This window comes from Pagrus major, chromosome 15 (genome assembly GCF_040436345.1).
Source record: "Pagrus major chromosome 15, Pma_NU_1.0".
Classification (NCBI taxonomy): Eukaryota; Metazoa; Chordata; class Actinopteri; order Spariformes; family Sparidae; genus Pagrus; species Pagrus major.
The window spans coordinates 19,370,446-19,431,393 of NC_133229.1; the positions used below are offsets into that span (position 1 = coordinate 19,370,446).

Genomic DNA, 60,948 nt, shown 5'->3' on the forward strand with positions numbered 1-60,948 from the left:
GGTGAAATTTGTATTTTTGGTGAATATTTTAAAGAAAAAAGTGGCCCATTTTTTCAATAGCTTCCAGGTCTTTGGACCGATTGACTCCAAATCGCTCCCAAATGTGCTCCTATACTGGCTGAACGAGACACAGCAGTCCCCATCGGATTCCGGTGAAATTTGTATTTTTGGTGAATATTTTAGTGAAAAGAGACAATGTTTCATGAGACTGCCTTAAGGCTGGCATTAGGGTTAGGGTTAGGGTTAGGGTTATGGAGCTAGGGTTAGGGTTACGGTTACGGTCGTCTTTTGACCGATTGACTCGAAATTCGTCACGAATGTGGTCCTCTACTCGCTGAATGAGACACAGCATTCCCCATCGGATTCCGGTGAAATTTGTATTTTTGGTGAATATTTTAAAGAAAAAAGTGGCCCATTTTTTCAATAGCTTCCAGGTCTTTGGACCGATTGACTCCAAATCGCTCCCAAATGTGCTCCTATACTGGCTGAACGAGACACAGCAGTCCCCATCGGATTCCGGTGAAATTTGTATTTTTGGTGAATATTTTAGTGAAAAGAGACAATGTTTCATGAGACTGCCTTAAGGCTGGCATTAGGGTTAGGGTTAGGGTTAGGGTTATGGAGCTAGGGTTAGGGTTACGGTTACGGTCGTCTTTTGACCGATTGACTCGAAATTCGTCACGAATGTGGTCCTCTACTCGCTGAATGAGACACAGCAGTCCCGATCGGATTCCGGTGAAATTTGTATTTTTGGTGAATATTTTAAAGAAAAAAGTGGCCCATTTTTTCAATAGCTTCCAGGTCTTTGGACCGATTGACTCGAAATCGCTCCCAAATGTGCTCCTATACTGGCTGAACGAGACACAGCAGTCCCCATCGGATTCCGGTGAAATTTGTATTTTTGGTGAATATTTTAGTGAAAAGAGACAATGTTTCATGAGACTGCCTTAAGGCTGGCATTAGGGTTAGGGTTAGGGTTAGGGTTATGGAGCTAGGGTTAGGGTTACGGTCGTCTTTTGACCGATTGACTCCAAATTCGTCACGAATGTGGTCCTCTACTCGCTGAATGAGACACAGCAGTCCCCATCGGATTCCGGTGAAATTTGTATTTTTGGTGAATATTTTAAAGAAAAAAGTGGCCCATTTTTTCAATAGCTTCCAGGTCTTTGGACCGATTGACTCGAAATCGCTCCCAAATGTGCTCCTATACTGGTTGAACGAGACACAGCAGTCCCCATCGGATTCCGGTGAAATTTGTATTTTTGGTGAATATTTTAGTGAAAAAAGTGGCCCATTTTTTCAATAGCTTCCAGGTCTTTGGACCGATTGACTCGAAATCGCTCCCAAATGTGCTCCTATACTGGCTGAACGAGACACAGCAGTCCCCATCGGATTCCGGTGAAATTTGTATTTTTGGTGAATATTTTAGTGAAAAGAGACAATGTTTCATGAGACTGCCTTAAGGCTGGCATTAGGGTTAGGGTTAGGGTTAGGGTTATGGAGCTAGGGTTAGGGTTACGGTCGTCTTTTGACCGATTGACTCGAAATTCGTCACGAATGTGGTCCTCTACTCGCTGAATGAGACACAGCAGTCCCCATCGAATTCCGGTGAAATTTGTATTTTTGGTGAATATTTTAAAGAAAAAAGTGGCCCATTTTTTCAATAGCTTCCAGGTCTTTGGACCGATTGACTTGAAATCGCTCCCAAATGTGCTCCTATACTGGCTGAACGAGACACAGCAGTCCCCATCGGATTCCGGTGAAATTTGTATTTTTGGTGAATATTTTAAAGAAAAAAGTGGCCCATTTTTTCAATAGCTTTCAGGTCTTTGGACCGATTGACTCGAAATCGCTCCCAAATGTGCTCCTATACTGGCTGAACGAGACACAGCAGTCCCCATCGGATTCCGGTGAAATTTGTATTTTTGGTGAATATTTTAGTGAAAAGAGACAATGTTTCATGAGACTGCCTTAAGGCTGGCATTAGGGTTAGGGTTAGGGTTAGGGTTATGGAGCTAGGGTTAGGGTTACGGTCGTCTTTTGACCGATTGACTCGAAATTCGTCACGAATGTGGTCCTCTACTCGCTGAATGAGACACAGCAGTCCCCATCGGATTCCGGTGAAATTTGTATTTTTGGTGAATATTTTAAAGAAAAAAGTGGCCCATTTTTTCAATAGCTTCCAGGTCTTTGGACCGATTGACTTGAAATCGCTCCCAAATGTGCTCCTATACTGGCTGAACGAGACACAGCAGTCCCCATCGGATTCCGGTGAAATTTGTATTTTTGGTGAATATTTTAGTGAAAAGAGACAATGTTTCATGAGACTGCCTTAAGGCTGGCATTAGGGTTAGGGTTAGGGTTAGGGTTATGGAGCTAGGGTTAGGGTTACGGTCGTCTTTTGACCGATTGACTCGAAATTCGTCACGAATGTGGTCCTCTACTCGCTGAATGAGACACAGCAGTCCCCATCGGATTCCGGTGAAATTTGTATTTTTGGTGAATATTTTAAAGAAAAAAGTGGCCCATTTTTTCAATAGCTTCCAGGTCTTTGGACCGATTGACTTGAAATCGCTCCCAAATGTGCTCCTATACTGGCTGAACGAGACACAGCATTCCCCATCGGATTCCGGTGAAATTTGTATTTTTGGTGAATATTTTAAAGAAAAAAGTGGCCCATTTTTTCAATAGCTTCCAGGTCTTTGGACCGATTGACTCCAAATCGCTCCCAAATGTGCTCCTATACTGGCTGAACGAGACACAGCAGTCCCCATCGGATTCCGGTGAAATTTGTATTTTTGGTGAATATTTTAGTGAAAAGAGACAATGTTTCATGAGACTGCCTTAAGGCTGGCATTAGGGTTAGGGTTAGGGTTAGGGTTATGGAGCTAGGGTTAGGGTTACGGTTACGGTCGTCTTTTGACCGATTGACTCGAAATTCGTCACGAATGTGGTCCTCTACTCGCTGAATGAGACACAGCAGTCCCGATCGGATTCCGGTGAAATTTGTATTTTTGGTGAATATTTTAAAGAAAAAAGTGGCCCATTTTTTCAATAGCTTCCAGGTCTTTGGACCGATTGACTCGAAATCGCTCCCAAATGTGCTCCTATACTGGCTGAACGAGACACAGCAGTCCCCATCGGATTCCGGTGAAATTTGTATTTTTGGTGAATATTTTAGTGAAAAGAGACAATGTTTCATGAGACTGCCTTAAGGCTGGCATTAGGGTTAGGGTTAGGGTTAGGGTTATGGAGCTAGGGTTAGGGTTACGGTCGTCTTTTGACCGATTGACTCCAAATTCGTCACGAATGTGGTCCTCTACTCGCTGAATGAGACACAGCAGTCCCCATCGGATTCCGGTGAAATTTGTATTTTTGGTGAATATTTTAAAGAAAAAAGTGGCCCATTTTTTCAATAGCTTCCAGGTCTTTGGACCGATTGACTCGAAATCGCTCCCAAATGTGCTCCTATACTGGTTGAACGAGACACAGCAGTCCCCATCGGATTCCGGTGAAATTTGTATTTTTGGTGAATATTTTAGTGAAAAAAGTGGCCCATTTTTTCAATAGCTTCCAGGTCTTTGGACCGATTGACTCGAAATCGCTCCCAAATGTGCTCCTATACTGGCTGAACGAGACACAGCAGTCCCCATCGGATTCCGGTGAAATTTGTATTTTTGGTGAATATTTTAGTGAAAAGAGACAATGTTTCATGAGACTGCCTTAAGGCTGGCATTAGGGTTAGGGTTAGGGTTAGGGTTATGGAGCTAGGGTTAGGGTTACGGTCGTCTTTTGACCGATTGACTCGAAATTCGTCACGAATGTGGTCCTCTACTCGCTGAATGAGACACAGCAGTCCCCATCGGATTCCGGTGAAATTTGTATTTTTGGTGAATATTTTAAAGAAAAAAGTGGCCCATTTTTTCAATAGCTTCCAGGTCTTTGGACCGATTGACTTGAAATCGCTCCCAAATGTGCTCCTATACTGGCTGAACGAGACACAGCAGTCCCCATCGGATTCCGGTGAAATTTGTATTTTTGGTGAATATTTTAGTGAAAAGACAATGTTTCATGAGACTGCCTTAAGGCTGGCATTAGGGTTAGGGTTAGGGTTAGGGTTATGGAGCTAGGGTTAGGGTTACGGTCGTCTTTTGACCGATTGACTCGAAATTCGTCACGAATGTGGTCCTCTACTCGCTGAATGAGACACAGCAGTCCCCATCGGATTCCGGTGAAATTTGTATTTTTGGTGAATATTTTAAAGAAAAAAGTGGCCCATTTTTTCAATAGCTTCCAGGTCTTTGGACCGATTGACTTGAAATCGCTCCCAAATGTGCTCCTATACTGGCTGAACGAGACACAGCAGTCCCCATCGGATTCCGGTGAAATTTGTATTTTTGGTGAATATTTTAGTGAAAAGAGACAATGTTTCATGAGACTGCCTTAAGGCTGGCATTAGGGTTAGGGTTAGGGTTAGGGTTATGGAGCTAGGGTTAGGGTTACGGTCGTCTTTTGACCGATTGACTCGAAATTCGTCACGAATGTGGTCCTCTACTCGCTGAATGAGACACAGCAGTCCCCATCGGATTCCGGTGAAATTTGTATTTTTGGTGAATATTTTAAAGAAAAAAGTGGCCCATTTTTTCAATAGCTTCCAGGTCTTTGGACCGATTGACTTGAAATCGCTCCCAAATGTGCTCCTATACTGGCTGAACGAGACACAGCATTCCCCATCGGATTCCGGTGAAATTTGTATTTTTGGTGAATATTTTAAAGAAAAAAGTGGCCCATTTTTTCAATAGCTTCCAGGTCTTTGGACCGATTGACTCCAAATCGCTCCCAAATGTGCTCCTATACTGGCTGAACGAGACACAGCAGTCCCCATCGGATTCCGGTGAAATTTGTATTTTTGGTGAATATTTTAGTGAAAAGAGACAATGTTTCATGAGACTGCCTTAAGGCTGGCATTAGGGTTAGGGTTAGGGTTAGGGTTATGGAGCTAGGGTTAGGGTTACGGTTACGGTCGTCTTTTGACCGATTGACTCGAAATTCGTCACGAATGTGGTCCTCTACTCGCTGAATGAGACACAGCAGTCCCGATCGGATTCCGGTGAAATTTGTATTTTTGGTGAATATTTTAAAGAAAAAAGTGGCCCATTTTTTCAATAGCTTCCAGGTCTTTGGACCGATTGACTCGAAATCGCTCCCAAATGTGCTCCTATACTGGCTGAACGAGACACAGCAGTCCCCATCGGATTCCGGTGAAATTTGTATTTTTGGTGAATATTTTAGTGAAAAGAGACAATGTTTCATGAGACTGCCTTAAGGCTGGCATTAGGGTTAGGGTTAGGGTTAGGGTTATGGAGCTAGGGTTAGGGTTACGGTCGTCTTTTGACCGATTGACTCCAAATTCGTCACGAATGTGGTCCTCTACTCGCTGAATGAGACACAGCAGTCCCCATCGGATTCCGGTGAAATTTGTATTTTTGGTGAATATTTTAAAGAAAAAAGTGGCCCATTTTTTCAATAGCTTCCAGGTCTTTGGACCGATTGACTCGAAATCGCTCCCAAATGTGCTCCTATACTGGTTGAACGAGACACAGCAGTCCCCATCGGATTCCGGTGAAATTTGTATTTTTGGTGAATATTTTAGTGAAAAAAGTGGCCCATTTTTTCAATAGCTTCCAGGTCTTTGGACCGATTGACTCGAAATCGCTCCCAAATGTGCTCCTATACTGGCTGAACGAGACACAGCAGTCCCCATCGGATTCCGGTGAAATTTGTATTTTTGGTGAATATTTTAGTGAAAAGAGACAATGTTTCATGAGACTGCCTTAAGGCTGGCATTAGGGTTAGGGTTAGGGTTAGGGTTATGGAGCTAGGGTTAGGGTTACGGTCGTCTTTTGACCGATTGACTCGAAATTCGTCACGAATGTGGTCCTCTACTCGCTGAATGAGACACAGCAGTCCCGATCGGATTCCGGTGAAATTTGTATTTTTGGTGAATATTTTAAAGAAAAAAGTGGCCCATTTTTTCAATAGCTTCCAGGTCTTTGGACCGATTGACTCGAAATCGCTCCCAAATGTGCTCCTATACTGGCTGAACGAGACACAGCAGTCCCCATCGGATTCCGGTGAAATTTGTATTTTTGGTGAATATTTTAGTGAAAAGAGACAATGTTTCATGAGACTGCCTTAAGGCTGGCATTAGGGTTAGGGTTAGGGTTAGGGTTATGGAGCTAGGGTTAGGGTTACGGTCGTCTTTTGACCGATTGACTCGAAATTCGTCACGAATGTGGTCCTCTACTCGCTGAATGAGACACAGCAGTCCCCATCGGATTCCGGTGAAATTTGTATTTTTGGTGAATATTTTAAAGAAAAAAGTGGCCCATTTTTTCAATAGCTTCCAGGTCTTTGGACCGATTGACTTGAAATCGCTCCCAAATGTGCTCCTATACTGGCTGAACGAGACACAGCATTCCCCATCGGATTCCGGTGAAATTTGTATTTTTGGTGAATATTTTAAAGAAAAAAGTGGCCCATTTTTTCAATAGCTTCCAGGTCTTTGGACCGATTGACTCCAAATCGCTCCCAAATGTGCTCCTATACTGGCTGAACGAGACACAGCAGTCCCCATCGGATTCCGGTGAAATTTGTATTTTTGGTGAATATTTTAGTGAAAAGAGACAATGTTTCATGAGACTGCCTTAAGGCTGGCATTAGGGTTAGGGTTAGGGTTAGGGTTATGGAGCTAGGGTTAGGGTTACGGTTACGGTCGTCTTTTGACCGATTGACTCGAAATTCGTCACGAATGTGGTCCTCTACTCGCTGAATGAGACACAGCAGTCCCGATCGGATTCCGGTGAAATTTGTATTTTTGGTGAATATTTTAAAGAAAAAAGTGGCCCATTTTTTCAATAGCTTCCAGGTCTTTGGACCGATTGACTCGAAATCGCTCCCAAATGTGCTCCTATACTGGCTGAACGAGACACAGCAGTCCCCATCGGATTCCGGTGAAATTTGTATTTTTGGTGAATATTTTAGTGAAAAGAGACAATGTTTCATGACACTGCCTTAAGGCTGGCATTAGGGTTAGGGTTAGGGTTAGGGTTATGGAGCTAGGGTTAGGGTTACGGTCGTCTTTTGACCGATTGACTCCAAATTCGTCACGAATGTGGTCCTCTACTCGCTGAATGAGACACAGCAGTCCCCATCGGATTCCGGTGAAATTTGTATTTTTGGTGAATATTTTAAAGAAAAAAGTGGCCCATTTTTTCAATAGCTTCCAGGTCTTTGGACCGATTGACTCGAAATCGCTCCCAAATGTGCTCCTATACTGGTTGAACGAGACACAGCAGTCCCCATCGGATTCCGGTGAAATTTGTATTTTTGGTGAATATTTTAGTGAAAAAAGTGGCCCATTTTTTCAATAGCTTCCAGGTCTTTGGACCGATTGACTCGAAATCGCTCCCAAATGTGCTCCTATACTGGCTGAACGAGACACAGCAGTCCCCATCGGATTCCGGTGAAATTTGTATTTTTGGTGAATATTTTAGTGAAAAGAGACAATGTTTCATGAGACTGCCTTAAGGCTGGCATTAGGGTTAGGGTTAGGGTTAGGGTTATGGAGCTAGGGTTAGGGTTACGGTCGTCTTTTGACCGATTGACTCGAAATTCGTCACGAATGTGGTCCTCTACTCGCTGAATGAGACACAGCAGTCCCGATCGGATTCCGGTGAAATTTGTATTTTTGGTGAATATTTTAAAGAAAAAAGTGGCCCATTTTTTCAATAGCTTCCAGGTCTTTGGACCGATTGACTCGAAATCGCTCCCAAATGTGCTCCTATACTGGCTGAACGAGACACAGCAGTCCCCATCGGATTCCGGTGAAATTTGTATTTTTGGTGAATATTTTAGTGAAAAGAGACAATGTTTCATGAGACTGCCTTAAGGCTGGCATTAGGGTTAGGGTTAGGGTTAGGGTTATGGAGCTAGGGTTAGGGTTACGGTCGTCTTTTGACCGATTGACTCGAAATTCGTCACGAATGTGGTCCTCTACTCGCTGAATGAGACACAGCAGTCCCCATCGGATTCCGGTGAAATTTGTATTTTTGGTGAATATTTTAGTGAAAAAAGTGGCACATTTTTTCAATAGCTTCCAGGTCTTTGGACCGATTGACTTGAAATCGCTCCCAAATGTGCTCCTATACTGGCTGAACGAGACACAGCAGTCCCCATCGGATTCCGGTGAAATTTGTATTTTTGGTGAATATTTTAGTGAAAAGAGACAATGTTTCATGAGACTGCCTTAAGGCTGGCATTAGGGTTAGGGTTAGGGTTAGGGTTATGGAGCTAGGTTTAGGGTTACGGTCGTCTTTTGACCGATTGACTCGAAATTCGTCACGAATATGGTCCTCTACTCGCTGAATGAGACACAGCAGTCCCCATCGGATTCCGGTGAAATTTGTATTTTTGGTGAATATTTTAAAGAAAAAAGTGGCCCATTTTTTCAATAGCTTCCAGGTCTTTGGACCGATTGACTCGAAATCGCTCCCAAATGTGCTCCTATACTGGTTGAACGAGACACAGCAGTCCCCATCGGATTCCGGTGAAATTTGTATTTTTGGTGAATATTTTAGTGAAAAAAGTGGCCCATTTTTTCAATAGCTTCCAGGTCTTTGGACCGATTGACTTGAAATTCGTCACGAATGTGGTCCTCTACTCGCTGAATGAGACACAGCAGTCCCCATCAGATTCCGGTGAAATTTGTATTTTTGGTGAATATTTTAGTGAAAAGAGACAATGTTTCATGAGACTGCCTTAAGGCTGGCATTAGGGTTAGGGTTAGGGTTAGGGTTATGGAGCTAGGGTTAGGGTTACGGTCGTCTTTTGACCGATTGACTCGAAATTCGTCACGAATGTGGTCCTCTACTCGCTGAATGAGACACAGCAGTCCCCATCGGATTCCGGTGAAATTTGTATTTTTGGTGAATATTTTAAAGAAAAAAGTGGCCCATTTTTTCAATAGCTTCCAGGTCTTTGGACTGATTGACTCGAAATCGCTCCCAAATGTGCTCCAATACTGGCTGAACGAGACACAGCAGTCCCCATCGGATTCCGGTGAAATTTGTATTTTTGGTGAATATTTTAGTGAAAAGAGACAATGTTTCATGAGACTGCCTTAAGGCTGGCATTAGGGTTAGGGTTATGGAGCTAGGGTTAGGGTTACGGTCGTCTTTTGACCGATTGACTCGAAATTCATCACGAATGTGGTCCTCTACTCGCTGAATGAGACACAGCAGTCCCCATCGGATTCCGGTGAAATTTGTATTTTTGGTGAATATTTTAAAGAAAAAAGTGGCCCATTTTTTCAATAGCTTCCAGGTCTTTGGACCGATTGACTCGAAATCGCTCCCAAATGTGCTCCTATACTGGTTGAACGAGACACAGCAGTCCCCATCGGATTCCGGGGAAATTTGTATTTTTGGTGAATATTTTAGTGAAAAAAGTGGCCCATTTTTTCAATAGCTTCCAGGTCTTTGGACCGATTGACTCGAAATCGCTCCCAAATGTGCTCCTATACTGGCTGAACGAGACACAGCAGTCCCCATCGGATTCCGGTGAAATTTGTATTTTTGGTGAATATTTTAGTGAAAAGAGACAATGTTTCATGAGACTGCCTTAAGGCTGGCATTAGGGTTAGGGTTAGGGTTAGGGTTATGGAGCTAGGGTTAGGGTTACGGTCGTCTTTTGACCGATTGACTCCAAATTCGTCATGAATGTGGTCCTCTACTCGCTGAATGAGACACAGCAGTCCCCATCGGATTCCGGTGAAATTTGTATTTTTGGTGAATATTTTAAAGAAAAAAGTGGCCCATTTTTTCAATAGCTTCCAGGTCTTTGGACCGATTGACTCGAAATCGCTCCCAAATGTGCTCCTATACTGGTTGAACGAGACACAGCAGTCCCCATCGGATTCCGGTGAAATTTGTATTTTTGGTGAATATTTTAGTGAAAAAAGTGGACCATTTTTTCAATAGCTTCCAGGTCTTTGGACCGATTGACTCGAAATCGCTCCCAAATGTGCTCCTATACTGGCTGAACGAGACACAGCAGTCCCCATCGGATTCCGGTGAAATTTGTATTTTTGGTGAATATTTTAGTGAAAAGAGACAATGTTTCATGAGACTGCCTTAAGGCTGGCATTAGGGTTAGGGTTAGGGTTAGGGTTATGGAGCTAGGGTTAGGGTTACGGTCGTCTTTTGACCGATTGACTCCAAATTCGTCACGAATGTGGTCCTCTACTCGCTGAATGAGACACAGCAGTCCCCATTGGATTCCGGTGAAATTTGTATTTTTGGTGAATATTTTAAAGAAAAAAGTGGCCCATTTTTTCAATAGCTTCCAGGTCTTTGGACCGATTGACTCGAAATCGCTCCCAAATGTGCTCCTATACTGCCTGAACGAGACACAGCAGTCCCCATCGGATTCCGGTGAAATTTGTATTTTTGGTGAATATTTTAGTGAAAAGAGACAATGTTTCATGAGACTGCCTTAAGGCTGGCATTAGGGTTAGGGTTAGGGTTAGGGTTATGGAGCTAGGGTTAGGGTTACGGTCGTCTTTTGACCGATTGACTCCAAATTCGTCACGAATGTGGTCCTCTACTCGCTGAATGAGACACAGCAGTCCCCATCGGATTCCGGTGAAATTTGTATTTTTGGTGAATATTTTAAAGAAAAAAGTGGCCCATTTTTTCAATAGCTTCCAGGTCTTTGGACCGATTGACTCGAAATCGCTCCCAAATGTGCTCCTATACTGGTTGAACGAGACACAGCAGTCCCCATCGGATTCCGGTGAAATTTGTATTTTTGGTGAATATTTTAGTGAAAAAAGTGGCCCATTTTTTCAATAGCTTCCAGGTCTTTGGACCGATTGACTCGAAATCGCTCCCAAATGTGCTCCTATACTGGCTGAACGAGACACAGCAGTCCCCATCGGATTCCGGTGAAATTTGTATTTTTGGTGAATATTTTAGTGAAAAGAGACAATGTTTCATGAGACTGCCTTAAGGCTGGCATTAGGGTTAGGGTTAGGGTTAGGGTTATGGAGCTAGGGTTAGGGTTACGGTCGTCTTTTGACCGATTGACTCGAAATTCGTCACGAATGTGGTCCTCTACTCGCTGAATGAGACACAGCAGTCCCCATCGGATTCCGGTGAAATTTGTATTTTTGGTGAATATTTTAAAGAAAAAAGTGGCCCATTTTTTCAATAGCTTCCAGGTCTTTGGACCGATTGACTTGAAATCGCTCCCAAATGTGCTCCTATACTGGCTGAACGAGACACAGCAGTCCCCATCGGATTCCGGTGAAATTTGTATTTTTGGTGAATATTTTAAAGAAAAAAGTGGCCCATTTTTTCAATAGCTTTCAGGTCTTTGGACCGATTGACTCGAAATCGCTCCCAAATGTGCTCCTATACTGGCTGAACGAGACACAGCAGTCCCCATCGGATTCCGGTGAAATTTGTATTTTTGGTGAATATTTTAGTGAAAAGAGACAATGTTTCATGAGACTGCCTTAAGGCTGGCATTAGGGTTAGGGTTAGGGTTAGGGTTATGGAGCTAGGGTTAGGGTTACGGTCGTCTTTTGACCGATTGACTCGAAATTCGTCACGAATGTGGTCCTCTACTCGCTGAATGAGACACAGCAGTCCCCATCGGATTCCGGTGAAATTTGTATTTTTGGTGAATATTTTAAAGAAAAAAGTGGCCCATTTTTTCAATAGCTTCCAGGTCTTTGGACCGATTGACTTGAAATCGCTCCCAAATGTGCTCCTATACTGGCTGAACGAGACACAGCAGTCCCCATCGGATTCCGGTGAAATTTGTATTTTTGGTGAATATTTTAGTGAAAAGAGACAATGTTTCATGAGACTGCCTTAAGGCTGGCATTAGGGTTAGGGTTAGGGTTAGGGTTATGGAGCTAGGGTTAGGGTTACGGTCGTCTTTTGACCGATTGACTCGAAATTCGTCACGAATGTGGTCCTCTACTCGCTGAATGAGACACAGCAGTCCCCATCGGATTCCGGTGAAATTTGTATTTTTGGTGAATATTTTAAAGAAAAAAGTGGCCCATTTTTTCAATAGCTTCCAGGTCTTTGGACCGATTGACTTGAAATCGCTCCCAAATGTGCTCCTATACTGGCTGAACGAGACACAGCAGTCCCCATCGGATTCCGGTGAAATTTGTATTTTTGGTGAATATTTTAGTGAAAAGAGACAATGTTTCATGAGACTGCCTTAAGGCTGGCATTAGGGTTAGGGTTAGGGTTAGGGTTATGGAGCTAGGGTTAGGGTTACGGTCGTCTTTTGACCGATTGACTCGAAATTCGTCACGAATGTGGTCCTCTACTCGCTGAATGAGACACAGCAGTCCCCATCGGATTCCGGTGAAATTTGTATTTTTGGTGAATATTTTAAAGAAAAAAGTGGCCCATTTTTTCAATAGCTTTCAGGTCTTTGGACCGATTGACTCGAAATCGCTCCCAAATGTGCTCCTATACTGGCTGAACGAGACACAGCAGTCCCCATCGGATTCCGGTGAAATTTGTATTTTTGGTGAATATTTTAGTGAAAAGAGACAATGTTTCATGAGACTGCCTTAAGGCTGGCATTAGGGTTAGGGTTAGGGTTAGGGTTATGGAGCTAGGGTTAGGGTTACGGTCGTCTTTTGACCGATTGACTCCAAATTCGTCACGAATGTGGTCCTCTACTCGCTGAATGAGACACAGCAGTCCCCATCGGATTCCGGTGAAATTTGTATTTTTGGTGAATATTTTAAAGAAAAAAGTGGCCCATTTTTTCAATAGCTTCCAGGTCTTTGGACCGATTGACTCGAAATCGCTCCCAAATGTGCTCCTATACTGGTTGAACGAGACACAGCAGTCCCCATCGGATTCCGGTGAAATTTGTATTTTTGGTGAATATTTTAGTGAAAAAAGTGGCCCATTTTTTCAATAGCTTCCAGGTCTTTGGACCGATTGACTCGAAATCGCTCCCAAATGTGCTCCTATACTGGCTGAACGAGACACAGCAGTCCCCATCGGATTCCGGTGAAATTTGTATTTTTGGTGAATATTTTAGTGAAAAGAGACAATGTTTCATGAGACTGCCTTAAGGCTGGCATTAGGGTTAGGGTTAGGGTTAGGGTTATGGAGCTAGGGTTAGGGTTACGGTCGTCTTTTGACCGATTGACTCGAAATTCGTCACGAATGTGGTCCTCTACTCGCTGAATGAGACACAGCAGTCCCCATCGAATTCCGGTGAAATTTGTATTTTTGGTGAATATTTTAAAGAAAAAAGTGGCCCATTTTTTCAATAGCTTCCAGGTCTTTGGACCGATTGACTTGAAATCGCTCCCAAATGTGCTCCTATACTGGCTGAACGAGACACAGCAGTCCCCATCGGATTCCGGTGAAATTTGTATTTTTGGTGAATATTTTAAAGAAAAAAGTGGCCCATTTTTTCAATAGCTTTCAGGTCTTTGGACCGATTGACTCGAAATCGCTCCCAAATGTGCTCCTATACTGGCTGAACGAGACACAGCAGTCCCCATCGGATTCCGGTGAAATTTGTATTTTTGGTGAATATTTTAGTGAAAAGAGACAATGTTTCATGAGACTGCCTTAAGGCTGGCATTAGGGTTAGGGTTAGGGTTAGGGTTATGGAGCTAGGGTTAGGGTTACGGTCGTCTTTTGACCGATTGACTCGAAATTCGTCACGAATGTGGTCCTCTACTCGCTGAATGAGACACAGCAGTCCCCATCGGATTCCGGTGAAATTTGTATTTTTGGTGAATATTTTAAAGAAAAAAGTGGCCCATTTTTTCAATAGCTTCCAGGTCTTTGGACCGATTGACTTGAAATCGCTCCCAAATGTGCTCCTATACTGGCTGAACGAGACACAGCAGTCCCCATCGGATTCCGGTGAAATTTGTATTTTTGGTGAATATTTTAGTGAAAAGAGACAATGTTTCATGAGACTGCCTTAAGGCTGGCATTAGGGTTAGGGTTAGGGTTAGGGTTATGGAGCTAGGGTTAGGGTTACGGTCGTCTTTTGACCGATTGACTCGAAATTCGTCACGAATGTGGTCCTCTACTCGCTGAATGAGACACAGCAGTCCCCATCGGATTCCGGTGAAATTTGTATTTTTGGTGAATATTTTAAAGAAAAAAGTGGCCCATTTTTTCAATAGCTTCCAGGTCTTTGGACCGATTGACTTGAAATCGCTCCCAAATGTGCTCCTATACTGGCTGAACGAGACACAGCAGTCCCCATCGGATTCCGGTGAAATTTGTATTTTTGGTGAATATTTTAGTGAAAAGAGACAATGTTTCATGAGACTGCCTTAAGGCTGGCATTAGGGTTAGGGTTAGGGTTAGGGTTATGGAGCTAGGGTTAGGGTTACGGTCGTCTTTTGACCGATTGACTCGAAATTCGTCACGAATGTGGTCCTCTACTCGCTGAATGAGACACAGCAGTCCCCATCGGATTCCGGTGAAATTTGTATTTTTGGTGAATATTTTAAAGAAAAAAGTGGTCCATTTTTTCAATAGCTTTCAGGTCTTTGGACCGATTGACTCGAAATCGCTCCCAAATGTGCTCCTATACTGGCTGAACGAGACACAGCAGTCCCCATCGGATTCCGGTGAAATTTGTATTTTTGGTGAATATTTTAGTGAAAAGAGACAATGTTTCATGAGACTGCCTTAAGGCTGGCATTAGGGTTAGGGTTAGGGTTAGGGTTATGGAGCTAGGGTTAGGGTTACGGTCGTCTTTTGACCGATTGACTCCAAATTCGTCACGAATGTGGTCCTCTACTCGCTGAATGAGACACAGCAGTCCCCATCGGATTCCGGTGAAATTTGTATTTTTGGTGAATATTTTAAAGAAAAAAGTGGCCCATTTTTTCAATAGCTTCCAGGTCTTTGGACCGATTGACTCGAAATCGCTCCCAAATGTGCTCCTATACTGGCTGAACGAGACACAGCAGTCCCCATCGGATTCCGGTGAAATTTGTATTTTTGGTGAATATTTTAGTGAAAAGAGACAATGTTTCATGAGACTGCCTTAAGGCTGGCATTAGGGTTAGGGTTAGGGTTAGGGTTATGGAGCTAGGGTTAGGGTTACGGTCGTCTTTTGACCGATTGACTCGAAATTCGTCACGAATGTGGTCCTCTACTCGCTGAATGAGACACAGCAGCAGCAGTCCCCATCGAATTCCGGTGAAATTTGTATTTTTGGTGAATATTTTAAAGAAAAAAGTGGCCCATTTTTTCAATAGCTTCCAGGTCTTTGGACCGATTGACTTGAAATCGCTCCCAAATGTGCTCCTATACTGGCTGAACGAGACACAGCAGTCCCCATCGGATTCCGGTGAAATTTGTATTTTTGGTGAATATTTTAAAGAAAAAAGTGGCCCATTTTTTCAATAGCTTTCAGGTCTTTGGACCGATTGACTCGAAATCGCTCCCAAATGTGCTCCTATACTGGCTGAACGAGACACAGCAGTCCCCATCGGATTCCGGTGAAATTTGTATTTTTGGTGAATATTTTAGTGAAAAGAGACAATGTTTCATGAGACTGCCTTAAGGCTGGCATTAGGGTTAGGGTTAGGGTTAGGGTTATGGAGCTAGGGTTAGGGTTACGGTCGTCTTTTGACCGATTGACTCGAAATTCGTCACGAATGTGGTCCTCTACTCGCTGAATGAGACACAGCAGTCCCCATCGGATTCCGGTGAAATTTGTATTTTTGGTGAATATTTTAAAGAAAAAAGTGGCCCATTTTTTCAATAGCTTCCAGGTCTTTGGACCGATTGACTTGAAATCGCTCCCAAATGTGCTCCTATACTGGCTGAACGAGACACAGCAGTCCCCATCGGATTCCGGTGAAATTTGTATTTTTGGTGAATATTTTAGTGAAAAGAGACAATGTTTCATGAGACTGCCTTAAGGCTGGCATTAGGGTTAGGGTTAGGGTTAGGGTTATGGAGCTAGGGTTAGGGTTACGGTCGTCTTTTGACCGATTGACTCGAAATTCGTCACGAATGTGGTCCTCTACTCGCTGAATGAGACACAGCAGTCCCCATCGGATTCCGGTGAAATTTGTATTTTTGGTGAATATTTTAAAGAAAAAAGTGGCCCATTTTTTCAATAGCTTCCAGGTCTTTGGACCGATTGACTTGAAATCGCTCCCAAATGTGCTCCTATACTGGCTGAACGAGACACAGCAGTCCCCATCGGATTCCGGTGAAATTTGTATTTTTGGTGAATATTTTAGTGAAAAGAGACAATGTTTCATGAGACTGCCTTAAGGCTGGCATTAGGGTTAGGGTTAGGGTTAGGGTTATGGAGCTAGGGTTAGGGTTACGGTCGTCTTTTGACCGATTGACTCGAAATTCGTCACGAATGTGGTCCTCTACTCGCTGAATGAGACACAGCAGTCCCCATCGGATTCCGGTGAAATTTGTATTTTTGGTGAATATTTTAAAGAAAAAAGTGGCCCATTTTTTCAATAGCTTTCAGGTCTTTGGACCGATTGACTCGAAATCGCTCCCAAATGTGCTCCTATACTGGCTGAACGAGACACAGCAGTCCCCATCGGATTCCGGTGAAATTTGTATTTTTGGTGAATATTTTAGTGAAAAGAGACAATGTTTCATGAGACTGCCTTAAGGCTGGCATTAGGGTTAGGGTTAGGGTTAGGGTTATGGAGCTAGGGTTAGGGTTACGGTCGTCTTTTGACCGATTGACTCCAAATTCGTCACGAATGTGGTCCTCTACTCGCTGAATGAGACACAGCAGTCCCCATCGGATTCCGGTGAAATTTGTATTTTTGGTGAATATTTTAAAGAAAAAAGTGGCCCATTTTTTCAATAGCTTCCAGGTCTTTGGACCGATTGACTCGAAATCGCTCCCAAATGTGCTCCTATACTGGTTGAACGAGACACAGCAGTCCCCATCGGATTCCGGTGAAATTTGTATTTTTGGTGAATATTTTAGTGAAAAAAGTGGCCCATTTTTTCAATAGCTTCCAGGTCTTTGGACCGATTGACTCGAAATCGCTCCCAAATGTGCTCCTATACTGGCTGAACGAGACACAGCAGTCCCCATCGGATTCCGGTGAAATTTGTATTTTTGGTGAATATTTTAGTGAAAAGAGACAATGTTTCATGAGACTGCCTTAAGGCTGGCATTAGGGTTAGGGTTAGGGTTAGGGTTATGGAGCTAGGGTTAGGGTTACGGTCGTCTTTTGACCGATTGACTCGAAATTCGTCACGAATGTGGTCCTCTACTCGCTGAATGAGACACAGCAGTCCCCATCGAATTCCGGTGAAATTTGTATTTTTGGTGAATATTTTAAAGAAAAAAGTGGCCCATTTTTTCAATAGCTTCCAGGTCTTTGGACCGATTGACTTGAAATCGCTCCCAAATGTGCTCCTATACTGGCTGAACGAGACACAGCAGTCCCCATCGGATTCCGGTGAAATTTGTATTTTTGGTGAATATTTTAAAGAAAAAAGTGGCCCATTTTTTCAATAGCTTTCAGGTCTTTGGACCGATTGACTCGAAATCGCTCCCAAATGTGCTCCTATACTGGCTGAACGAGACACAGCAGTCCCCATCGGATTCCGGTGAAATTTGTATTTTTGGTGAATATTTTAGTGAAAAGAGACAATGTTTCATGAGACTGCCTTAAGGCTGGCATTAGGGTTAGGGTTAGGGTTAGGGTTATGGAGCTAGGGTTAGGGTTACGGTCGTCTTTTGACCGATTGACTCGAAATTTGTCACGAATGTGGTCCTCTACTCGCTGAATGAGACACAGCAGTCCCCATCGGATTCCGGTGAAATTTGTATTTTTGGTGAATATTTTAAAGAAAAAAGTGGCCCATTTTTTCAATAGCTTCCAGGTCTTTGGACCGATTGACTTGAAATCGCTCCCAAATGTGCTCCTATACTGGCTGAACGAGACACAGCAGTCCCCATCGGATTCCGGTGAAATTTGTATTTTTGGTGAATATTTTAGTGAAAAGACAATGTTTCATGAGACTGCCTTAAGGCTGGCATTAGGGTTAGGGTTAGGGTTAGGGTTATGGAGCTAGGGTTAGGGTTACGGTCGTCTTTTGACCGATTGACTCGAAATTCGTCACGAATGTGGTCCTCTACTCGCTGAATGAGACACAGCAGTCCCCATCGGATTCCGGTGAAATTTGTATTTTTGGTGAATATTTTAAAGAAAAAAGTGGCCCATTTTTTCAATAGCTTCCAGGTCTTTGGACCGATTGACTTGAAATCGCTCCCAAATGTGCTCCTATACTGGCTGAACGAGACACAGCAGTCCCCATCGGATTCCGGTGAAATTTGTATTTTTGGTGAATATTTTAGTGAAAAGAGACAATGTTTCATGAGACTGCCTTAAGGCTGGCATTAGGGTTAGGGTTAGGGTTAGGGTTATGGAGCTAGGGTTAGGGTTACGGTCGTCTTTTGACCGATTGACTCGAAATTCGTCACGAATGTGGTCCTCTACTCGCTGAATGAGACACAGCAGTCCCCATCGGATTCCGGTGAAATTTGTATTTTTGGTGAATATTTTAAAGAAAAAAGTGGCCCATTTTTTCAATAGCTTCCAGGTCTTTGGACCGATTGACTTGAAATCGCTCCCAAATGTGCTCCTATACTGGCTGAACGAGACACAGCATTCCCCATCGGATTCCGGTGAAATTTGTATTTTTGGTGAATATTTTAAAGAAAAAAGTGGCCCATTTTTTCAATAGCTTCCAGGTCTTTGGACCGATTGACTCCAAATCGCTCCCAAATGTGCTCCTATACTGGCTGAACGAGACACAGCAGTCCCCATCGGATTCCGGTGAAATTTGTATTTTTGGTGAATATTTTAGTGAAAAGAGACAATGTTTCATGAGACTGCCTTAAGGCTGGCATTAGGGTTAGGGTTAGGGTTAGGGTTATGGAGCTAGGGTTAGGGTTACGGTTACGGTCGTCTTTTGACCGATTGACTCGAAATTCGTCACGAATGTGGTCCTCTACTCGCTGAATGAGACACAGCAGTCCCGATCGGATTCCGGTGAAATTTGTATTTTTGGTGAATATTTTAAAGAAAAAAGTGGCCCATTTTTTCAATAGCTTCCAGGTCTTTGGACCGATTGACTCGAAATCGCTCCCAAATGTGCTCCTATACTGGCTGAACGAGACACAGCAGTCCCCATCGGATTCCGGTGAAATTTGTATTTTTGGTGAATATTTTAAAGAAAAAAGTGGCCCATTTTTTCAATAGCTTCCAGGTCTTTGGACCGATTGACTTGAAATCGCTCCCAAATGTGCTCCTATACTGGCTGAACGAGACACAGCAGTCCCCATCGGATTCCGGTGAAATTTGTATTTTTGGTGAATATTTTAGTGAAAAGAGACAATGTTTCATGAGACTGCCTTAAGGCTGGCATTAGGGTTAGGGTTAGGGTTAGGGTTATGGAGCTAGGGTTAGGGTTACGGTCGTCTTTTGACCGATTGACTCGAAATTCGTCACGAATGTGGTCCTCTACTCGCTGAATGAGACACAGCAGTCCCCATCAGATTCCGGTGAAATTTGTATTTTTGGTGAATATTTTAAAGAAAAAAGTGGCCCATTTTTTCAATAGCTTCCAGGTCTTTGGACCGATTGACTCGAAATCGCTCCCAAATGTGCTCCTATACTGGCTGAACGAGACACAGCAGTCCCCATCGGATTCCGGTGAAATTTGTATTTTTGGTGAATATTTTAGTGAAAAGAGACAATGTTTCATGAGACTGCCTTAAGGCTGGCATTAGGGTTAGGGTTAGGGTTAGGGTTATGGAGCTAGGGTTAGGGTTACGGTCGTCTTTTGACCGATTGACTCGAAATTCGTCACGAATGTGGTCCTCTACTCGCTGAATGAGACACAGCAGTCCCCATTGGATTCCGGTGAAATTTGTATTTTTGGTGAATATTTTAAAGAAAAAAGTGGCCCATTTTTTCAATAGCTTCCAGGTCTTTGGACCGATTGACTCGAAATCGCTCCCAAATGTGCTCCTATACTGCCTGAACGAGACACAGCAGTCCCCATCGGATTCCGGTGAAATTTGTATTTTTGGTGAATATTTTAAAGAAAAAAGTGGCCCATTTTTTCAATAGCTTCCAGGTCTTTGGACCGATTGACTCGAAATCGCTCCCAAATGTGCTCCTATACTGGCTGAACGAGACACAGCAGTCCCCATCGGATTCCGGTGAAATTTGTATTTTTGGTGAATATTTTAGTGAAAAGAGACAATGTTTCATGAGACTGCCTTAAGGCTGGCATTAGGGTTAGGGTTAGGGTTAGGGTTATGGAGCTAGGGTTAGGGTTACGGTCGTCTTTTGACCGATTGACTCCAAATTCGTCACGAATGTGGTCCTCTACTCGCTGAATGAGACACAGCAGTCCCCATCGGATTCCGGTGAAATTTGTATTTTTGGTGAATATTTTAAAGAAAAAAGTGGCCCATTTTTTCAATAGCTTCCAGGTCTTTGGACCGATTGACTCGAAATCGCTCCCAAATGTGCTCCTATACTGGTTGAACGAGACACAGCAGTCCCCATCGGATTCCGGTGAAATTTGTATTTTTGGTGAATATTTTAGTGAAAAAAGTGGCCCATTTTTTCAATAGCTTCCAGGTCTTTGGACCGATTGACTCGAAATCGCTCCCAAATGTGCTCCTATACTGGTTGAACGAGACACAGCAGTCCCCATCGGATTCCGGTGAAATTTGTATTTTTGGTGAATATTTTAGTGAAAAGAGACAATGTTTCATGAGACTGCCTTAAGGCTGGCATTAGGGTTAGGGTTAGGGTTAGGGTTATGGAGCTAGGGTTAGGGTTACGGTCGTCTTTTGACCGATTGACTCGAAATTCGTCACGAATGTGGTCCTCTACTCGCTGAATGAGACACAGCAGTCCCCATCGAATTCCGGTGAAATTTGTATTTTTGGTGAATATTTTAAAGAAAAAAGTGGCCCATTTTTTCAATAGCTTCCAGGTCTTTGGACCGATTGACTTGAAATCGCTCCCAAATGTGCTCCTATACTGGCTGAACGAGACACAGCAGTCCCCATCGGATTCCGGTGAAATTTGTATTTTTGGTGAATATTTTAAAGAAAAAAGTGGCCCATTTTTTCAATAGCTTTCAGGTCTTTGGACCGATTGACTCGAAATCGCTCCCAAATGTGCTCCTATACTGGCTGAACGAGACACAGCAGTCCCCATCGGATTCCGGTGAAATTTGTATTTTTGGTGAATATTTTAGTGAAAAGAGACAATGTTTCATGAGACTGCCTTAAGGCTGGCATTAGGGTTAGGGTTAGGGTTAGGGTTATGGAGCTAGGGTTAGGGTTACGGTCGTCTTTTGACCGATTGACTCGAAATTCGTCACGAATGTGGTCCTCTACTCGCTGAATGAGACACAGCAGTCCCCATCGGATTCCGGTGAAATTTGTATTTTTGGTGAATATTTTAAAGAAAAAAGTGGCCCATTTTTTCAATAGCTTCCAGGTCTTTGGACCGATTGACTTGAAATCGCTCCCAAATGTGCTCCTATACTGGCTGAACGAGACACAGCAGTCCCCATCGGATTCCGGTGAAATTTGTATTTTTGGTGAATATTTTAGTGAAAAGAGACAATGTTTCATGAGACTGCCTTAAGGCTGGCATTAGGGTTAGGGTTAGGGTTAGGGTTATGGAGCTAGGGTTAGGGTTACGGTCGTCTTTTGACCGATTGACTCGAAATTCGTCACGAATGTGGTCCTCTACTCGCTGAATGAGACACAGCAGTCCCCATCGGATTCCGGTGAAATTTGTATTTTTGGTGAATATTTTAAAGAAAAAAGTGGCCCATTTTTTCAATAGCTTCCAGGTCTTTGGACCGATTGACTTGAAATCGCTCCCAAATGTGCTCCTATACTGGCTGAACGAGACACAGCAGTCCCCATTGGATTCCGGTGAAATTTGTATTTTTGGTGAATATTTTAAAGAAAAAAGTGGCCCATTTTTTCAATAGTTTCCAGGTCTTTGGACCGATTGACTCGAAATTCATCACGAATGTGGTCCTCTACTCGCTGAATGAGACACAGCAGTCCCCATCGGATTCCGGTGAAATTTGTATTTTTGGTGAATATTTTAAAGAAAAAAGTGGCCCATTTTTTCAATAGCTTTCAGGTCTTTGGACCGATTGACTCGAAATCGCTCCCAAATGTGCTCCTATACTGGCTGAACGAGACACAGCAGTCCCCATCGGATTCCGGTGAAATTTGTATTTTTGGTGAATATTTTAGTGAAAAGAGACAATGTTTCATGAGACTGCCTTAAGGCTGGCATTAGGGTTAGGGTTAGGGTTAGGGTTATGGAGCTAGGGTTAGGGTTACGGTCGTCTTTTGACCGATTGACTCGAAATTCGTCACGAATGTGGTCCTCTACTCGCTGAATGAGACACAGCAGTCCCCATCGAATTCCGGTGAAATTTGTATTTTTGGTGAATATTTTAAAGAAAAAAGTGGCCCATTTTTTCAATAGCTTCCAGGTCTTTGGACCGATTGACTTGAAATCGCTCCCAAATGTGCTCCTATACTGGCTGAACGAGACACAGCAGTCCCCATCGGATTCCGGTGAAATTTGTATTTTTGGTGAATATTTTAAAGAAAAAAGTGGCCCATTTTTTCAATAGCTTTCAGGTCTTTGGACCGATTGACTCGAAATCGCTCCCAAATGTGCTCCTATACTGGCTGAACGAGACACAGCAGTCCCCATCGGATTCCGGTGAAATTTGTATTTTTGGTGAATATTTTAGTGAAAAGAGACAATGTTTCATGAGACTGCCTTAAGGCTGGCATTAGGGTTAGGGTTAGGGTTAGGGTTATGGAGCTAGGGTTAGGGTTACGGTCGTCTTTTGACCGATTGACTCGAAATTCGTCACGAATGTGGTCCTCTACTCGCTGAATGAGACACAGCAGTCCCCATCGGATTCCGGTGAAATTTGTATTTTTGGTGAATATTTTAAAGAAAAAAGTGGCCCATTTTTTCAATAGCTTCCAGGTCTTTGGACCGATTGACTTGAAATCGCTCCCAAATGTGCTCCTATACTGGCTGAACGAGACACAGCAGTCCCCATCGGATTCCGGTGAAATTTGTATTTTTGGTGAATATTTTAGTGAAAAGAGACAATGTTTCATGAGACTGCCTTAAGGCTGGCATTAGGGTTAGGGTTAGGGTTAGGGTTATGGAGCTAGGGTTAGGGTTACGGTCGTCTTTTGACCGATTGACTCGAAATTCGTCACGAATGTGGTCCTCTACTCGCTGAATGAGACACAGCAGTCCCCATCGGATTCCGGTGAAATTTGTATTTTTGGTGAATATTTTAAAGAAAAAAGTGGCCCATTTTTTCAATAGCTTCCAGGTCTTTGGACCGATTGACTTGAAATCGCTCCCAAATGTGCTCCTATACTGGCTGAACGAGACACAGCAGTCCCCATCGGATTCCGGTGAAATTTGTATTTTTGGTGAATATTTTAGTGAAAAGAGACAATGTTTCATGAGACTGCCTTAAGGCTGGCATTAGGGTTAGGGTTAGGGTTAGGGTTATGGAGCTAGGGTTAGGGTTACGGTCGTCTTTTGACCGATTGACTCGAAATTCGTCACGAATGTGGTCCTCTACTCGCTGAATGAGACACAGCAGTCCCCATCGGATTCCGGTGAAATTTGTATTTTTGGTGAATATTTTAAAGAAAAAAGTGGCCCATTTTTTCAATAGCTTTCAGGTCTTTGGACCGATTGACTCGAAATCGCTCCCAAATGTGCTCCTATACTGGCTGAACGAGACACAGCAGTCCCCATCGGATTCCGGTGAAATTTGTATTTTTGGTGAATATTTTAGTGAAAAGAGACAATGTTTCATGAGACTGCCTTAAGGCTGGCATTAGGGTTAGGGTTAGGGTTAGGGTTATGGAGCTAGGGTTAGGGTTACGGTCGTCTTTTGACCGATTGACTCGAAATTCGTCACGAATGTGGTCCTCTACTCGCTGAATGAGACACAGCAGTCCCCATCGGATTCTGGTGAAATTTGTATTTTTGGTGAATATTTTAAAGAAAAAAGTGGCCCATTTTTTCAATAGCTTCCAGGTCTTTGGACCGATTGACTCAAAATCGCTCCCAAATGTGCTCCTATACTGGTTGAACGAGACACAGCAGTCCCCACCGGATTCCGGTGAAATTTGTATTTTTGGTGAATATTTTAGTGAAAAAAGTGGCCCATTTTGTCAATAGCTTCCAGGTCTTTGGACCGATTGACTCGAAATCGCTCCCAAATGTGCTCCTATACTGGCTGAACGAGACACAGCAGTCCCCATCGGATTCCGGTGAAATTTGTATTTTTGGTGAATATTTTAGTGAAAAGAGACAATGTTTCATGAGACTGCCTTAAGGCTGGCATTAGGGTTAGGGTTAGGGTTAGGGTTATGGAGCTAGGGTTAGGGTTACGGTCGTCTTTTGACCGATTGACTCGAAATTCGTCACGAATGTGGTCCTCTACTCGCTGAATGAGACACAGCAGTCCCCATCGGATTCCGGTGAAATTTGTATTTTTGGTGAATATTTTAAAGAAAAAAGTGGCCCATTTTTTCAATAGCTTCCAGGTCTTTGGACCGATTGACTTGAAATCGCTCCCAAATGTGCTCCTATACTGGCTGAACGAGACACAGCAGTCCCCATCGGATTCCGGTGAAATTTGTATTTTTGGTGAATATTTTAAAGAAAAAAGTGGCCCATTTTTTCAATAGCTTTCAGGTCTTTGGACCGATTGACTCGAAATCGCTCCCAAATGTGCTCCTATACTGGCTGAACGAGACACAGCAGTCCCCATCGGATTCCGGTGAAATTTGTATTTTTGGTGAATATTTTAGTGAAAAGAGACAATGTTTCATGAGACTGCCTTAAGGCTGGCATTAGGGTTAGGGTTAGGGTTAGGGTTATGGAGCTAGGGTTAGGGTTACGGTCGTCTTTTGACCGATTGACTCGAAATTCGTCACGAATATGGTCCTCTACTCGCTGAATGAGACACAGCAGTCCCCATCGGATTCCGGTGAAATTTGTATTTTTGGTGAATATTTTAAAGAAAAAAGTGGCCCATTTTTTCAATAGCTTCCAGGTCTTTGGACCGATTGACTCGAAATCGCTCCCAAATGTGCTCTTATACTGGCTGAACGAGACACAGCAGTCCCCATCGGATTCCGGTGAAATTTGTATTTTTGGTGAATATTTTAGTGAAAAGAGACAATGTTTCATGAGACTGCCTTAAGGCTGGCATTAGGGTTAGGGTTAGGGTTAGGGTTATGGAGCTAGGGTTAGGGTTACGGTCGTCTTTTGACCGATTGACTCGAAATTCGTCACGAATGTGGTCCTCTACTCGCTGAATGAGACACAGCAGTCCCCATCGGATTCCGGTGAAATTTGTATTTTTGGTGAATATTTTAAAGAAAAAAGTGGCCCATTTTTTCAATAGCTTCCAGGTCTTTGGACCGATTGACTTGAAATCGCTCCCAAATGTGCTCCTATACTGGCTGAACGAGACACAGCAGTCCCCATCGGATTCCGGTGAAATTTGTATTTTTGGTGAATATTTTAGTGAAAAGAGACAATGTTTCATGAGACTGCCTTAAGGCTGGCATTAGGGTCATGATTGATGCATGGTTTAATGTTTATCAGAGTCATTCATGTTCATGCTTTCCAAAATGTATCTCTGCCTCTTAATGTAGCTGACGTTGGAATTTCTTCTCCAAAACTACAGAGTGCCCCTTCAACTGTAGGTCACATCTGTTCTTGCAGCAGAAATTTAAGCAAGTGAACCAAATCTCTACGTTTTAATCACTATGAAGACCCAAAATTTAAAAAAAGATAAGTGAGGAATGAATGTGTTCAAATGTTTCAGAGAGAAGGTGGAGCAAATAAAACACAGACTCCGTCATGTTTACATCTATATCTTGTTTTAATGTTGTGATACAAAAATGGCAACACTACACAAGTTTCAGCCAGAAGTCTTAAACCTAAAACATACAATTCACCGTCATTCATGTACTGATGATTTGTGGCATTAATTCTACATTAAAAAGAGAAAAAAATTTTTTGCAGCAGTTGTTGAAAATCTAAAAATCAATGAGAAGCATTTTTAACATCTCTCAGTCTGATCACAACCATGTTTCCAGTCTTTGCGCTAAGTCAAGCTAAGCTAACCATCAGCTGGCTGTAGCTTCATATTTAAGGGATAGATGCAAGTGTGGTCTCAAATTTCTCATCTAACTCTCCCAAAAGAAGCAAATATAACCAACATATATCCAAAATGTTGAACTATTCCTTTAAATTCATAACTTCACATTCCACTTTATTTCATTCATCACATCTCCATCAAGCTCCAGGTGTGCACGCCCTTGTTAATTAATCAGGAACTCCTGACTGATAACACCACAATTAATTTACTTTACATGACATAACTCTGCTCATCGTCTAGTTTGAGAACGTTCTTTATTTTGTGTTTCTTGATTGATTTTTTTAAATTCATGATGATAATATGAAGCAATATACAATATTTAATGCAGGTGATATTCTTGACTATTTTTGACTTTCCTTTTATGTAAAAAATGATCAGTGGCTAAAAAATTGAGTAAAAAAACAAAGCTATTTTTCATATTGAGCTCATGCATAAAAAAAATGACAGTTTTCATAAGAACATGTGATAACAGGGTACAACTCTCCATTTACTTTCATTTTTCATGCTTTAATTTTATTTTATGGTGCTTCTTCACAAATCTACATCCACTCAACTTTCACCGAACATAAAACCACCGTAAATCTGACCAGGATGATTTTGTAATTTGTGGGTAATTCCACCACACATACTCACACTCACACTCACACTCACACACACATGTCTTCGTATCAGCGTCGCTCTTCAAAAGTTTTTCCATCGGATGGAGGAGAGGATGGTGTGGATGAAGTAGAAGAGTGTGGCCAGGAAGGCAAACACCTGAAACACACACACGAATGAAAACATATTTTATTGTTTGGAGCTATTGATGGTAAAGATAATATAAGTTTGTATTTAACATGTGTTTGTAGTCATAAACAGAACATGTGGATCAGTTAATAGTATCATGTACACACAGAAAGGATTGACTTAGTATAGATATGTTGGGTTTAAGTGTGTTTCTCCATGCATCTCCCATTGACAATACAACCAGCACCGCAGTCTGGCCCCAAAGCAAGATTCGGTGACACAATGACCCTTCCTTCTTTTTTAGGTTCCTTGGTTTTTAGACCAATAGGCCTTCCCATTCAACTCATTAGGGAAATACAATCTTGCTGTCTAAGCCACTGCTGACCCTGATGAAGACCTATGTTGGTCGCAACGTCATTTTAAATACATATTGCAATGTTAAATAAAGTGCATTTTAATAATGCACAAATCCTACAGTGTGCCTTAGATTGTTTTTGAAGGAGACAGAATTATAAAAAAAAACCTGTAAAATGGCTCAAAAAATGTAAAGAATGTCAAGCTGTTTGTTATTTAAGTGCTGTAATGTACATTTTTTAGTGCTGTACAGATGAATAGCAGTATGTACTCAGTTCTCACCACAGCAGCGATGTCAATCTGGTAGATTTTTGTTACGCCTGAAAGTGGTTTAAGCAGGAAGGTGATATAAGCCAAAGCCACGCCCGCACTGAGGTAGAAGAACGCTGCCAGGCCGTGGTAAGCAAAGTCCTGGAGACACACACAGATTTTTAACATTACAACACTTTCTCTCAGTTTCATTCATTCTTTCTCTCGTTCTGATCTCTTCCTCTTACAGCAGCAGCCCAGCCGGAGCTGTTCTTATGACCTCCAGCGGCGAAGATGATCATCCAGAGGAAAGTCATGACAAAGCAGAAGACGGAGACAAACATCACCCAGCCCAGAGGCATCGGAGGGTTCACGTGGGTCGACGCCACCAGGATCCACACCAGACCACCAAACACCTGCAAAGATGGAGGGAGCAGGTGGACAGAGGGCATTATGATTTTGGATATCAGCGTCACTAAAGATCCCTTTTTGTTCCTTGCCTCTGTGTGTCTTGTGTTTGGGTCCCTTTTTTTAATAAAGTCTGAACAAAAGGCTCATTCTAAGGTAAAGAAAGCACATCAATTCTTAGTTTCTGGTGATTATCCACCAATTAACACATAAATATTCATATTGTATTCCATTTCTGCCACCCGTAAATCCTACACACTGGACCTTTAATGAACTTACTCGCTAACATAAACCTTTTTTGCAGCGCAGTAATCCCCTACAGACATGAAATCCTACCACCAGCAGAAATGTGTTTTGATACTCTTGGATTCTTCTCCTTAGGCAAGCTATTTCCCCTCAAATGACCTGTGACTTACATGCTCATTTTCTCTCAATCTAAATGGGCTTAGCTGCGACCACCATTATTTTGACTTGGACAGTATTTTATAGGTCACCTGCGTTATTGATCAAACATTACCTGGATGCAGGCCGATTTACACAACTACACCTGGATCAAATGACTTATGCAATAAAATTAAATAATAATAATCACTGGATTTTTGTATTTACTGCAAGTTTAAGCTTCAGTTTTTCTATTTGGTCCCATTTAAGTCAAGAATCAGCAAACTGGGCTTGCAGACAGCAGCCTAAAAAAGCACAAATCAAAATTAGGTCAAAACCATAAAATGTAAAAGTCAACAATTAACATGAAATAGCCGTCAAACTAACAAGTCGGCAGGACCAGAGGTCACATCTCTCCACGTTGACTCAACAAACATGTCTCTCTTTACTTACAATAGCACAGGGTGGGTGGTGTTTAGTTACTTCAGATAACGTGTTAACCACATCCCTGTGATCGAAATTCTCAGGAATTCATTTTTACTGAGTCATGAACCACCTGCCTGAATATACGAGCATATAAAAGTGAACAGAGATAATAGTTTGCAACGTAAAAAAAGCCTTTGTGTCAATTTAAACACGAACCATACCTTATTTAATGATTCTGACCCTACTTTGGTAAAGAATCAACTGTTTCCACACTACCGGAAGAAGGTAATTTGTGCCGTTACGCATGGGGTGCTTCTCAGCTCATTTCTTAACCTACATAGTCAATGTTTTTAAGACTTCCAGCATGAAATAGCCATCTAAATAAAGGCTTTTTAACCATTTTGGCAGAAGATCGCCTTGGAATATTCCCTACCAAAGAGCGCCTTCATCACATTTTGTTTGAGCTACCCGAGCACTGTAGACTTTTTCTTTTCTGAATGACTGATTGAAATACACTACATAAGTCTTAAGTCAATAAAAAAGATTTCACTGTACGGTGAAAGATTTTGTCACTAGAACAACTTTAAAACACTTTTCCCGATCACTTTAAAGTTCACACAACATTAGTTTTACTGCTGAACACCACAAAATAATCTGAAAAGACAGACTTCGTCACTTCAACAAACTCTCTTTTCAATGCACACTTTTAAATTGTTGGGACTACAAGACACTGATGAATTTTCTGTTACATTCAGCTTCTTAACAACGAGGGGTGGAGTTGCCTTCAATCCAAAAAGTTTAATCTCTTCAAGTTAATGTCTTATTCATCTAACCCAACACGTAACTTCTCTTTGCGATGAAAAAAATAGATTCATTATACTGTATATGTGATCTATCGGTTGATATGATAAAGAATGGCCGTGACTCTCTCAAGACCCAATCAAACATTTACACAAAAGGGCGTGACATTTCAGTCTTGTACTTTATAACAGAGGGGAGGGTCGCCTTGAATGTCACGTGTTACAGTTGAAACACAGACATTTTCTCTTGCCACATAAACCTCATCATGGCATCGTCTCGTCAGCATGTGGCCAGGACAGTGCCAAACATCTCTGAGAAATATCGCAAGGATTCGTGCGCTCTGCAGGGAAAACCAGTGCTGCAGAAACCCAGAAAAAAACAAGACCTAGGGGTATTTTCATACATGTATATAAAGTTGTGTTTGTATATTGTGGAGCTAATGTAATGCATGTATATGTAACATCTCATGCAACAAAGCATGGGCGTGAGCAGCGGCACACGTGTGATATGTTACAATTGTAAATGCCTAAATTTGCGTGCACAGCTTGATTAATTAACTTTAATGTACCAACAATTAGATATATAATACTGTATTTATATTCTTTGTGTAAATACAGCTTTTGCTTTAGCAGATTGTAAAGCTATAGTTTAGGCGACAGCATTCAAATAGGTTACAACCCATCCAAAGATGAGGTTACATAACTGCTGCTTCAACTGCATTTCAGCGACTGCATATTTCTGCTTGAGAACCCGCTGTCTTTTGACATATATATTAAAAAAACCCAATGCTAATAAGAATGTTAAATAATGAGAGGTGACCTCAGGCACGTAAGAAAGAAGAAAATCAGAAAACAGAGAGAACTGTTTGCCATAAACTGTGATGAAAATGCATGTCGCTGATCGCTGTATGTCTTTTCAGGCGACATGTTTGTTGATAAAAGCACAAGAAAATGCTGCACGCCTGACGTATTCAGCATCAAATCAATGTCTTGTATGTTTTGTGAGGCATGCACTGCAAAAAAACATGTTATATTATTTAATTTAGTGGGGTTTTTTTCTATTTTCTTCAGAGAAAATTCTGTCATTAAGGTGAGATAACTTAACTTTTCCTGCACTTTATGATTTATATAATCATTATAGCCTAACTGGACAAACTGAAGTAAGAAGTAAACCATCAGGCTGCCTTACACAAGGCTTTGATTGTTCTGTCCTTTTAAACAGACAAGAAATATGTAAGCACGACTATCCAGAGGACTTTTTTTTTTTGTATTTGGTGGTATCTGTTTACGGAACACTTGCAGATATCGTTAGCCTCTTTTACACCTTTCATCACCACACCGTCTGCAGATCTGTTGCTTGTTTTCATGCAACTCCTCATGGAAGCAAGGCGTCAGCAACATGGCTAGTGGATCCTCATCACAACCCTTCCCTTGATAAATAAAAGCCCAAATAAACAACCTAACATACAACATAAACTGAAACACTTTCCTCCCCTGCACGGTCATATGAGCAGTTTCTATCTTTTGTCATCGTGCAGGGAGAGGAAGAGTTGGCCGCATTCTTTCTTAGATTAGCAGCACACAGACACAATATGAGTGAAATGTGAGAGGTGAGAAGACGCAGGCGCTCCTCCCACGTTGGCAATATGTTTCAGCATCTCCTGTTTCACCAAAATGCACATTTTCTACTGAAATACTTCAAAATCAAACTCAAACTGTACATCACATTAATTTGTTGTTTTTCCAGGCCAAAATAAAAAACAAGTTCTAGGATTTTTTTTTAGAGATAAGCATTGAAGTTGGTACCTGAAGTTAAGCATGAGCTACAGCAGGAGAATTCAAATTATAATGTGTACTTATTTCAAATACCAAGTGTCTTCCAACTGCCTTTTGTCCCTTTAAGAGACCTTTATTTTGTAAAAGTAGACTTGTTTTATTTTTAGATATTTACCAGTTGAATAAAATAGTTAAATTGTTACTATGAGTGACATTAATGACTGTTTATTGCAATATTTGTTGTATTAAAACACTTTAAAATCAAATTAGTTTCATCTAAAACAGTCCTTAACTATCAGCTGGATATCAAACATTTATCCAAAATGGAAAGAAATGCCCTCCATTACTGACTTCAAGGTCAGCTGCTCTGTCCTCAGCCATCGTCCACTCACCAGTTCAGGCAGGTAAAGTATATCCGGGGCCGTGGTACAGATCCCCAGTCCGCTGGGCAGGCTCCCCATCGGCTGAGCAGTCGTTGCAGCCATCTCTGCCTGTTCCTTCTGGCGACCGGCCCTCTCCTCTGAGATCTAACGGAGTGGCAGCAGGTGTTTCTGACTCTTATAGGGAGGCCAGACAAACCCGTTCTGCTCCTGTGGGTGAGAGATCCCTTCCCACAACAGCTCCATGCACCACCCATCATCTTACACCGCCCAAGGCTACCATGTGGGATTTTGAAACAACCAGAGAAGGAATTTTGTGCCTCGTGGCTACAGATAAACCTGTGGGCTGAAATATCAACATTTTTGCTGCAGAGTAAAGAAACAGCTCACTGAGTTTCAGGTTTAGTCTGACTTTATGATCCTCACATTGTGTTAGCTGAGTGCCCGCAGCCTCTATTTGTGGTGCACACAGGGGCTATAAAAAGTGTTTCTTTTCAAAATACAGATGCTCACGATTGGTTTTATTGACAAAGACATTTCATCTCAACCACCTCAATCTCACAGACACTTTTAACAGTCACACAGCTTTACTTTAAAGGGGCATTATGTAAGAACATTTAACTTATCAACAGAATGTGAATAAAAATCCATTTTAACATTATAGTGTCTGTGTATTGCAGAGATATCTAATGACATCAGCATGCTAACCAACAAGCCCTGCTTCAATCCAAAGTCCATGCGGTGCTGTGTAATCACTAACACTGACTCACCATCACCCAGTCCAAGCCACTAGCTTCATGGTTAATGAGCTAACTAGCTCAAGCTATCACCGCTGGTGATATACTGCTCCTCATTCGTTTTGAGTATGAATTCTTTCATGTTGCACCTTTAAGGGTGAGCTAATTAATATTCTCGTGTGAACAATAGATCAGTTTGAAGCGTTTTAGCATCTTTTGGCTCATTGTTTTGGTTTTACAGCACAACTTTACTGTTTTGTTTCACTCGCACTCTCATCAGTCCATTTCCAGCCACAGCCAATGCAAAATAATCCACTGTACATGAGCTGCCCAGCACCAAACGACAACTTAAGTGACCCGCTGGTGAACTAAGTGGTGCTTTTATTTGCTAAAGAGCCAGATGTTTTTCTCAGGAGTTGGTGGAGACCAAATTAGAGCGAACAAGAGAATTAATACTCTATTCAACTGTAAATAAGTAACGGTGGAGGCTCCTGTGTTGTATTTATAATATAATTTACTTCACTTGTAACCTTTTACTGCTTTTTTGTTTATTTGAATATGTTCTTTGTATGCTTTTTGGACAAGATACAAATGTCTCAAATGCTCCATATCATTTATTCTACTCACATACATGAAAAGACGAGCGCTCTTTGTGGTTTTGCAGAGTTGAACAAAAAAAAAGTAGTACTATAATGTATACGTTACATATGTGCAGGATAACATGGTTATAATATATAACTTAAAAATGCAGAATTGGTTCTGTTGAATTCTTCTTTTCCCTCAAAGATCATTTACACCAGGGCTGCCCAAAGTTTTTCCATTTGAGGCCCAAAACTGAAATATCTATTGTATTTTAATGTGTTGTTGAGATGCAGAATGATATTTGGATGATCTGATGAAGTTCCCTTAAATGACTGACTGTATGTAAATGGACATTTTTTAATAATTAGATATCCTACATATTTAAAGAGCATTTTACCTCACAAAAAACAGCATTAAGTCATTTACATTGCTTCTTTTCAAAATTAATTTCCTTTTTTTGTCACTTGAAACATCTCGAGCCAAAGTGAACCTGAGCAACTTTGGCTCGAAGGCCGCCAGCCCGGATTTATGTGCTAATATAAATGTAAAATGACCAAGAAGAAAAGCCACAGTGTTTGAATATCCAATGAATTTATTTCACATGGATTCATAGATTCCAAAAATACCTGTAAAGTGAAATCCCTTCTAATATTTACATCATCAAATGTTTTGGAAGTTCTCTTTGCAAGTCATCAGACCGAGCCTTTCAGAAGAGAAAACAAGAAAACACTAAAGCTATTTAAAATGAATACAAAAGATTTGCGGTGGTCAGAAGGGAGAGCTGTTTATCCATTTATATTTATATATCTTATGTTCATCGTAAACAAGGAGAAAACATGCAGCAAACAAAGGACATTCCTCTCGCCAATCAAATCTTTCAGATATTCAGTGTTTCATGCTGTGAAAGGTGCAAATCCTTGGATTTATTAGTGACTAAAATGTACTGTACTAACACAAAGTTCTGCAACGGAATGTGTTTTATACTTTAAAGTGAAATGCTGTAATGTCTCCAATTTGTAGAAATGTTAACTGCGAGCTGGAACCAAACTTCTGGCAAATTAATTTGTAAAACACCTTTATAAAGAATGTGAAATGTCTTGGAGCCATTGGTAATTTCAGCTGTACAGCAAACAATGACACTTTAATTAGTCTCTGCACTCTCGAGTGTGTTCTGTTGTTTAGCTGCCAACAAGTAAATCATTTTATCTTGTTCTCTGCCAGATGCTAAACCGAAACATGCCACCATGTTTGGCTTTTAGCAGACTGTATTTGCCAGACACCCATTTGAACTAAGGCTTCTCATGACTATTTAAAGGGGCACTCCACTGATTTTACACTCATCCACCTTCCACCACATTTATTTCTGACAAACACATTTTACTCCATTTATTTCATTTGCATCTATCTGAACAAATCGCTGCCGTCTGTTTTCATTACAAAAAGAGTCAATTTTGGGGGGTAATAATGCGCGGGTGTACCTCGCTAACCAGACCAATAAAAGTGACATTTATTGATAACCTGCTTGTTTTCCACTCATACATTCATTTGATGTTTTGGCACGTTGGCTGGTGAAAATAAAAAGAAACAAAACTGAAAAAGTCATCCTGTGTTTAGTCCAGTGACAGGTCAGCTGGTTGTTCTTCTTTGGTCTTGGTCAGTGTTATGTTTCATTAGGACCTCTTCCATCTGATGGCGGAGAAAATGGCGTGGAGGAAGTAGAGAAGAGTGGCCACATAGGACATCACCTGAAACCCACAGACAGAACACAGATTCAAAAAAGACGATCCATCTCGACGTGGCAATGAAAAACAAGACTGTAGCTTTAAAGAAAAGCTGGAACAAGCTGACACAGAAAACACTGTCTTGTCTTCAAAGAGTTAACGTCCGTGTGTTTGACATACCACTGCAGCAATGTCCAGTCTGTAGACTTTGAGAGCGTCACCGGTTAGCGTCTGCACGATCCCCCCGACACCCGGCACGATCGTCAGACCCCACCCTTTCAGAACAGTGATGTACGCCAGATCCACCGACGCACTGAGGTAGAAAACCACCGCCACAAAATGATAACCCACATCCTGCAGGGGGAGGAGTAGGAGGGGAGGAACAGGAGGGGTAGAAAGGACAATGGGGACAATGGAGGATGAAGGAGGAAATTGGTGAAAGAGACATGAGAGACACAGTAAGAAGGAAGAGACACGTGAAAAGAAGACGGGAGAAAATTAAAGTGTGCAGAAAGAGGTGATGGAAAAGGACATAAAGGGGAAAACAGAGGAGGAGACGTGGTTACAAAATATGAAACATGACAAAGAAGAGAGGCAGAAAAACTTTCAATCAACCAACCATTTCCTCAGCTCTGTCTACCTTAGTTAATGTTGAGAAGCACAACTTATGCAGTTTAAAATCATAATGGTGGCCGATTTACCACGCTAAATTCTTAAAAAAATTTTAATTGAATCTTCCTCTCACTTCTCAGCCCATTTGTCGGAATAAAGTGTTTGTTCATGTCAAATCATGTGTAGCGAGGAAGGCTAGAAAGCAAGGGAGGCTCAAGTCTGAGTTTTAACATTTGTAAGTGAAACCACCAATTTCATGACACAAAATTTAACCTTTCGAAACGTAAGGTTTCGAAGTTGTGACTGAATCTACAGTTAACCATTTAACCAAATTAGCCACTCAGGGCGTGATGGGCGTGTCTAACCAGGGAGGGCCAGATGCTGCTCCCATTGGCTCCGCAGAGGAAGATGAAGAACCACAGTGTCGTCGCCACGAAGCAGAAGACGGACACGAACATCACCCAGCCCAGAGGGTTGTCCGGATAGACACGAGTCGATGCCACCAGGATCCACACCAAACCTCCGAAAACCTGCAGGGTCACACGGGGGAGGTGAAACAGTTTCGGTTAGCATTTAGCTACAGTCTCATGATGAACTAATATAACTGGTCGAGTTTTACTTTAATAGTTTCTTTCTTTTCATTTTTCCACAAGATGAACAGTAACAAAATCTGTTTTGTCACAAAAACAAGAGCTTTTCCACCTCCTCCAACACTGGGACACTGACTATGAGAGTGATGAGAGAGAAACAATACAGTTGGCTAAACAAAGCTTGTTTTAAAGCTCCGTAAAGCTGAGAGGAGCTGCAGATATGCTCATCACCACAAGGGACCGCTTTTTTCACAGTGTCATTTGATAGATAGCTAATTATAGAATAGATATAAAATATTGATTATGGTCTCTGTAAAGTGGTACTCCAGTAATCAGTATTGCGTTTCAATAAAGTTGGGGGAAGTGCAAGAGAGGTGGATCCGTCTTAAGTTTCCCATGAAGATATAAACGTGTCGACGCTAAGCCTATTTCATTTTTCAGAATAATCCTTCAGTGATTCATGTGTAAAACTGGCGGCGTGCCCCTTTAAAGTAAGGGTTGGGCTTAAGGTGTTGAAAACACACACACACACACACATTGTTGGCACTCTTGGGTCTGTCTCTCTCCTCCTTTGACAAACATTCTGCTTAAAGGAGTCATTGGCATTCAGATATAACATGAACCAGCATTTGTTCCTTGATAAGAGGCACTTTGAAATGCTTTGCTGTACAGAGAAAACCGTTCCCATATTTTATTATGCAATAAGACACTGTGTTGTGACAGGCCCTTTTTTTATAGGTGAACACGACTGCACCAATAAACTACAATGGCACTCAGTAGAGAACATACCTCCGCCAAGGCCAAACAGTCCCCTTTAATTAAATCAGGCCTTATATCACACTTAAAAGTCCGCCTCGAAATGTTAGTGAGTCCTGAAAATCGATCAGTTTACTTTACTGAAACCGAAACTGAGGTTGGAGTGAGAAACTGGCCACCTGTAAAACTTAAAAATGTTGGTTAAAGGAACAATCTTCTCACTCAGTCACTTCAGCCGGTTAGTACCCAACCACGATTTCTTGCAATTCGTGTCACAAATACAGCGAAACCAGGTTTCACTCAGCTGTGTACACACGGTGAGTTCAAAGCCGGGGCAACCTGTTCATAAATTAGCCGCTATGCATTTCTGTAACTCAGCAACCAACTTTCAGTCTGACCACATGTAAAGAATGTGACACGCCCTGAATTAAACAATACACCTGCAGGTAGTTCAAATATTAACTACATTTATTCTTCTCTGTATGACTGTATCACTTGTTCTTTCATTTCATCGGAGCTATATGATGCTCGGATGTCCTGACGCTCATGGATCATTAACTCAGAGACATTTTCTAGGTGTGTGAGTGGTGTTTTATTTCAGAATCTTAAATTCAAAGTGTCGTCTGTGGGTTTCAGATTTGTCCACATTACATGAAAAGTAAAACGGTTGACTCACTGATGGAGAAAACATTTTATTTTCATGTGATCAATATACAATTTTATGTTTAAAGTAACATTTAAGCGCAACAAATCCATATTTAATTTTTTTTTTTATCAATCTATAAGGATATGATGGTTTTCATAATGTTTTTAATGTGAAAATGTACTTTCAATTCAATAAGCAGTGAATTATCAGCTCAAAAACAACCTGATGTTATACTTTAGCTATAATTTTTCTACTTTTGAATTATATGTGGAGTATTTCTACCATCCTCTCAAAAAGAAATCTAACAAAGTGTGTTTAAGTCCTGAAACAAGAAAATCGCAGGCTCTGTCATTTTCTAACAGCCGGTAAAAACGGATGATATCATGTTATGTGACGAAGAACAGTTACATGCCAGCGTTTTTATTATTATATAAAAAGTCCCCTCATGACTCTCACTTTAAATTCAAAACATTTAAGGTGAGAAAGTCACATTAGTCAAATACCTGACAGTGTTCAAGCACAGCGTGAGGTAAGAAAACACCTGAGTCCACATTTTACTACTGTGAAAACACTGTGTTACTTCAAACAAACATGAAGCTATCACATGCAGCAAATATTATATAAGCCTTATCTCCAGTACTTAATATCAGACTATCGGCATACCAGAGGAACATATCCATTCATATCATCACAGGTCAAAGGGAATTAGTCTGAAGCCGATTAAATTCCCACCGAAAATCTTTCTTTTATTATCGAATTCTCTCTATCAGGCGATTCAGAAATGTTCCCATGACAGAGGACGGTGGGTTTTTCCATCCTGGGTTCACAGCAGTCACAATGAATTGTAACCCAGAGTCACAGCAAGAAGACGTGTCCGTGTGTGAAAAAGCCCCAAAACTTTTGAGAGCACTCAAATTCTTCATATGACTCATGTTGAAAACAATCCTTGCATTTCCATTAAAAAGCTAAATGTATGAATGTATGTGTGAATCCAGGATAACTAAAGATTTTTCACTGAATTATTCCTTTAAACCTTCAGTAATCCATATGACCTCAGCTTGAAATAACTGCCAACTCAAACAAGTATTCAAATATTAACTATAATAATCAACAAAATGTGAAGAAATAACATTTTGGATGTTATGTTAAAGACATGTATGTGTTGCAGAGATGTCTCCTGAAGTTGAAGCATGCTAACAAGCTAGCCCTGGCCCGTCCTTATGATACCACTTTGTGCGATAGTCCATAGAGGCGATGGCCCGATAGTTAAGCTCAGACAGAGTCAGCTAATCGGACTACTAGCTGCACGGCCAACTGAGCTAACTAGCTGAGCTACAGTTAGCAGCAGTAAGCGGTTGCTCTGGTTTTGCTGGCTCCTAGGTGGCACTTTTCTTACATATTGCACCTTTTACTGCTGAATTACACAAAATGCAAAATGTGTGTCTTGCTGCTCCATCACTCAGTTTCGTTTCAGGATAACAACACTGGACAGAAGCCAAAAAAAGCAGCCAAGCCCATCTTTTCCCAGCCCTTCTTTTAATTGGGCTGTTTTACAACCAGGGTAGTAAATACTACCAGTACATTTCCACACCTGAGCTGCAGATTATTTCATGAAAAGGTGCGCTGGCACAGAGCCAGAAAAAAGACCCAAGCCAGCAGGTAAACCATGTGAGATGATGGCTGGTTTAGATTTACACCTCCCTCTGCAACTAAAGCTGTTTTTCCACCTGTGTCACACAGATTTAATCTTGCAGAAAACACAGATAGTATGTTGTTGTTTCTGAATGATTCAAGCAAACAGGAGCTTTATTGAATGTGTTATATTCCTTCCTTAACCTAAGTTGGGATATTCCACTCATATTCCACCTCCACAGCGAGGACAGATACACCTCAGGACTGATTTAAGAGATAAGCAAGACATGGGAGCTTTCCAAGTTTTCTCACTGAGGAAGGAAGTCTGTGCCCTAAATCTATACAACAGAAAGATCTGATACACCAACATGATCCAAAATTGGACTGGAATATCAGATCGGGGTTAACCAAGGTTTACACTGCGATTGAAGCGTCTATGAGTCGATCCTCTCCTTGTTTCCTGTCACCTCTTTACTGTCCAGTTACAAATAAAGACACAAAACGTACCCCAGGAAGTTCAGGTTGACAAACTGAGCTTCTGTTCCAATTATTAGACTGTGAAGTTATTGCAAAATTATTAAAACCTTTAAATTTAAACACAAAACTGTCAACAGGAAGTCTTCTTCCAAAAATATAATACCAGAAACTTTTTCTAAATAACTTTATTCCCTCAAAATATACATTAAATTATAAGCTTCTTGTAATTAATCAAACTCATTCATTGAAGGAGACATCTTAGAAAATAGAAAAAGAAGTTTTGCCAGAACTTTGCTACTGGAATGACCAGGTTAGACCCAGTTATTGCAGTAGCAAAACATCTAATGTACAGAATAATCAATAATATTTAATAATTTACTACCCTTTTGAACGCCTCTTACACACCTCAGATATCTTATGGTACACATCTCTTCTGTTACACTTTCTGTCACAAACCTGAAGCAGTGCACAGTAAAAAGTGTCATTTCGTTTTAATTTTTTTATTTGACAGATTTTTGAAATATTAAAAGTTGACTTTACTTTTAAACTATCAGGATACCGATCACCTCAGAATAACCAAGTAAAGAAGGCCATAAAATTTAAGTTGTGGGAGCTAAGAAGTATTAACAACTTAAAAGTATTAGTCTGTAATTCTGATGTAATCAGTACCCCGACTTTTTCTAAGTAAAGTCTACTTTTAAAATTTGCAGTGTATAGACTCATAAAAGTTTTAACTTAGAGCTACATCTTACACTGTCCAAAAGTTGTGTTGACCTTTTCTTGATATTTTGCTTTTTGTTGCCAAAACATGTCAAAGGTGCCGTTTTCTCGTTGCCATGTCAACGGTGTGTCTTCCACCGGAAATGATTTGCTCTGTGGGAGAAACTCTCAATATAAACTCAACAGAACGCCAAAACTTCTGACATAAATAACCTTTAAATCTGTGCCAACAAGTATCAATAAAAACCAGCTCCATCGCCTGATGCTTGTGTCATTTTTAAGCAAACCAAACCTTTTAACTCCTCTTCATGGTTTGTGGTCACTCTGCTCTGTGTTGGCTTCACTGATCAAACACTGATGCAACGCAACAATACAAGGTGGATAGTTTGTTATCTGAAACTGACTCGCCTCGATGGAGCAATGACGAGGAAGCGGGAAACAAGATCAAAATCTCCAAAAATATCAAAGTGAGAATGAACAGATGAGAAACTCACAAACTCAGGGATGAAGAACACGTCAGGAATGGAGGTGAAGATCCTGCCGCCTGTGGGCAGAACATCCGCCGAGGTGGTGGAAGCCATAGTCCAAAACTCTGTTTGTGTGCGATTCACCTAGAATGAGATGTGTAACGTATTTTAATCTGCTTTTTAAAGGCCGTCTCTCACTCCCCCTCCATCTCTTCTCCTGCACCTCCCTCTATCACCTCTACTCCACCTCCACCTCCATCCCTTCGGTTGAAACGACCAGTTTGACAGGTGCTTTTTGGCTTTGTGTGAGTAGTGGGAGGATGTCTCAGGTCTGTGTGTGTGTGTGTGTGCCCTCATATGTTCCCAGTGTGTTTGTGTGTGTCTCTATAAATGGCAACAACCCGTTTACATGCATACAAAAAAGTGATTGTGAGGCAACTAATGCAGCCCGGAGGAGACAAAAGGAGGTAAACGTCATCCTCTGTGGTTAACAAATAAAAGCTTAGGTCCTGCAGCTTAATCTGTGCTCAAATAAAACCACTCTCTCTGTGTTCATGCTCATGTTATTAGAAACGCATCAACTGTCCCTTCAATGCTAGTTTCACAACAGTTTCAGTCTCAATTATAAGACTTATTTGTTTTCTCTCAATAACAGTGTGTTGGATGAGTCGTGTAGAAATAGCAATGGAGTTTGGGAGCTCAGATTATTGCCTCTTATTACCTCTATGCTGTAACAGCGGCGGATGTGCAGCTCTGTCACCAGAACAAATGTTGGCAATGTACATCTCTGCAAACCACAGATATGTTTAAACTTTAAATTTCTTTAAGTCGCAACTTTAGGCACAAAAACAATGTGATTAATGACCATGTTTTGGATTAAAATACCTGTTTTCGTCACCGCTAACTCGGCTGGAGATGTCCGGAGGTTGTTATAAATATCCAGCGGTTTCATGCTTACAAAAGTTGAACCACAGTCTCCAACTGTGGTCACTGGCTTGGGAGCCTTCTTGCTTGCAACTCATCTACCTCCATCGCCCAGTATGAAAGCATGGACATGTAATGTGTGCATGATATACACAGTTTGTAGAAACATCAATGTACGTAGCCTTTGACACGTATAAATGTGAATGTATCAGTGTTTTGCAGAAACGTAAACTAAATCCAGTTTATATAATACATCCACGGCCTACAGGATATTACTTTCCAGCAGCCCAAAACTGTTCAATCCAAATTTGATCTTTTTCTGTTCATTTGCCCTGTTAATGAACTATAAAACTACTTTACATAACTTTAACAGTATTTAAAACCAAGATGCATCTCTGACCTTTTAAGTCCTTATCAGCTAAATTGCAGCTTGAGTTTATGTTCATTTTTGAGTGTGTGCATGTGTTTGTATGGGAACCCACTGAACTACATTCCTGCTCAGTCAGCGTCAAGGCTACCACACATGGGCAGAGAGAGGGAGGGTCAGTTTGGTTTGTTAATGCATAGAGTGCACATGCGGGATGACAGCCAGAGGAGGATGGAGAAGGGCAAACACACACGTCGATGAAGTGGTTTGGAGTGAAACGAGAGAGCGAGCGAAGAGCAAACAGAGAAAAAGAGAGAGGCTGGGAGTGGCTGGGGTTTAATTTATCACCTGTGACACTGTAGTTTTCCACCTGACAACAGAAAATCAATTATCCAGCTGACAGAGGAGATTCCAGGACACTTTAGGTGCAATATGCATGATCTATATAAAAGATTTGCTTAAAAACTAACAGTCTAAAACTAACTATCAGGTTTGATGTGAAAGACGGAGGCTGCTGAGCCCTGTTCCATTGCCGTTGGTTCCAGTCTGCATAGCTCGAGTCATCTTAGGGCCACTCGCTGCACAGCTAACTGAGCTAACTTGCTAACGCCAGATATAGCTACAGCAGAGAGTACAGAGGGCAGCAGGTAGTGGTTCCTCTGGTGATATGCTGCTCCTGCTTTAACAGGGGGCAATTCTTACAGATCACACCTGTGAAATCATTGAATTAACAAGATATATGTCAAACTATTCCATTTGAGATGAAACTAATATCACATTTTGTTTATTGTTTCTTGTCACAGTGAGACGGTGAGCTCTATCTTTCAAGTCGGATTGTGCTTTTGTCTCCGAGTGTGTCACCCACTCAAACTGTCAAACACAGCGTGATGGTTTCCAGGCTGAGGGATTCAAACTCAGCACAATATACAAAACCTATTGTGTAGGATGACTCACAGACCTTTTAATCTCTGTCTCAGTTCATATCGGACGAATGTTTTTATGCTCAACACTGAGCTACTGAAGTTTAACAACATTGTGCTTTAGAGCTTTAGAGCCATTATTTTCAGGGTGGGCTTTTGAATGTGTGTCACAAATTAGAGATTACTGGAAACGATGCAGCTCTGGACTAATTTCACATAATCTTAAAGGTGAAGAATGTCTCATTCACTTCAATATCATGTTTAACCCCTGTGTGTGTTTTGTTAAGCTACTTCACCAGCTAACTGCACCATAATAGATATTTCAAAACAAAACAGCCTTCAAACAGGGCCTGTTTCTTATAAAAGGCATCTTGTGATTTGCGCTAATGACGCACTCAGCTAACGAGCCATAAAGCCTCAATATTGTGCAGTGAGTCATTCTGTAAGAGTGGCTTTCATGTTGTCCAAATGAGGGTTTGTCTCTTTCAGAGAGAGAAACCTGCTTTGTTCTGGAGATGCTGACACACCCTGAGTCAACTTATTGATCTGTTAGCTGCTGCAAAGGTCACTAAAGTGTGTTTGGAGACCCTCCTGTTTCTTCAAAGCTAAAGGTCAAAGGTGACGTAGAGGAGTCCAAATGGAGTGAGGGTTGTTCTGTCTGATTGTATTACATTTGCTGTTTAACTGCAAACAAGAGAAGGAAGCAGGACAATGACCTCTTTCCCTGTTTGTCCAAAAAAATCTATTAATGAGGTTTTAAAACTTAAAATGGCGCAAACATGGTTGCAAACAGCATCTTATGTATGCATCTAGTAGACATGGAGCAACATTAGAATTAATTTGGAGGTGCGCTTGTGTCCACCTGATGAATATAATACCAATAGGCTATACTATCTTAGCACTGGTTTGCTCTCAATTTACTCCTGAGGGAAATATTTGGCTCTTTAGCTGCTAGAATCAGTTATGCTGCTACCTTAACTTGCTGGTGGAGGGCAGAGAGCATGCAGTGGGTTTCCTCACTAAAAGCAGCTGCCTGATGCGGCTGACAACATTTGGTAACAGGAGCGGTTTGAGTTATTCCAAACAGTGAAGTTGCAGACCATAAAACCAAAACCCTAACCCTAACACTCTGGAGAGCTGAAGAAAATTGCACAGTCGGGGAATAATTTTCTGAGGGGTCGTCACTAACCAATGAACCAGTCATGCAGTCGCCATCTTCCTCACAATCTTAAAAGAAGAGGTCAATTTTCAGTTCAAACTCATTTCACTCTTTAAAAGCTTGAAAATTAATCCGTGGGATATTTAATTGTTTAGTTTATCTCCTCATATAATGAAATGTGAAACTATCGTAGCCCTGTCTGAACCGTCAGACAAACACACACACACACACACACACACACACACACACACACACACACACACACACACACACAGAAACAGAGTTACACTGGTTGGGCAGCCAACAAGTTGTGTTTGGCCAGTGTTAAGAGAGACACACCTTTGGACTAGCTCCTCCATTATGGATCTGGTTACAGGAACACACACACACACACACACACACACACACACACAAATACTTCCATGGGAACCCCTGCCAGCTCTGTCAAAACACAATGGCTATTTGTCAGCATCAGGTGTAGTAACACACATACACAGATACACAAACAATGATAAAGAATGCATTGTGTTTTATAGCCTGACTGACAAAACCACACAGTTTGTATCCATAAAAAGATAAACGCAAAAAGTTGAAATATTGCAGGACCTCATTCCACTGCACTGTAAACTCGAGGTGCCTCTGACAGCCAGACAAACTGAACTTCAACTTGAGGAACCAGGTTCAAACCCTATTTGTTTGTCTGCTCTGAGTTCCTGTTAGCTCCAGGGGGTCTGCTCTGTGGCTGACCCTGACCTCTGACCCCCCAGGAGGATGACAAACACATATGCTTTACCAAATGTCCAAAACATCATGCTCTCTCTGGTTAACTTAAATGTTGATCTTACATCTTAAGGAGAAATGTGTCTTATTTAGCAACAAACTGGTGAACATATTGGAGTAGAGAGCCAGATAGAAGTTCCTCAGAACCTCAGAAGTTGGTGGTGGAGACCAAAAACAGAGCTAAAACAAGAGTGATTATCTGACTTGAACTCATCAGGTGAACAAAAAACACGACACATGAATGCTCCTTTTACGAAGAATCTATCGGACATCCTTTTTATGAATATGTAGTATTATTTGTGCACTATGTGTCATATTTTCAGTCTCCACACTGAATTTATGTTTACCTCCTCTCTGAATAATTTCCTCATAGAAAGTATCTTGTAGTGTATTGGTGTTTACTTATTCAATCAAGGAGTCAGAAGACATCTCTCGGCTTCCAGGATCATCTTTCCTGCTTAACTGGTCCTGACCTGTTCCTGCTCCCCCCTCTTCCTCTTCCTCCTCATCCTCCTCCTCCTCAGACACGATTGTCCTCCTGGGGCACAAAGAGAAGTGGGTGAGCAGGTCTCAGCGTTTCCAGGTGATAATAGCAGGCACGTTTACAATGAGGTTTTCTGTCGGTGGCTGAGTATCATTTCACCACATGTAAAGCTCAGTTCAGACTTTTATCAACATCTATCATGAAGGAATTGCAACATAGACCCGTCTTCCACTCATCTTACACAGGCTTTTAAAAGTGACGTAACCCAACACTGCTGAAGACACACATCAAGTTTACTTCCTTGTATGTTTTATTCAAACTATGAAAAAGAAGTGTCTCATAAGGGTTTTAACTGTCAAACAATGCATGCTGGGAAATCTGCTTATATGTTTATCATGTTTCTTTAACTTATTTTAATGAGTTGATTGAAAAGTGGTCTGAAAATAATTAGAAATTTTGAGTTTAATCAATTTGAGATTAATTAAAACTTCAACATTCACTTTAAGAAAATATTATTGATTCTAATAAACTTTTAACAGTGTAACATTCGAGGCTGATGCCAATGACTAATGTGTAGAGCAAGTCTAATAATGCTATGAGACCCTGCCGGTATCAGTCGTTCATAGGTCACAACACTCTTTGGGTGCCGTTCTTAAAAGGCAGCAACACTATCAGCTCCTCTTTCATATGTTTATGTTGTGCCGTGTTTTAGAAAACTCCTCAATTTGCTGTACATTATCTTGTCAGAATTTGATATTTTTTATTTCATCAACATGAATATTTAAGGAAGAATGTCTGTCACACTCATTACTATTGAATCAAAAGGCCAGCAGTGAAGAAGGTATTTAGCGATCTGTTCCATGGTCTTGTGTCAACATGACATTACTATGTGATTAAAGCATCAACAGTGAAGTCATTCAACAGGCAACTTCTCAATGAGTTTTCCTCCCTTTGTCTATCGCTGCCTTTAGATATTCTATTACAATCAGCCTGTTGCTTCCCTGTTTTTTGTTTTTTTTTTAACACTAAACACAAAACACTCTCTGGTCACCACGGGCACCATCATCATGGCAACAGAGCTGGAATGTGGAAATACAGGATATTCAGTATTCATCAGCTAACACTGAACCAAGCACTGTACACACCTAGGAGGACGACCTGACTTCACATATTGTGGTCTTTTATTATTCAGTCTTCAATTTGAGCAGGAGACTGTTTTCTGGTTTTGTAATGTTAAAATCTGAGGGAATGTTACAAAATGAATAACTCAGTGTTCTGCACTGCAATAGTTCGGCATCTTGGATGACAGGATCGATAACTTTCATATCTGCTTGGTAAACTTGAAGCCTCCACAAGCAGCTGGTTAGCTTAGCTCAGCATAATGATTGGAAACAGCAAGCCTGCCTACCAGCACCTTTACTCACGAATGAACACGCTACATTTTCTCTTTTGCTTGACCCATACAAGAACTGGGGGTATAAAGGGAGAGGTTGTGGTGTGTTGAACTATTCCTTTAAGTGTCAGGATGTGTTTTGGGTACTGTTTCTTGAATTCCTAAAATTTTGACATAAAAAGTTACAAAAAGATGAATTAAACTTTAACTTCTTTAAGAAAATTGCGATTCATGAACCAATCTGCGTGCTTTTCAAAGATTTTGGCAGTCTGATTATGTGAAGATCATGAAGATTTGGGAATTTGTTTGAGGGGTTTTTTGTTTTTCTATTTTGTTTTTAGTTTGTGTTGCATATTGTTGTTTTTATGGCATTAAAACATTATATTCATTGATGTAGGTATATGGTTGTATTTGTAAATGTGTATGTATGAGTTTGAACGTATGGGTACATGTATATATTTTTATATGGTGTACAATATTTCCATTTTTATTAATGTAAATTCTGCTTCTACTCAGTCATCCAATGCGATCATGAAAGCTAATAAATAATGTTCACAGTATTGATGAATGTGAAAAATGCTGTCTCATCGTTATGATTAACCTGAATAATAAATGTTACTTCAGATGTGAAACAATAACTAATAACTTATCGTGGCCTGTCTGCGCCCAGACTGATCCAACCTCTCACTGCTCCTGGCCTTTTATACAGGGCTATAAAAAGGCGACAGCAAACTAAACATTAACCCTCATCCCCTGTAACACTACACTACACACACACAAAAACACACACATGACCAATGTTGAACAACGGGGTGGAGATGAATAGCACGGCTCAGTGACCAGTGAGATGACGGGGCTGGGTTCATGAAAACAAGTAATGATTTTAACAGAATGTTTATTAAAAAATAGAACAACATGTAGTGAGAAAAAGCAATATATCAAAACATACTAACATCACTACTGGTTGTTTTATTACATAAACGTTTTGGTATCAGCACAAAGTGTTCTCCCTTATTACTGTATTCTGTTTCAGTGTTTACTTAAAGAAGAGCAGAGTAAACTCTTCATTAAAGACGGACGATAATGTCCCCATTGTCCACATTAGATCAACCTTTTATTTCACGTGTATTGACAGGCTCTTCAGCTGTGATCAGTGTCTCATGAAATTACAAAGTACACAAGGATGTCTTTGTGTATGTTAAGTAGTTGTTAGCATTGTGCCAGCTTTTCTCAAAAGTGAGACCGCATTATATCCTGTCACCAGCACTAGACTGTTGCAGGGAGGATGTATTTTTGTGCGTAAGCCAACCTGTTAGCATCGCCCTGGTTCTGCTCTCTGCAGAGTAGAGGGAATGATTCTGTTGGCGGATATAGTCTTTCGTATTACTGAAAGGAGTCCTTATTTATGTTATTGTCAGTAAATCCCAAAAAAAGACTGTTTTTATTTTACATGTTGTTTATTGACAGTAGCAACAATAAAAATTATCACCAGCCTCATCATTTAAGTTAAAAAATGTCTTTATGGCACATTTTAGAGTTTAGTTCTTTTTCATAATATCATCATAACTTGAATTTAATTTTTTACATTAAAAATAATAATCAACTTCATATTGTACCTTCTCTCTAAGTAGTGTGATGTTATCGTTACCGCGCCACACGGAGGAGGTCAAAGGTCAACTCTGAGACATCAAATGCAAGATGCTGATGCATGGGGTCCACAAAGACCTCAGGGCCTCCTGATTGGCCTGTGGTGTGCTGGGTGTGTTTGAGAGCATCCAGTATGGTGTAGATGACTCTGGCTCGTTGCTCCTCTGAGGGCGGGTCTGCCCAGCGATGACACGGCAGCAAGGGCGAGTGGAGGAGGAAGTAGACAGATGACATGTAGACTTTAACGAACTCCTGTTTTAAATAGGACAAGTCCCTCTGCAAAAACACATGGAGGAAGGAATGGTTTGTATACAGTGCACACTGCATTCACACACACATTTCAACTCCTTGGTAGAGAAAAGATCATGGTTGTTTATACTGTCAGCATCCTCTATAGGTCTTGACTGGTATTACAAACACAAACTGACCTTCTGTGCTCTGCTCAAGTGGATCTCAGCATCCAGCCAGGCGCTCTGAAAAAAAAAACAGTTAAGCTCATTTTAAATTCTGCACAATTATTGATTGAAGTTGTTTTGTATAGCCAATCAGTTGAGAGCAAATTATGTATTCATGTTTTTTTGTTACTTATAAGCGCTCAACCCTGGAAGAATGTCATCATTCTCATCAAGTATCAGGACAAAAAAATTACCTTTCAGCAGGTTGAATTCAACAGTTAAATCCAGACTTATCAAAACTCACTGAATCTTTTAATTAGTGCACTCTTTACTGACCCTGAGAGCATCCAGCAGGTCTGGTTGATCCAACAGCTCAGGGAAGGTAGAGAGAACAGGACTACATATCAGATCTGAAACAGAGAGACATCTTATTTAAACAGAGTTATTTATAAGAACATAGAAATCTATGTGGAAGAGGCATTGGAGGTGTGTGTTACCTGCATTCTGCATGGTCGGCCTGTCCATCAGCAGTGTGTCAGCGAGCAGCTGCCTGTGTAGAGCCAGCAGGTGGACGCAGCTCAGACAGTGAAGCAGAGAGTTTGGAAGGAGACTGGAAAGAAAACATACTGGTTACTAACATACAGTGTAGTGCATTTTCAAACATGTATGTGGCTGAGGTGAGCCCTAGTGTCTTCAAATAAATCTAGTAAGGTTTTATTGTTACTGCATTAGATCACTCTGGTAGTTTTTCTTCGCTGATGCTCCCACCTGAGCTGCGTTCTGATCCGGCTGTTGGCTGATTTAATCTTGACGATGAGTTTGGGTTGCCGCCTGGCATGAAGCATCTGCTGGAAAACACCAGCTGGAGCTGAAAGGAGAGCAGAGAGGAGAAGGGCTCTAGTTTATCTACCTTTTTAGCAATCCTATTTATGAATAAATAAATCTTATGTAAAGTTTTCATGTACTGAGCAAGTTTCAAATCGGCTGATTATCCAACAAATACTTAAGACTTTTTTTGTTGTGTGCTTTCAGTCAAGCACTTTGTCTTGACTGTTGTACTCAAGATCGATCTTGGTCTTAAGACCACTTTATGAAGGTCTTGTATCGGACCACATTTTTACTTGGTCTTGCCTCGGTTTTCAGACGAACATAAATTATTTCAAGACAAGTCAAGTCCACGACTGTGGCTATATCACTGTAATGAATAACTGATGATAGATACTGTACTTAATGATGGTTTTCTGTTGGAAGTCACCCAGAAAACCTGATGCTTGCACAATACATTTTAATGTGTTAGGTTGATGGTAAAATATGGAAAAGGAGTGTTGAATAAGTTGATTTCAGCTACTTTGTGTTCTGTGGGACTCGCACTGGTCTTGGTCTCGAGTCCTCAAAGTCATGGTCTTGTCTCAGTCTTGGTTTAGGTGGTCCTGACTACAACTCTGCTTTGTCAAACATCTGATTGTTAAATAGTTCTATGGAGAAACTTTCTGACTGGACTTAATGTGGCAAAGAGCATCGAGCTCTGCTGCATCTTCTTACATCCTCTGGTGACTGTTGCCTCCACTGCAACATCCTTCTCATACGGAGTGCCGCCGTTCACTGGCAGCTCGTAGGTCCTGCACACAGGTTAGATAGGATTTTAAAGTTTTATGTGCAGAATGATTCCAGTCCATCCCTTCTTCATACACATTGTTCACACAGTAGGTAGGTGTGTTGATCTCACTATGTGCACGTCTGTCTATTTAAAGACTGTGTTTGTGAGTACGACTATGTACATATCGTGAGCCATCATTGTCTAGCTGCATAGATACTGTAGTACATTTTTAGGGATATAAATTGATTTATTTGGATGTATGTCTGTGTGTGTGTGTGTGTGACCTGTTGGGGAGTGGATTTCCAGCGTCATCGGTCAGTTTGAGGAAAGCCCAGCCGCAGCTCAGGTCGCCTCTCTCTCCTGTGGACTAAAACACAAACAGAAGATTGGACACAGCTGCCACCCAAAACATTTCTCAACGGTGGTTTTCCATTTCCTGCGTCGTATCTGCACCGAATTAATCTTGTCAATAACATGCGTGCTTGTCCTTACATTCCGTATAAAGGTGACTCCCAGTTCAAAGAGGATTCCGAGGTCGGGAGATGCAGAGTTGCAGCGAAGGAAACAGTCTCCATCCAGGAGGGCAGGGAGGATACCTGCCATCTGGAGGAAACACACAAAACTTACACTGGATTTCAGATTTAAGTTAAGCTTTAAACACAAGATTAAGTTAAATAATATGGTTCGGTTTTGAGGTTTGAGCACGTGATGTAGTTTGAGCAAATGCTGGAAAGGAAAGGAAAGGAACAAATACGCTGTAAACATACCTTTGGAGAGAAGCTCCAGGTCTTGGGGCTCTTGGAGTTATATGTTGCCCTCACTGTGTGGATGTTACTCAACACCTGGAACACAAGTGCAGCTCATTTATGAAAATAAAAAATAAAGTGTGGGATAGAACAAGAGAGTGAAAAGTGAAAAAGTAGGTAAAAAAAAGGTAACTGATGCACTGATGAGGACATTTGCATGATACATCTTCAGTTATTAAATTGCTTTCAAAATGCAGAGAGTTTGGTAGAGTAAGGATGACAAAAAGCTGTATAAACAACCGAAAAACCCCCACCTGATTTCCATCGAAGGCACAGAGGCGGATGTGTCTGCTCAGGACCTGAACTCCGACGCCAGGAGTAGGAATCATCCTGCAGCTCCACAACGTGAAACAAACACAAGTCTTGACCTGCCGAGCACGAACCTATGAGACAGAAAAAGTACATGACGTTATAGTCAAGACAAAGATGATGTTTTCAAAACATCATCTTGATTCATCACATTCGCAGAGGGATTGTCTCACCCTGCCAGTGTCTGGGTCTAGGAAGAGGTCACTGAAGGAGAGCTGTGATTGGCTGAGCTCAGGCTGAACATAGTGACTCCCTCTGTATGTTACACCTAGAAAAAGAAGGATCCTAATTAACTCACTGTTTCTGTGATTTTCTAACAGAAATGCAACATATCCTCTGGATCCAGCTGTATGATTTGTAGTTTTTGATTGTCGGTCAGACAAAACCATCAATATGAAGACGTCTCTTACATACTGTCTTAAGTGATAGTGTGTGTGTTTCTGTCTGATAGTGTGTGCATATAATCACCTTCCTCCACGAGCAGTTTATTGAGAGTTGAAGGTCTGAATCCTGAAGGTATTGCCCCCATGGCGGAGAGCACATCTGTTGCATCAAGCTGTCACATACACACAGTGAAAACCATGAATACATTGTACTGTATTTGAAAACTTGAGCTTTAATATTTGTTGATAGTTAAAAAATATAACAGTAGCAGTAGTTGTAATTTGTAGACATTTACCTCAGTCAGAGCCTTCCTGACAGTACCCCAGTTTGAATGTGAAGTACCACTGTTGAAGGAGAGAGGAATTGAAATATTTATTTTCATAATTAATGAGTGTTAATCATTTAGATAAAGAGCTGTCTGCTATTCCACTTTAGCATCCATTTGACCACAACATTCTATAAAATCTACAAAACGTAGGTTAAAATGTTGAACCTCTGTTTCCCTTTGTCATGAGTCAGCTCTTCACCATCTTGATCTTCCTCCTCCTCTGACTCCTCCTCTTCATTTTCATCATCGTCGTCCTTTTCATCGTCGTCATCGTCATCATCATCATCATCATCATCATCTTCTCCTTCATTCCCAACACCAGAGCCCATCTGAAATTAAATTCAAATTAACAGCAGAAGTTTTAATACATATAAATATACAGTATATAGGCTTTTGGGGGGGTATGATTCAAAGGTAGCGATTTACAAAGTGTCTTGTCGCTGTGTATTAGAGGAGACAACAAATACGACAGGAACTACAGTAGCTCTTTACTGAAAGATTGTTGCTTCAAAAATGGAAAAATACTGCAAAGGCTGAAAGCATCTTCACTTTACAACATGTTAAGTTGTATTTTATGTCCATTCAATCAGATGATTTTATACAGGGTTGTACAATAGCTATTTAGCTATGAATGACAAAGAGAACCAGCAAATCCACACCTTAAAGAAGATGGACCCAGAACATCTTTGATTGAAAATTAGCTAATTTTCTTTCAATCAACCAGTCGATTCATCTACTAATCATTGCAGCTCTATTTACGAGTAATATTTCAACTGTTTGACACTAGACTGTGGTGCAGATGTTTACAGGTTGTGTACCTTCAGGTAGGTTTTTGGAACCACTCCTCTGTTGCCTTTACTGTCTTGAGCCAGCCACCATCCATCTGCTGTCATCCTGATAATCCTCAAAACCTCCCCTCTCTGAAAACAGCACAGAGACAAACATGTCATGTAAGTTCATATTATGTATGCATTAATAACATGTCAGAAGCTGAACCCTAGTTAAAGGAAAACTTCCTTTGTAGTTGCATGGATATGGACATCTGGAGCACAAGAGCACCCTCTGCTGATAAATGGAATAAAGTGCAATTTTTGAGACGCAAGCCGTTATCTTCCTCTCTTTCTCAGTAGAAAAGCTTTGAAAATGTTTAGTAGACACCATGATACAAAGACATTTTGGTATTAGCAGGGAAACAAGGAAAAAGGCCTCTGCTCCTAAACCTTTAGATACTGTCCTCACTTAAAAAGTTTGGGCCTGGGTTTGAGCGGAGGGTTTAAAACTCAAAAGGGTTATGGTTAGAGGTAGGGTTAATTTTACTCAAGAAAGCTGCATGAGGAGAGTGGTAGAGGGGGTGGTTGGAGGCAAACTACAGCTGAACTCTGACTACTCACTTTAACCACTTCCATAAACTCCTACATGCTGCTGACATGCAGCCTCACTGCGTATTATCGCTGAAACAGCAAGTACTTCACCTGCACAGACAGATCTCCCTCCTGTTCTCCTTTGAAATCACTGAGGACTGTGCAGTTGCGAGGGCCGGACTGAGAGGGCGGTTTCAAGGCTCGTTTCTCCTCTTCATCATCATTGTCAGTGTCTTCTTCGTCATCATCATCTTCATCCTCATCATCCTCACTATCTTCCTTGGAAACATCACTGTGGATCGATACATAGTAATGTGGAAAGATATTTACACATTTCTGATGACATGTCAAAGTAATGTTTCTCTTCTGGCAACAAGCTACCTCTTCTAAAACCTAAAATGATGAGTTTCAAAGTTAAAATGCACTGGATGGGACAGGTAGATTCAATTGTTGCAGGGAAACTGAGCCACTGTTCTATACAACGAAAGATGTATGTTAGTATGTACATAATAAAGAATTATATCACTTTTTCTTGAACACACAGGTCACTGACCCTGCAGTGGTACTCGGTCCTGGTGGTGAAAGCTCCAGAGAGAGTGTGTTTATACGCTCCAAGATGTCCTGCAGTCTTCTCTCCTCCTCTTGCTTCCTCTGATCGTAGTTTCCCACTGGAGCCAGCTCATCAGCCTACAAAATCAAGCAACGAATTATGACGTCAGTTTAGCTAGTTCAAGAGTTTACTTTGAAAGAACAGCTGACAGCACAGCACTCACTTTGGTCAGTTTCTTCAGTGTCTTCAGTGTCTTCTCTGCTGACATCTGCACTTCTTGACACCTGTTTGGAATTGGATATTAGACTAAAATCAAACCTAAAAGCTTTACTTAAAAAAGACAATTAAACACAACTAAACGTGGCATGATGATGAAAAAAGAAACGGGAATAGAGGCAGAGTATGTCAAGGCCCCCTTAACGTTTCTTTTATGAGCATCCTAGTCCTTGAAAGCACTGCTGTGGCTCTGTCAGAGCTGTTTACCTCCGAAATGCCTCCTCGGTGGATTCATCCTGACTCTGCACATCCTTCACCAGACTGTCCACCTGGATTACAAGAACAAAAGTAGAAGCCAGCCTTTTAGCCTGTCCTTTGAATGTGCTTCGAGCTGGCCAATCTTCATTAAGAATTTGTCCTTTTTAATGTTTTCCCTACTTCTTGACTGAACACTTGGTTAAACAAGTCAGAAGGCCTTAAATTCGGTGAATACTAGAAAATTCGGCATCCATTTCATTTACAATAAGTTCTTACTTTTATGAATTCTTCAACTTTGTTTACGTCGCTTATCAAAATAAACGTAAATGGCCAACCAGCTATTTATATGTATATATTAGCTAAAACAAGAAACATAAATGAATATTAACTTGTGATAAAATTGGCTTTATCTTAAGCCTTCGTATCACTTTGTCTGTAAAGTGGTCGGTTAATGGCACCACTGTAATAACCTGTCTATTCAGTGACGTTAACTTACTGTATGTCTGAGATTCAATCACAAACTCGATGGATTTCAAACACCACCGCTAAAAACATACAGGCAAGCGCCATTCTGTGACAAACCTGTTTTTTGATTTCGTCCACTTCCCTCTTGACAAGCTGCAGAGGTCCTTTTCTTTTTGGAGGCATTTATACGGTGTTTTTATGGAGCACAATCCATGTGTTAGCTGCACATCGCCTAGCTAGCTAGCTAGCTGACGCTAATCTTCTACTGGTCGCTAGGCAACCGAGTTCCTCTTCAGTTTTTGGAGTGACTGCATGTCTATCGGTCTTAAAGTTCTTCCTTATATATTTTATTGTTTATAAAAAAAATATACTAAATATGTGTTGTGTGTGTGTTTTTATATATATATTTATAATTTGGTTTATTTTACATAAATCTAGACACACTCTGGCATGCCTCGGCCCGGATTTATTGGCGGTTGGCAGCAAGCTACCGCCACCTGCTGGACTGGAGGATCGATCTGCAGAAACTAAAGCCTGATTTAAGTAGTAAATAAAGTGAAAAACGCTTTATATTGTCTATGATCCCTGCCCAGAGCGTACTTTATAATGTCGCTGCCTCATATTTTTGCATGTAACACACAACATCTAACTGTAGATGGGAAACGACTGGTCGGTGGTCTAAAGTGCCCCAACAAAGGCCAGGATATTTTCTCTTATAGCAGCTCTACAGCTCCATAACAGCACACAGTACTGTGTAAATCGATTAAAAGACCAATGAAACACGTGCCTGTGCAGAGTTGTGTAAGTGACTTTGTAATCACCGGCAGAGGGCGCTTTCCTTGTTGTGAAACATGCTGCCTTCATGCTCTCCTCGTTAGCTTCCATTTATACATTTCCTAAACGTCTGCATTATGACTTCAAAACACATTTTCGGATCTTATATAGACAAACGCGCTAAAAAGGCCTTTAGAGATCTTCTAAAAGTTACTTGTAAGAAAATGACCCTGCTATTTTCCCCCCAAAACACGAAGGTCCGACGTTTCCGGTGACCATGGAGGCATCAAATACTACCTTCACCTCCACTGTTACGTCAATTACCTGTCATGGCGGCTCCCATCGCACTCGTTCAAGGGGCTAGCAGAGGACTGGGGCTTGCATTTTGCAAACATATCCTGAAAACCAAAACTCCCGCTGTCGTTATAGCGACATGCCGAAACCCGGACGGAGCGGCCGAGCTGCGGGGTCTGGCCGGCCAACACCCGGGCAGGCTGACGGTCCTCAGGCTGGACGTGAGCCGAGAGGAGGACATCCGAGGAGCTGCAGACCGGGTTAAGGAGAGCTTCGGTCGGCTGGATCTGATCGTCAACTCGTCGGCGATGCTCCATCCGTCTGGAAAAGGAGAGACGAGCCTGAGAGATGTTTCTGCGGAGGTAAAACTTGGTGTTTTGACAGTTTTAGCTTCTCTCTCAGTGTGAAAAAAAAGCATAAATATCTGTTGGGGTGTCTAATAAAAGTATCTTAAATTACATTTATTTTAGATTTTTTTGTTTTTTGTTAGGTCACTTTAAAGTGTTAGGTTTTGTAATGGCTGATGACCCATAAATGTGACTCCCTAGGGGTCCTGGGACTGTGTCAGGCGACTCCTGATCTCCCATTCCAAACTCCATATCAAATTCTGCTACTTAAAAAAAACATCCCTTAGATTAACTTAAATGTACATACTTTGTAAAGAATCATTATTTAGCAAGAAGAGCAGGGGTCTACTTTAAAAGTCGGCATGAAGGCAATATAAAAATCCACATTAATTTCAAGATAATATAAACTTTTTCTGTTAGACTCAATTATTGAAATGAGGAGCAGTGTATCATTCAACTGCATAGAGGCTTTTAATTTTTACCAGACTTTTACATTTGCATTCAAATAAGTGGGTTCATTTATAATCAACATTAAAAAGGAACATTTTTGTACTGAGTTTGGTGCCATTTCTCTGCATTACAGTAGGAAGATCCTTTTTCTACAGTACAACAAAATGATCGCATTATTCACTTAAAGTTATCTGAAGATGAATAAACGGCTGTCATCTAAAGCTTGTGGTGCTTCTAACTTAATTTATTGAGTAATTGATTCATGTTCCCTGCTAATTTTACTTTTGCTCATGCATGCAGTTGTCCATTAATTTCCATGGAAATAATCAGAACGTGAGAAGGAATAATATGATTACTTATCACACTCATTCATTCATTTATTTGTCCACTTGAGCTCAACTAAACAGCCACCACATACGGTATGTTATTTGATCTGTACTGATTGACCTATTTTCTCTATCAGGGAATCATTTCCACCTTGACGACCAACACAGTGGGTCCTCTGGTCATGGCCAAGTACTTTGCCCCCCTCCTGCAGAAGGGTGGAGGTGGTTTCGGTCAGCAGCCCACAGAGAAAGCCAAGCAGCACAGCGGCATCATCGTCAACATCACCGCCAAAGTGGGATCCATCGGCGACAATGGTGGGTATTGTGTTGCTGATGGTTCAGAAACACTGTTTTTTCACTTCCTTAATGTTTCCCTCCATCCTCTCAGGTCTTGGTGGTTGGTACAGCTACAGAATGTCTAAAGCAGCTCTCAACATGGCTACCAGGAATCTGTCTATAGAGCTGGGCCGCAGTCGACCAAAGGTAGCGCTAACATACCCTTTGAAATGTATATAAACCCATGGTCACCATCCTTAAAGAGGTTTGAATAACTTCTTGATTCTGATTTTTCCAGGTCGTGTGTGTGTCCCTACATCCAGGAACAGTCAACACCGACCTCTCCCGGCCATATCACAGGAATGTGCCAAAAGACAGACTGTTCAGCTCCGACCACTCTGTCAACTGTCTAATGAGCATCATAGAGACACTGAATATTGAAAAGACCGGCAAGGCGTACAACTGGGACGGGACTGAACTCCCTTGGTAGAATCAATAAATGGACAAAGAGAGAGATGAACTTTCACACCTGTATTCTTGATGCTAAATCTTTCAGGACTGCTCAGACTGTGCATTAAGCTGTACATGACTCTGAAAAGTCATCAGAGTTGGAGTGTTGGAAGTTCCTGGTGAAGTCACAGTCCAAGCAGTCAGAGACAAACGTCTTCTACTACCTCACAACCAGCCAAAGTGCTTAAATCCCCTGGTCATACCCCTGGAATACTTGGTCATTTCGGGAGTTAACTTGCATTCTCGCCAAGACTTTGTTGAGAAGATCAATACGATTGTCATATTTGTCCAATAATCATGAAGCTAGGAGACAGTTAGCTTAGTTTAGCATAAAAACAGAAAAAGTTAGTATGGTTGTAACCCGAGATAAATAAATCTGTCAACCAATACTATTAAAGCTCACAAATTTACATATTACACCATGATAGGTTGATCTGTACAAAAACCCAAATGTAAAAAATAGAAGTTGTGGGTTGTGGTGTTACAGGAGATTATGTGCAAGTATTTCTTGGCCGGGGCCCAGAGACTTCCTCCTTAGCCTCAGGGTGATGACGAAACTCCAGGGATTGACGGGGCCTGGGAGAGACATACACATAACCTCTCCCTATGAAACCACAAAATGGCGTTTTGGTGTTTTTGCTTTTGTACAGCAAGCTGTTTCACCCTGTTTACAGTGTCTGTGCTAAGCTAAGCTAACCAGCTCCTGGCTTATATGATAGTGGCACTGATCATCTAGCTCCCAGCAAGAAATCAAATAAAAGCCTCTTACCCAGAATGTTGAACTAGTCCTTTAAGTATGGTGTAAACAATTTAAAATATTCCTTGTTGTGTTACTGTATTGTTGAATAAGATAATATAATACATAATTGTCATAAGACAGCTAAATTGTGTATCAAAGTATTAAAGCATCACAGAAAGATTCTAAACAGTAACATTAAATCATAGTCCAAGACTCACTGGGTTAAAGGCAACATTTACTTAATGCTCAGTGAGCTGTAACTAATTGGCTGAGTAATTACTGAACTTTATCCTGTTAAGGGTTTGTGTACAACAGTGACCTGATTCTTACCTAGTCCAGGTTACCAGGTTAACTTATTACACTAGTATTACAACCATTTGTGATAATAGTGTAATAGTTGCTGTAACACTTTATAATAAACATAAATAGTAAATGGTAAGTTTACAGTTAATTAAACTTAATTGAATAGTTATTTCACTGTTAACAAAATGCTTTATAAACCAATTATAATATAATTGTTTATTGAAAAGTTGCAACTGATGTTTATAACACTTTGTAAATGGTTAATTAATATGGTATGGTTGATATGCAATCATTATTTTGATCAAGGCTGCCCAAAGTGGGGCTTGTGGGCCAAAGTTAGTCTGCTGTAACATTTGATTTGGCTGACCAGAGGTTTCTAATGAAAAAGGATTAAAATATAAAAACAAATATGGGTTTTTTGTTGTTGTTTGTGGGGTTAAAATAAAAAAGGCTCTTCAAATGCACAGTATCCCTAATTTTTTATTATTTTCTCTGAGGGAAAAAGTTTGGGCACCCCTGATTTAGATGGCCATTATAAACCTTTACAAGTGCTTAATAATGGTTTATAAAGCATTTAACTGTAATTGTTAAATGTGAAAGAACTATTGGTTGAGGCGAAATGAATTATACATTTCTTTCATTAACTTGGTGAGCAAAAACAGCTCTTCGCACAACAGCTTATTACTTTAAACCAGAAGATGGCAGCATTTCAAGACTTCATTAGTGCTGTTTAGTATCAACAATCTTCTCATTTATGGCTTAATGACATTATGGAAATTGCAGTTGCCTACATCTGTTTATCCATTGTCATATAATGGCCTTCATTACGATATATCACCAGTAATCAATGGTGTTTGATACAGTGGTAATAGTGATATCATGATATACAATAATATTTCCTCAGTGATTCAGATTATGACTTTAAATTTGAGATGAGATTTGCTTGATGGGTTTTTTTGGGGCCATCCCTCTACCAAGAATCTCATCATTGAAGCGCGACCTCCTCTTTCTGATCAGTTACAGGCCATCGATAGATTCCTATGTGGTATTAAAAGCTGACATTTACATACATCAGGAATGTAAAGTCTAATTGATTCTAGTGATTTTTTTTCTTTGTCAAGCTGAGAGTGTTGTTTGACCTTTGTATCTTGACTGAACTATGCTTGCTATGTGCTTGAGAACATGCTTGCTATCCAATGCTCTGTTTGCTATCTGGTTTCCCTTAAATAGTAACATCTACATTTTAATCTCAATGAGACTGCACTTAAAAAAGGAAAGGTCTATTTCTTTGCTTTGTTATTGCATTTCCTTTAAAGGTGCACTATGTAGTTTTAGGTAAGACTTTTTTATGCCTAAGAAAACTAAAGAAACTCTCTTCACTTTTCATGACTGAATAAACAAACTGATCTTAAAGGTGCTATTTGCAAGAAAGTGGATTTTTGAGTCTCATTTCCAACTTGTCAAAAACTGACGACATGGGATTATGGGACGGCTCGGCCTCCACCCCAAAGCGCCAGTTTTGATGAGTTGGGTGTGAGATTCAAAAATAAACTTTTCTTCCACATAGCGCCTTTAAAGGACAACACAATTTCACAGTTTTACTTTGTTTATATGTGGCGGACCCTGCAACCTTTCCAGCTTCAAACAGTGTTTGAATTTCTTCTCCAAAACTACACACGGAAAATAAAGTCCCCAGAACACTGTTTGAAGCTAGAAAGATGGCAGGGTCCGCCAAATATAAACAAAGTAAAACAGTATGAAATTGTGTTGT

The 60,948-nt window shown here is 41.0% G+C and overlaps 4 protein-coding genes across 5 annotated transcripts; 1 reads left to right on the forward strand and 3 right to left on the reverse strand.

Annotated features, from left to right (window-relative positions):
* Positions 1-27,056: 27,056 nt before the first annotated feature.
* On the reverse strand, positions 27,057-31,980 carry LOC141009772 (myelin and lymphocyte protein-like). Its single transcript, XM_073482471.1, has 4 exons — positions 31,888-31,980; positions 27,953-28,120; positions 27,738-27,866; positions 27,057-27,131 (listed from the first exon to the last, which is right to left on the reverse strand). Exons 1-4 carry the CDS (start codon positions 31,978-31,980, stop codon positions 27,057-27,059), a joined length of 465 nt encoding a protein of 154 aa, XP_073338572.1.
* A 1,870-nt stretch (positions 31,981-33,850) lies between these two features.
* Positions 33,851-45,483, reverse strand: LOC141008939 (myelin and lymphocyte protein-like). Of its 2 annotated transcripts, none has more exons than XM_073481304.1 (5): positions 45,368-45,483; positions 40,843-40,959; positions 35,893-36,057; positions 35,096-35,269; positions 33,851-34,939 (listed from the first exon to the last, which is right to left on the reverse strand). In XM_073481304.1, the coding sequence occupies exons 2-5, from the start codon at positions 40,927-40,929 to the stop codon at positions 34,865-34,867; spliced, it is 501 nt and encodes a 166-aa protein (XP_073337405.1). In that variant the 5' UTR covers positions 40,930-40,959; positions 45,368-45,483; the 3' UTR covers positions 33,851-34,864. The 2 variants fall into 2 exon arrangements, with proteins under 2 accessions (XP_073337405.1, XP_073337404.1); XM_073481303.1 differs by lacking the exon at positions 45,368-45,483 and adding an exon at positions 41,537-41,851.
* Positions 45,484-47,832: 2,349 nt separating this feature from the next.
* nphp1 (nephronophthisis 1) lies at positions 47,833-55,384 on the reverse strand. The gene is made up of 20 exons (XM_073481302.1): positions 55,276-55,384; positions 54,703-54,764; positions 54,443-54,503; positions 54,223-54,356; positions 53,781-53,961; positions 53,127-53,228; positions 52,474-52,637; positions 52,276-52,324; positions 52,065-52,152; positions 51,770-51,864; positions 51,542-51,670; positions 51,249-51,323; positions 50,974-51,084; positions 50,766-50,848; positions 50,427-50,503; positions 49,653-49,752; positions 49,382-49,494; positions 49,221-49,294; positions 48,918-48,962; positions 47,833-48,765 (listed from the first exon to the last, which is right to left on the reverse strand). The coding sequence occupies exons 1-20, from the start codon at positions 55,339-55,341 to the stop codon at positions 48,487-48,489; spliced, it is 2,088 nt and encodes a 695-aa protein (XP_073337403.1). The 5' UTR covers positions 55,342-55,384; the 3' UTR covers positions 47,833-48,486.
* Positions 55,385-56,258: 874 nt separating this feature from the next.
* Positions 56,259-58,910, forward strand: LOC141009507 (C-signal). Its single transcript, XM_073482153.1, has 4 exons — positions 56,259-56,588; positions 57,487-57,664; positions 57,738-57,832; positions 57,924-58,910. Exons 1-4 carry the CDS (start codon positions 56,262-56,264, stop codon positions 58,113-58,115), a joined length of 792 nt encoding a protein of 263 aa, XP_073338254.1. The 5' UTR covers positions 56,259-56,261; the 3' UTR covers positions 58,116-58,910.
* Positions 58,911-60,948: the final 2,038 nt, after the last annotated feature.

Excerpts from the sequence above, each read along its gene's own strand:
- nphp1 (XM_073481302.1), bottom strand. The coding sequence starts at position 55,341 with ATGCCTCCAAAAAGAAAAGGACCTCTGCAGCTTGTCAAGAGGGAAGTG. Across the intron at positions 51,865-52,064 it reads TAAACTGCTCGTGGAGGAAG|GTGTAACATACAGAGGGAGT; the intron begins GTGATTATATGC and ends TTCTTTTTCTAG. Across the intron at positions 48,766-48,917 it reads ACTTGAGCAGAGCACAGAAG|AGGGACTTGTCCTATTTAAA; the intron begins GTCAGTTTGTGT and ends GTGTTTTTGCAG.
- LOC141009772 (XM_073482471.1), bottom strand. The coding sequence starts at position 31,980 with ATGGCTGCAACGACTGCTCAGCCGATGGGGAGCCTGCCCAGCGGACTG. Across the intron at positions 27,867-27,952 it reads GCTCCGGCTGGGCTGCTGCT|GACTTTGCTTACCACGGCCT; the intron begins GTAAGAGGAAGA and ends GTGTGTCTCCAG. Across the intron at positions 27,132-27,737 it reads AGATTGACATCGCTGCTGTG|GTGTTTGCCTTCCTGGCCAC; the intron begins GTGAGAACTGAG and ends TGTGTGTTTCAG.
- LOC141009507 (XM_073482153.1), top strand. The coding sequence starts at position 56,262 with ATGGCGGCTCCCATCGCACTCGTTCAAGGGGCTAGCAGAGGACTGGGG. Across the intron at positions 57,665-57,737 it reads GGGATCCATCGGCGACAATG|GTCTTGGTGGTTGGTACAGC; the intron begins GTGGGTATTGTG and ends CCATCCTCTCAG. Across the intron at positions 57,833-57,923 it reads TGGGCCGCAGTCGACCAAAG|GTCGTGTGTGTGTCCCTACA; the intron begins GTAGCGCTAACA and ends TGATTTTTCCAG.
- LOC141008939 (XM_073481304.1), bottom strand. The coding sequence starts at position 40,929 with ATGGCTTCCACCACCTCGGCGGATGTTCTGCCCACAGGCGGCAGGATC. Across the intron at positions 36,058-40,842 it reads TGTTCTTCATCCCTGAGTTT|GTTTTCGGAGGTTTGGTGTG; the intron begins GTGAGTTTCTCA and ends GTGACCCTGCAG. Across the intron at positions 34,940-35,095 it reads GACTGGACATTGCTGCAGTG|GTGATGTCCTATGTGGCCAC; the intron begins GTATGTCAAACA and ends TGTGGGTTTCAG.